Genomic DNA, 72089 nt, shown 5'->3' on the forward strand with positions numbered 1-72089 from the left:
CGGAAAACTAAATGAATTCTTCGGGCATGCTTTATTTAAGTCTGTGAAGTCTACACACATCCTCCATATCCCATTTTTCTTTTTGACCATCACTATGTTCGCGATCCACTTTTGGTATTTCGACTCTCGAATGGATCCATTTTCCAATAGCTTATCCACCTCCTCGTGGACGGTATCATTGATGGTGGGGTTGAATTTCTGTTTGACCTGCCTTACCGAGGGATAGAATGGATTGACGTTCAGTTTGTGTGTGGTGATCTGCTTGGGGATGCTCGACATATCTGCATGGTTGAAGGCAAATAAATCGGCGTTAGTTATTAAAAATTGGCTAAATGTACCTGGTTCTCAGAGTTTACAGCCGATGTAGGCCTTTTTGCTAGGGTTGTTGGAATCTAATTGAACGGGATCAAGGTCCTCTATAGTTGAGTCCGCGGCTTCGACCATTTCAGGGTCCATGATGACGTCTCTGTTCTCTTCTGGCATCGACCTCAACTATGTTGATTGTTATGCCTCTTTTTCCTTGTCTTTCTTTTGTTGGGTTGTCGTGCTATCCAAGGCAATACAATAACATTCTCGGGATGTGCGATTTTCTCCCTGTATGTTGAATATTCCCCAAGGTGTTGGGAACTTGAGTACTTGGTATAGGTTGGAGGGGACGACTCTTATGGAATGTATCCATGGTCGTCCTACTATGGCATTGTAGGTGGTGGCATGGTCCATGATGTGGAACATTGTCTCCAAAGTTATGCCGTCGGCCAAGACAGAGAGTGTGATTTCATCTGATGTCCGTTCAACTACATTATTAAAATCGATTAGTGTGATACAGCGTGGCACTATCTTGTCCTCGAGTCTCATCTGGTTGAGGACTCGGGTATGGATAATGCACACTCCTCTCCCATCATCTACCATGATACGTTTGACATTAGTATCTAAAATTCATAAAGTAATGATGAGAGCATCATTGTGAGGGAAAGTCAAACCGTCGACATCTGACTCGTCGAAAATGATACTTTCTTCGAGTCCATCATATTGTTCGTAGGTGATGGATCTTTTGAGATTGTGAGTAGAGCTTAACTTAATGCCGTTGATGGAGGCATCATCGTTGCCATCGATAATCATATTGATGGTACGAACTGGTGATGGCAGCTTCGGCGGACCTTGGCGCTCACGACCTCTGGCGAAGTTGTTCCTCCCCCTGTCACTCAACAACTCTTTGAGGTGTCCTTGATGCAGTATGTTCACAACGTTTTGCCTTAGGGTGATGCAATCTTCTATCTTGTGTCCGTGTTCCTGGTGGAATTTGCAAAGGGCATCTGACTTTTTGGTGCTTGGGTCGGACCTCATATTTGGCGGCTACTTCACCTTCGTTCCAAGTTTCTCCAAGGCATAGACTATTTCTGTATGTGACACACAAAAATTATGAGTAGACAACAAGGGGGCATACCTCTCTCGTTCCTATAAGTCCGTGTTTTTGCCTAGATGGGTCATCATCATACCGGAGGGAAGAAAGGGCGGGGGTCCTGACGTATGAATGATGTCATTCCCTATTTGGCTGTGAGACTGGGTGATCCCTCCTTATGTTATCTCTTCGTTCTCTCCTGGGCTCGCCTTGTACTGAGATGAGCCGTCGAGTTGGTCCGTTGAGGTCGTCATCGTCTACTCGGACTTCAGCGCAATGAGCATTATGTATTTCGTCCCAAGTGGTCGGTACTTCATGTGTCGGCTCAACAACTTTCTGGTCACTCTTGAACCCTCTCTACTCAACCCGTTCTGAAAGGCCGCGATTGCCATCCCTTCGGACATATTTTGTAAGGTTATCCTTATCCTATTTAATCGGGTGAGGAAGTCCCTCAGTCTCTCTCCTAGGGTTTTCCTAAATTCGGAGATATTGTTCACTCTTATTTCGGCCTTCTTGGCCTCGGCGTGTGACGTTACGAACTTGTCGGCTTTCATCGAATATTTCTGTGGAGCGGGTTGGTAGTTGTGAATACCATGGTAACGCCCCTCCAGTGAGGGTTTCGCCAAATTTCTTCAGCAAAATAGAGGACACATGTTCCTTGGTGAGATCGTTGCCCTTCACGGCAGTGACGTAATGAGTCACGTTATCCTCGAGGTCAGTTGTTCCGTCGTATATCCTGAGATACAGCGGTATTTTGAAGGTCTTTGGTATGGAGTGTGGGGTTGCTCTACGAACCTGTCGGCATCCTCTTTGGTAGTAGCTTGGGGGCACCCAGTATCTTGTTGACCCGTTCTTAGTGTTATTTCATTTGGTCTCTTAAAGCTTTGTTCTCATTTTCCATTTCTTCTATTCTCTTCAGAACAACAGTGAGGACGTCGTCACCTGCACTATTAATAACATTGTGAGGTATACCTGGCGTTGGAGGGTCTGGTTGGTCGCCTTGATCGTCTACTCGTTGGACGTGTGGGCTCATGCAGTCGCTATGGTGGTGCATTGAACTTGTTTGTTGAGCACACTTACTAATGTATCAGTCAACCACGCTTCAGGAAGCCTTTTCATAGTCGGTGGCGTTCCTTCTCCTGTGGACGTGGGGGCCCATTTTCCATTTGGTTTTGTCGTGCTACAATGGGGGGAGGCGATCTCTCGCGCTTGGGGGAGGCAATGGGTGTCACATCATTGCCTAGCATTTCATAGCTCTCATTAATAGCGTTCATGAGGGTGTCGTGATGTCACCTGTCACTTTAGTTCTATCTTCTTGGTTACCTGCCATGTATACTTCCGTACGTGCAGAGAAAATAGAAAACCCTTATGGTTTGTTAGGTTAACAACTCACGTGAGTTGTAGATCCAAAGGAAACTAAAAGATTAGCTAAGAAATATCTACAGACGACGCCAAACTGTTTGACCCAAAATTTAAATCCAGATTCAAGCAATTAGATTTAAATAAAGTAGAATCAATCTTAGCCAATATCAATATCCAAAAGATAAAATAACCGATTTTGTAGTAGATAATGTGTATACTTGACCTAATAGCAGTAAATGTGGACAACACTAACAATATTCAATGACCCTAGAGGTAGAAGATATCATTAAGTAATAATAAATAGCAATAAATGACATTTATATAAATAAGAATGTGCGAGTCACCCAAAAAGGGGTGAGATTTGTAGATATTCCTTCTAACAATGATGAATAATTGATGAGCCTTCGAATGTTCAAATAGTTCTTGGATCCAGTGGAAAAATTATGCAAGAATCTTAGTGAAAAGGTATTTCTCGTGTGCTTGCAATAAGGCCAGATTCTCTCTATAAAGCCAATGTGTTTTCTTACAAGTGAATATCTTATGTCCTTTATCATTGCGTCTCTTTCTATTTATAGGGAACACATACCTAAAAACTCTAATAGTACAGGTACAGAGAACATCTATTAGAATATCCTCCTTTGTGTCTTGTCCTAAAACTAGCCGTTATAAATCTGTCTAAGATGCTCGACCTTGACCTTGATCTATGATGACTTCTCGACCTTGGGCTTCACTGACTCTTCGACCGCATCCTTTATCTTTTAAGGGATCACTTCGACCTTGGGCATATCTTTATCGAAGTCGAACTGGCGATACGTGGCAGTCCGCGAGTGCCTCCTCAATATTAACATGCTTTGATTATATCAAAGGTGATTTTTGACCCATACATGCTTGTCTTTTTATGTATACTCTCTGCCCATGTTCTCTTGAGGTGACAAAGGGGGAGAAAGAAACAAGAGCCAACTGCTGAGGAGAGTAGCTAGCTAACTGGCTGAAAGTTAGGGGGAGCAATTCAAATTCACTAAAAGGAAAACCTAATTCGAATTTGTTTTCATACATTTATTTTTATGAAGACATTAACAACATATATGAGCTTTTATTTTGCTTGTTTAGCCACTGCGTCACATTCACAAATTATATTATTTGACTTAAGTTAATTATTTATAGACAAAGTTTATTATTTTTCTTGGGACGAACTTTTAAAGTATGGTATTTGTTTGAAACAAATTTTTATTCTAAAAATTATTATCGTTTTCGTAAAGATTTAATATTGCGTCTAATGTACATTGTGATCTTTTAAAAGATTTTTTGGATTATTCGGTCATATACTTGATAATAGTTCTACCTTTCACTAAGTAGAATTACTTAAATATAACTAACTAAAATAATAATAATTTGTTAGTGCAAGAAAAATAAAAATGTACAGGGTAAAGTCGGTTCACATTAAATACTCTAATAATAGAGCGACAAGTGGAACTGGAGACAGACGAAAAACGAAGCAAGTGGAAACCAAGACCGGAGACAGCAGCTTCGGTTGGCACCGGGCAGACTCCGAAAGGAATATTGCTAATTGTCATTTAAGAGGGACTTGATCCTAGGGACTTGTTCCCTAGGTGTAGCTATAAATAATGACTTCAACAACCATCGTAAGAGACGAAAACTCTAACAAAATTATGCTACACATTATTCTAAGCTCAATAATACTTTATTTCATATCTATCAATATTCTTATTGTTGTCTTCGGAAGCCTTGCTCCTGGAATCAAGCTGCTTGTTGTCTTATCTCGATTTCAATGCTAAGTCTTACATTTTTATTTAATTTATTTATCATTTTGGGATCAAATTGATTCGCTTGTCTATAAACCATATTATAAATTCAACTGTACCATTTTAAGGGTAAACAAAAAATAAATAGTATTTGTCTATTTCAAACAAGAATGTTAATCACAATAGATTGATAATTCACATAAACTTATAGCATGTTATTGGTTCAACTATAATTATTTATTTAAATTTTTGTTTTAATAGTAATAATATTATTTTATAGAATCGTATTACAACCGAATCGATTTTTAGGTTTCTTTAATAAAATCGTAGTTTTCTAATAAATCTATAACCGTACCGATAATTAGGGTAGGTTTTTTATTTTATGAAAATAAAAAGAAAAAATATCGAATCGTACCGAATAAATTTACATGAAAAAATATATTTATATATTAAGTTTAAAAATAATAAAACATTAATTTTTTTGGAGCCTAGATATTATGAAAACGGTTACAAGCTAACAAGTAATTAAACTCAAAATCCTAATTTCAAACCTATTATACTACTATTGAAACTAAATTATTTCAGGCATATTCACTAGTAAGACACAAGGTATTCTAATGATTACGAGTAGCAAACTAGTATAATGTATTGAATATTTTTTCTTTCATATGATTAAAATATATATTTTTGAATATTTAATCTTCTATAGACTTTATTCTTGAGTTCCAACTTACTTAATATCTTTCCACTCGTGTGATTTATATTTTCTTTGTCTTTGCTTAGTTTCTTTTACGTTTCTGTAGAATAGTTGATGGATCTATACTCTAGTTATCTTTCAGGTCTTCTTAATTCATTACTCTTTAAATAGTAAAAATGTCTTGAGAGTTTTGTTAACTCCTATAAAAATATGTATGTTGTTGCATTCTGGTTCTACTAGTGATTTTTATGTGATATTTAAAAAATAGCGAAAATTAACCGAACCGTACCGAAGAAAAATTGACATGATTAGTACGATTTCTAAAAATCTAATTTTGATTATACATAATAGAATAATCGAAAAATTAGTATGGTACAAATTTTATAAAATAACTGGCCGAACCGAACCGTTTACATCTCTAATTACATGCATGACTTGCCATATATGTGCCTTTAATAATGTTATAGTGTATATATATATATATATATATATATATATATATATATATATATATAAACATAAATGACGGTTGAGCCTTCAAATATTTGTTCAATTGTATTACAGGTCATCACATTGAGTTTGGACACGGCATCAAATCAAAGTCCCACTAGGAGCCAAATCGCTTCAGCCACCAAGTTTTTACCAACCAAGTTCCTTCTTTCTGAAAACTGATTGCTGCAAAAACAAACACCCCTTAGGTTTGAATTTGATCACAACAGCAAAAAAAATGTCTCACTCTGTGTTTCAAATCATGCCTATGGATATCCGTACCTTCTCCAAACCTTTATTGCCACTGCCGGCCGTACGGCGAGCTTTTCCGTTTAAAACTAAGGCGTCACAACTTTTATGGCGAGCTTTTCCGTTAAAAACTAGGGCGTCACAACATTTATTGCCGGCCGTTGGGCGAGTTTTTCCGTCAAAAACTAACGTTATCAAGGCGTCAATTGATTCTCGGTCTTCTGTGATGTACGCTCCGGTAATGAAAGGGGAAAAGTACGGCGCTCTTGGTGCAGATACGTTAGAAATATCGAAACTTGGTTTGACCCAGACACAGACGAATTCTAGCCCTGAGCCCCAGGTTTGTGCTTTATTACCGAAAATACTCCTTTAACGTGTGGTTTTAAACATGTGATGTAATTTCAATTAATGATCTTCACTAAAGATAACAAATATTTGTGTCTTAATTTGATTGATTGAACTACCATTTTTCTGCTATGTTGTAATTGTAAGTCTTCTGCATATTGTTGTGATAATTACATGCCCAATAAATGGATTCATATGCTGACTCCAACTAGCTAGCTTGACTTACTTCTGTTGTGTTGTTGTATGCTAATTATTTTTTATACCTTAATTTTTAAAATTGAATTAAATTTTCATGGTGGATGTAGTTAAGATAGAAATACGACACTAAGGGTTAAAAAGATACAAGTGACCATTGTAATGTATAGATGGCTTCTGCGAATGGAACTGAAACTGTTGTTGTATTCTCGACTTGCCATTTCTATATGGGCAAAAAATGAAGATTGATCGGATATAAGTGACCATTTGTGTCAAAATTGTTTAATCTGAATTCTGACGTTGATTACTGGATCCTAGATGTGTCTTATGTGCTTTCTTTGCTATTTTGGTTCTCTCTTTCTCAATGAAATGGGAAAGGCGAGTGGAGAAAAAAAAAGTTGATTTGCCTCGATTAGCCTAGATGGTGTGAAATTTCGGCATGTGCTTGCTTTTCATAATGACAGATAATTCCATCTATGTTTAAGAATCTCGCGCTCTGTGTTTTACCTGAACTTGAGCTTTCATGGTAGACCTACTGGTACAATCTGGCAACTCTTGGGTATTAAGAGAACTGGCTAATGTTGTGCAAAATCACAGCTTTCGACTGATGGAGGAGGTGGAAATATGGGAAATAATGTCAATCTTGGTGGTGGTGGTGGAGGCAGTGAGGGTGGTGCTGGAGACGATGATTACTTTGATGACTTTGATGACGGTGACGGGAGATATATGCATATATTTATTTCCGGGTCATTTCTTAAAGTATTATCAAGGGCATATATTCGCAGGTAAGTACAACACTACTGCAATACTCAAAACACTTGGCGAGGGAAAAAGTGCCGGGCAGAAGCCTTTCTACTAGACATGCTTTTTATCTCTGTAGCCTGCATTGTCGTACTTTTCTCTTAATTCTCTTTGTTGATGAAGAAATCATCGGCTAAAGGGAGCTATTGAACTTTCTCTTAGTTCTCTTATATAAGCTTGTGAACCTGAACCCTTTTTGTTCCTGATAAGTTAAATGGTTTTATTGACAAAACGGAAAATCCCTTATAAAAGGAGTATACACAAGGTAAAGAATTTCTGGAAATTTTTATGATTCTCCAGAAGAGCAACCAATCATTAATGGCAATCAGAATATGATCGGTGCTCTAATTTTATTTTTTGGTAACATAATTATGCAATCCTCTGATAATTGTGAAACCCGAAACCGGTGTACAATTGTGCAATATAATTTTCTTGTCCTTGATTATTGTTGTATCAATATATCTTGACCATTCAAAGTTTTTGTGCTGATTGTGAATGATGCTTCTAGTTGCCTGATTTTCTATGAATTTTTGACACAGGATGGTTGCAGATCCAACATTTTTGTACAAGCTGCTTCTAGAGCAGGCCGTTACAATTGGTTGCTCAGTTTCATGGGAGATCAAAAACCGTAAGGAAAGGTATATTTTATTCAGTTCAAGGAAATAAAGTTCATTAAATTGCTCATGCAGTATATTAAACAAACTTACATGTTTACTTTTTATTTTGATCTAGGATCAAGCAGGAGTGGGATCTTGCCCTTCTTAACGTGCTTACTGTAATGGCTTGCAATGCTATTGTCGTTTGGTCGCTTGCTCCTTGTTACTCATTTGGAAACAAATTCTACTTTGATTGGCGAAATAGGTTACAAATTCTTCCAAACAATATCTTCGAGAAGAGTTATCTACTAAGAAAATTTGACTTGCAGAAGAGAATTCATTCTTTTTTCTATAAGGCTGTGGAACTGTGTATGGTTGGACTCACTGTAGGAGCTGTCCAAGGGTCTCTATGGAAACTTCTTGCCGCTAAAAAGGAGGGAAGGTAGAAATTTAGAAAAATGATAGAAATGGTCCCTTATGGTTAAGTTTAAGGTCTAAAATAGTCCTTGAAATATACTCCTACTCCTGAGCAGTTTTGGTTCCTTAAGTTTGCCAAAAAATAGCATTTTTTATGGTTGTCAAATATTTAACTTACTCTGACGGTTAGGTTTAACAAGAACTTCAAAAGAAAAATTATTAGCCAGAAACACTAGGAAAGTCCGTCAAAGATAATCAATTGCAGCACTACAAATTGCAAACACCGGGAATAGACCAAAAATATTAAATATTGCACCTCAAAACTACACCCGACAACATAAATAGATCAAAATAGTAGAAACTAAAAAAAATATACCTTCTAATATGGGTTCCCGTTAAATTTGATTTTAACACTTCTATAAATGGACCTTGGGCCTAACTCAACTCGAAAAATTAGCTTATGTGGTGAGGATTGCCCAAGACCATATAAGGAGACCAAGGACCTCAAAGCCCTCCGATGTGGGACAACTCAACACCCTCCCTCACACCCAGGCCTACAAACTGGAGTATGGACAACATAAATGGGGGTCCAACATTGGTAACAAACTAACAATAATTGGGATGAGCCTGGCTCTGATACCATGATAAATGGATCTTGGGCCTAACTCAATCCTAAGAGCTAGCTTATGAGGTGAGCATTGTCCAAGACCATATAAGGAGACCAAGGACCTCAAAAATCCCTCCGATGCGGGACAACTCAACACTAACGATCAAAGTATGTGAAATAATTGATGGATACCAAAAATGCTCACTTTTGACAAACTTATGTTAAATATGGATACAAAAAATGCTTACTTTTGGCAAACTTGAAGGGACCAAAATTGTTTAGGGGTATATTTTTGGGACTATTTCAGATTTACCCCAAAATAACAAACCATTTTGTTATTTCCTCGTGTAATTTAATTTCCATTTAGTTATTTTTATAAAGCTAAAATACAATTGATGACACCTTATGTTCACGGTAGACTCATTTTTTACTACTACTATTTTGCTAGGTTGTCGGTGACTACCCCATGTGTGATCAATTATGCACTTGGTTATGGTGCCTTTCTTGGCCTTTACACAAACATACGTTATCAGCTTTTGTGTGGATTTGACAGAAACTACTTTGGTATTATTGGCTTGGCTCTTTTCTTCAGCAGCACTGCCTTGAGGTATACCGTCTATAAACATATGGTGGTAGTATATGCAAGACTTAATTTTTTCCCTTTTTTTGTACGAGTGCAAACATCATTTTACAGCGATAGTTCACGTTTTGGTTGTACGTGTAAGCGTACAGAGCTTAGAGATAGCAAGATTCTTCGTGCAATATTGACACAAAAATGATATAATCTTATGAGGAAGAAACCTAGGAGTATGAGTCATGTAGAAGCAATTTATCTTGATTGCTCAAATTTGCCCTTGCACTATTCGAAATTGCTTATTTTTTGTTCTCGTTAAGCTTTTGATCCGTTGATACCATTGCTGTTAGCACATCGTCTCATGCTTTCCCTTGTCACTAACGGAGCTCTGGTGTGAAATAGGTGGACTCCAGATGTCCAATTCTTCGGGATAAAATGTCCAAATGTATCCCTAAACTTTTGAAAAGTTAATTTTTATTTTTATTGTATGAAGTAAGACGATTTCATTAAATGGATTGAGAAGATGCAATAGTTATAAAAGTAGGAGAGAGTTAGCACCAATACATGAGAATATGCTAAGATCAAGGAGCTAACAAAACCCAAAACAAAGATTAGCATTATTTATAGGGGTGAGGTAAACTCAACTAAAAAGATATACTCCATCCATTCCAATTTAAGTGTCTCACTTTTATTTTTAGTCTGTTCCGAAGAGTGTCTCTTTCTAATTTATCCATCAACTTTTGAATGGTTAAATTTTTCGTTTGTTTATGAAGTAGGAAGAATTAATTAACAGGATTAAGAAGATGCAATAGTTACAAAAGAAAGAGAGAGAGTTAGCTCCAATACATGAGAATATGCTAGGATCAGGGAGCTAACAAAATCCAAAACAAAAATTAGCATTATTTATAGGGATGAGGTTAACCCAACTAGAACGATATATTCCATCCATTCCAATTTAAGTGTTGCTTTCTATTATGTTTAAAATTATTATTTTTTAATATCTGAATGTGTATAATTTATTAATATTTAAACATAATAATATACAATTCAGATAAAAAGTAAATTAAATATAAGAATAATTAGAATAATATAATAAAATATTAGAAAAATGTAAATAATAAATAAAATCATTATTTGATAAGAAAATAAAAACTTTTGAAGTTATAAATGAATGTTATGTTTGGCAATGATGCGGGGATTGTTGGTAGTTGTGTTTGGTGGTGGTGGTGATAGTTGGTGATGATAGGGGTGGTTGGTGTGGTAGTGATTGGCGCTATGGTGTTGGTGGTTGTGATGGTGGAGTTGGTTGATGTTAGTAGTGGCGGTGGTGGAATGTTTGGTGATTGGCATCGGTGGCGATTGTGATGATAGAGGTGGCTGGTAGTAGTGGTTGGGGGCGGTGGTAGTAGTGATGGTGGTGCTCGTGGCCAATAGTGGTGACGAAATGGCACCAACGACGGTAGTAATGGTGGTTGGCAGTGGTTATAGTTATAGTGGGGTAGAGGTGGTTGGCGTGGTAGTAACTGATGTAGTGGTTGGTGGTGCTAGTAGTTGGCTGTAGTGGTGGTGATTATTGTGGACAGAGTGGTGGCGAAAAGTCATATTCACAAAACATTTTGAATAACCTCTTAATGATATTAAGACTTTGTTCAAAGTTTTAATGAAATATCTCTTAATGATATTAAGACTTTGTTCAAAGTTTTAATGAAATATCTGTTCAAACCCATTAAGTGACTAAATTTTAATAAAAATAAATGCACTTAATGGTGTAAGGTATGAACCATTGAGGTCCAGACCTCCCTCAAGTGCAAACAAGTAAAGCCTAAGAGTATGAGGCATGACAAAGGCTCCACAAGTCAGATAGTTTATAACATCTGTTTACTAGTATAATGTTTCTCCTGCATAGATTGTCTTGGGTGAGACATGCCCCTTTAAGTGTTGTCCAGGTGAAGCTGGCCACCTTAAATGGTAATTTTGTCCTACAAATGTGCTTCCATGGCCAATCTACTAGCATACCATTCAGAGCAGATTTGGTCGTAGCCATCCTTAACTGTATACTTGCTTTATTATTGTCCCATATTTTTCTATCTGCCTGTTGATCATCAATGTTCTATTCTTCAAGAGCACTCAAGAGAGTTAGCAGATCATTCAATTCCCAGTTCTGGAGGTTTCTTCTGAATTTTGGGTTCCAGGAGTTATCTTCTCTATTTTTGGAGATGGCTGAGTCTATGTTCTATCAGGAGAGCCCAGAGGCCAGTGAATGTTTCCACCCGGGGGAGTTCCATGCCATTTATCTTTCCAAAACTTGATATGTGCGCCATTGCCAGCTTTAAAAGATATGTTCTGAAAAAAATGAAAAAGATCATTCCAAACTTTGCTGATGCATTTAGTTAGGAATAGCTTTAGTCATGTTAGGACCTTGATTTGTTTTTTAGGCGAATATACCACTACGCAGAGTGCTTAGTGGCTAATCTTATTAATACGAAAAACTGCAAAAGGAAAAGTACAAGCTAGGGGAGCAAAAGCTCCAGTAGTGTAGTATCCAAAGGCCTTGGCTTTCACCAGGTGCGATGACCTCAAAGCCAACTCAGGTGAATTCCCTGAGGCAAAAGTGGATAAATGACAACTACTGAGCTAGACCTTACAATTCTATGAGGTATGAACTGTCTCTGTTACTAGCAAGCATGTAAAAAACGTAGGAACTAGAAAGAACCAAGTAGTCTATGATCATCACAAAGTTTATTACACACTCTGGGATGATATTACATGTGATGATACTAATAAATTGATAAAATAAAACAAGAAAGAGAATTGAGCGAAGCCCCTTCTTCTTTGAACTTGTGACATCTTCAAAAACTTGTAGCCTAGTAGCAATTTGATTATGTACCTTGTCTTTTTCCTTCAAAAAGGGCAGCCCGGTGCACTAAGCTCCCACTATGCGCGGGTCCGGGAAAGGGCCGGATCACAAGGGTATATTGTACGCAGCTTTACCCTGCATTTCTGGAAGAGGTTGTTTTCACGGCTCGAACCCGTGACCTCCTGGTCACATGGCAACAACTTAACCAGTTACGCCAAGGGTCCCCTTCTTGTCTTTTTCCTCCAACCTTTCCAAAATATCTTGAAATTTCATTAATTTTTCTTTGATCTAGTGGACCTTGTTGAAGTGGTAGAAGCTGCCACCTTTTGCTTTGCAATTCTCATTGGAAGATACTGAATAGTAACCTCCTCAATCACCTTTCCATCCCAACTATGCTGACGTCTATGAGAGTTCTTCTTTGTGCCTTTGTTTGCTCAAGTCATTTGTAGTCGAGGTGAAAGATCTCCATCCCTAGCTACATTTGCAAAGCAAGTATCCAGCATGTCATCTTCTTCTCCTTCCTCATAGATATCTGTATCAACACCAATTGTTTTGGTTGGACTATGTCCTGACACTAACGCACCCGGTTCCTATCTCTTTTCCACTACAACAATAGACTTGGATGTAATGGCTAAGGTATTTGTAGTAACCGGCTCATCAAGAGCCTTCAATTTTTCCACATCATGAGAGACTAAAACATTAAGAAGATCTCTATTAGCCAACTTAAATTTTGAAGCACTTGAGTTTGATCCTGTTACCATCAAACCTTGCCCATGAGCTATTGTTCCACTGCCTGTTAACACCAAACACTGTCCAGATTTTGAGCTACTACCATGAGGTTCCTTGGCATGTTGTAATGCCAATTGATCACCAAAATTAAAGCCCCATTTGGAGAACAGGAGCATTGTGATTCAGTTTACTGCCGAAGCACTTTGACTCTGCTGTGCCAAAGTAATTTCCTTTTCTTTTGTAGTAGCTTGAGTCGTATGTACTTCCATATTGTCTGCTGGTGCATTCGGATTAAACTTTCTCTTCATGCCAGAATTTGGAGAAGCCAAAGTACCTCCCTGATTATCTTTGGGGTGTGCATCACTTTGGTTAGCAATATTGTCAATATTGTCAGCTTCCTGTTCGTCTTCTTCTTAATGCCCAGATAGGTGAAGTTTGCTCAACTCCTTGCTCCTTGTTTAAATGTTTATCCTGTTCCTTTGTACCAACCTCGTGACCTTGCGCAATCTGTAACCCGACGCATGGGGCTTATTAGCAGCTGAGGAGAGCATAGATTGAGCATCATTATTGTCCGAGGAGATGTCTCGTGTCTGAGAAGGGACCTCCTGTACCGATGTATTCAAGCCAACATAATCTTGAACATTTGCACCTGTACCTGGCCTCATTTTCTCGGGCATAATATCAGTGGACACCAATGCACCATTCTAAGCTTGAAGTGGACTCAAACTCTCCAATATTTGGCATCCATTAATAACTGTATATGACTGAGATGTAGAAATATCACCAGCCATAGCCAAAGCCAACTTGTTATTGACCTCAACCACACCTTCAACATCCTGGTGTGCCTCTCCTAAAGTTTGAAACTGCACAGAATCTCCAATAACAGCTTCTTGTTACAACCCGCACTTTGGGGTTGTAATTTCGGCCAAGAACTGGTGAGAAAAGGCTGAGAAAAGGCCTTCTGATGGTCTGACGTAGAGCAGTCTACTCGGGCAACTTGGGCTTTTTAATTTTAAGCATATATAAGAGGGGTATAGGTGATGAAAGCTCCGACCTGCCTCCCCCATGCGTGCTGCCACCGAGCCGTATAGAAGGAGCTGCCTTGGGGGCGAACCCCAAGGGCCTGCCTAGATGACTCAAGGGAGTGTCAAAGGTATCCACACGAGTTTGGGAACTCGTATGGGCTGCGCAACGCCTTAGGGCCTGCGTTGGGCATCAACAGGGCAGTGGAGGCTGCTATTGTGGAACGGCCAGCCCCGCGGGCTGCCGAATGTTGGAAAGAGACCTCCACGCCGATTGGATACTTGACGCACCTGTCATAGGGGCATCATGTATCGACTTGTGAGCATGGCTTTGGTTCAGCCATGCAAGCAAGGGTCCGTTGGCCTAAAGGTGCAGGCGTGGGCGACACTGCACTACTTCGGAATGGAAGCGTGCTGCAAGAGGGCTATGTATGGGCATGGCACGAAAGAGGCGCATGACAACGGCCAAGGGCTAAAGGTTGCCTAACTCGGGCGAGGCACGAGCTAGTCGCGGATGCACTAGGCGAGTGTCAAGTTTGAGGATTGGGCTGTGCACGCGGGAGCGATGCTCAGTCTTGGGCTAAGGACAAGGCATGTCCAAAGCCAAGTCCCCAGGGCGCGCATGGATTGTGATCCTAAGATGGAGCGCCACGACATGTCTAGGGCCAAGGGCCTAGGCATCTTACGGGCGGCACACGTTGGGGCGAGCCCCAACCGACAGGCACAGGATCGTGCTTGGGAAATCCTGGGACAGGAAGACAGGCTGGCCCGCGCCGAAGGGGAGTCCGCGGGCGCCGCACGGGCGAGCAGGTGCCGCTACCCAATGTGAGGATTCGGGCCCGTGACACTTGGTATCAGAGCTGATTAAGGCCATACTATGCCATGGCACAACGTCAAGGCAAAGGGTGGATATGGCGAGTGCATTTTGGATGTCAGTGCCGAGATCACGTCAAAGCAGAGATTGATGTTCATATGCCACCAAAGATCGAGAACCCGATACTAATGGTCGACGAAGGAAATGGGTGATTCCATTGTTATTCGTGAGTCTAAGGTGCTACTGAATGAGGTGATATGCCGACGAGTCGGATGGCCAAGAGAATGCCATGTTTGCCAGGTCGTGCAACCATATTACGAAGAGTGGGAGCCATGGACTATGAACTTGGGCATGATCATAGCGGAGATCTTGCCAAGGATGCGTGCGACGCATCATGTTGAGTGTCTTTCCTTCGGGAGAAGACTTTGGGTTGCCTGAGGGCATTGCCAAGGTGAGGAAATAGATTCGAGGGTATAGCGAAGCTTCGAAATGGGGCGAGTTTCCAAGTTAGAAGGTGTCATCATTCTGGAAAGGGGTATGTCGAATGATCGGGGACCGAGAGTGTCCAGGTGCGAGGCACACCGAACCGGGAAGTCGTGCTAGCAAGACCAAGAGAGTACCTGTCTATAGGGTGAGTATTGAAGTACTACCGGGAGCATTGGCTACTTGCTGAGGAAGTGACAACTGGAAAACAAAGAACTTTGTTCGGAAAGGCGGCGATGCTACGACTTTAGGAATGTAGTACTCACCAAAGGTCGTCTCAAGAGCTGGCCGAATGCCAAGTGAGACGACGAGCTAAGATGTATCCTCCACATTTAGTGTGGGAGGATCCCGCCTATGCGAGAGGCATAAGGACAAAGTCGTGGGTCTGGAAGCGAACACATCTTCAAGGTAGTGAAGGCAAAGAGAGCTACGGGAACGGAATGCTACGTGAGCTATGCCAGAGGCGTTTGAAGGCCATGTGAGCGAGTGAGCTACTTAGGGCCGTGCCAAAGAGGGCGTCTTAATGCTACGGGAGCGAAAGGCTACGGGAGCCATGCCAAAGGCATCTTAGGGCTACGTGAGCGAAAGGCTGCGGGAGCTATGCCAAAGAGGGCATCTTAGGGCTACGTGAGCGAAAGGCTACGGGAGCGACGTCAAAAGAGCACATGATGTGCTTACCTGTGAAGGAAAGCTTCAGACGGACATGAAGACCGTGGGGGTCATGGTGTGATTTGACTAGTGTGGGTCAATCACAAAGTTAGACACCAGAGGGTGCAAGTGCGGAGGCACTTTCCAAGTGAACACCGAATGGAGGTGAAGTGCAGAGGCACGCTTGGAAGATACTTGGGGGAGAAGTGCATGGGGCACGACTCCTTTTGAGAAAGGACTTCGAGGAAGTCCAACCCACAGGACCAAGGGAGCTTGAATGGGCATACCTGAGGGGGCAGACTCCGGGATGTCTTAAGCCATGATGTGTCATCGGGGTGATGACATTATGAGTGTGGGAGGATGTTACAACCCGCACTTTGGGGTTGTAATTTCGGCCAAGAACTGGTGAGAAAGGAGTCTTCTGATGGTCTGACGTAGAGCAGTCTACTCGGGCAACTTGGGCTTTTTAATTTTAAGCATATATAGGGGGTATAGGTGATGAAAGTTCCGACCTGCCTCCCCCATGCGTGCTGCCACCGAGCCGTATAGAACGAGCTGCCTTGGGGGCGAACCCCAAGGGCCTGCCTAGATGACTCAAGGGAGTGTCAAAGGTATCCACACGAGTTTGGGAACTCGTATGGGCTGCGCAACGCCTTAGGGCCTGCGTTGGGCATCAAAAGGGCAGTGGAGGCTGCTATTGTGGAACGGCCAGCCCCGCGGGCTGCCGAGTGTTGGAAAGAGACCTCCACGCCGATTGGATACTTGATGCACCTGTCATAGGGGCATCATGTGTCGACTTGTGAGCATGGCTTTGGTTCAGCCATGCAAGCAAGGGTCCGTTGGCCTAAAGGTGCAAGTGTGGGCGACACTGCACTACTTCGGAATGGAAGCGTGCTGCAAGAGGGCTATGTATGGGCATGGCACGAAAGAGGCGCATGACAACGGCCAAGGGCTAAAGGTTGCCTAACTCGGGCGAGGCACGAGCTAGTCGCGGATGCACTAGGCGAGTGTCAAGCTTGAGGATTGGGCTGTGCACGCGGGAGCGATGCTCAGTCTTGGGCTAAGGACAAGGCATGTCCAAAGCCAAGTCCCCAGGGCGCGCATGGATTGTGATCCTAAGATGGAGCGCCACGACATGTCTAGGGCCAAGGGCCTAGGCATCTTACGGGCGGCACACGTTGGGGCGAGCCCCAACCGACAGGCACAGGATCGTGCTTGGGAAATCCTGGGACAGGAAGACAGGCTGGCCCGCGCCGAAGGGGAGTCCGCGGGCGCCGCACGGGCGAGCAGGTGCCGCTACCCAATGTGAGGATTCGGGCCCGTGACATTCTCCCTTATTATTTTCATCATTTGTTCGCTGCCCAGCTACACCATGCACCACCTGAAGCTCTGTATTCCCACCAGAAACAGTCTCATCACCAGGAGGTGCTATCAAAACATCATAAGAATTTGGACCAACAAAGTCCGTAGCTCGATCACTTGGCATATCCACTGTTTGCTGCACATTAATGCGAGTTGGAGAGCCAATATGAATTCCTGCAGTTTTTTTCCCTGATACAGCAGTCCAACCTTCCTCATTATTTGTCTCTACACCCTTGCCCAAGTCTTTAAATTCACGTCTCATTGAAGTGTCAACACTACTTGAGTTTTCAACTTGCTGCACAAAATTATTTTCTTGTTGATCATGACGATGCCTTTTTGATCCATCCTTACTAGTTTCACGACAAGGACTAGATAAAACCTGACCGTTCCCAGATTTTGAGGCATCGACTGCAGCCTACTTGAAGCTCTTTGTGCAAATTCTGAACTTTCGAAGAGCTGGGAACCAATGCTAAATCCATATTATTTGTATGTCCAGCCTCCAGAGAACTTTGTTTCTGCCCAGTAGGATTATCATCAATAGGTTTCTCTTTATTAAACCCGCCAGTTACCTCCTCTTTTCCTTCAACATATTCCGTGAATCACCTTGAAACTTTTCCACCTGTGATTCATCAATGTTGTCGATCATCACAGAATCTATTGATCATTGTCGTTAGATATCTTTAAGATCAAAGGGCAATTATTTTCATCATGTCCCTGTCGTTTACAATAGTTGCAATACTTAGGAAGGTTATCGTAAACAATCTCCTGGTAATGTTCAATAGTTTTCCCAGATTTCTCATCCACATGAAGTAATCTAATCTGCTTTGGTTGCTTGTCAAGAAGATCGAGAACTACCTTAACCGTTGCTGTGCTTGGCCTCGACCTTTCTGGAGTAGCTTTATCTACAGCTAATGGTTTACCTGCAGCAGAGGCGATAGGTAACAGTGCTTTCTTGGCAGACAAATTTGGCGGCAGATCGGGAAACGAAATCCACACAGATGCTCTTGAAGTCTCCTCCTTCGGATTAAAGAGTAGAGGCCATGAAAGTAATCTAAATCGATGTGCTCCCCATTCACATGAATATATATCTAAAGGATCTTGACAGAACTTGAACATAATCATCATAGAGATCAAACCTTAGCAAGAGGTGCTGGAATTCAAATTGTCGGATATTGCACTGTCCCTTAATGCTCAATTGCACTGGAATCAACTTGCGAAGCACATGTAAATCCGGTTTTCCAGGAGAAAACTTCATAACAATTGCTTGGTGTAATCCCTCTTCCACCCGAAAAAGCATTCCATGGAAAAAGCATCAAGTTTTCTGCAGTAAATTTAATTGTTGGTTCATCATGGAGACTTTCAATCCGTTTCAAATTCGTTTTGGCTAGTGGGTGGGGTATATGGTTTAGCATGCAATCGGGTTGCATAAGTAGGGTTTTTGGATAACTCTCCCGCAGCTTGAAGCTGGGGAGAGCTTGTTTCAGCCATGGAGGCCTTATGGCTTTCTCAAAATTTCAGAACATGGATGAAACAAGCCTTTAGTATAACTCTTAGACACATTAAGCCAATCACCTTGATTTGGTTCAGTTGCTTTTCTTTGATTATTATTCTACTATTTTTATATGTATTAAACTTGTGCATCACTCTCTTTTATTTGGTATGATGATGATATGAGTTGGGCTTAGATGGAGAAACATGGCAGTGAAGATTCATATAGCTGACCCCAACTTGTTTGGGATTGAGGCGTGTAGTAGTAGTTGTTATTTAAACTCTGCTGATACTTTTCCAAGGCCCTACACCATAAGGGGATGCTATTTTTTTAAGCATATGGGTGATTTTGTACGCCATATTTAGCATCAATAACTTCCTTCCATAGCCCAGTTTCCTCCTGACCATATATTCAAAGCCGTTTTTGAAGCATATTTTTGCTATGGGCTTTTAAGTATGGTTTAAAACTACCCCCAGGCTGTGCTGAGTTGGAAGCCAAGGGCACACAATGATACTTTTACTTTCGACGTTGGATTATATTGGACCAAAAGTTTAACGGAGTACAAAGTTGCTCATTTTTTTATAGTACAGGCTCAAATTTGACCCTTTCCCCTTTTAAAGTAATAATAGTAATGCAATTGCCAAAATGACATTGCTGTTTATGATTTGCACTTGTAGTATTTGTTGATGCTTCTCATAGTGCTTAACGTTTGTACGGTCTGCACAATTTAAGTGTCCAGTAGAACTAGATTAGCTTTAATTATTGAAATGTATTTTCTGTTATCCTAAGAACTGGTGGATAAAGGATACGATGTCTGTAGATTTGGAGATGATTCGATTTTTTCCTGCTTAATAATCAGTTAAATGTATGCAGGGTCTTGAATGTTCAAGTAGGAGAGGCATCAAGGCTAGCTTGGCTTGGTATAGAGGTGGATCCACTGGCCCATTCAGATGATCTCTTGAAGGCTTGTAGTCGACCCACCGAGGGTCTTGATCAGCCTTCTTCAGAAAGGTTCACATCCTAGAATTGCCATTGTTTTCGAGCTTGGGCTTCTTGGGATCAAACTGACTAGTCTCCTGAGGCCGAAACAACAGATCCTACGGCTCGAAGAAAAAGAATAGTCAGGAAAAAAGTAACGAGTAGCCGTCATCGTTCAATTTTGCAGCCTGAGAATTAGTTTTTGGTTGGAGCACCAAATGAAGACAGCTGAAAAATGCAAGTTTTATCATGAGCATTGCCATGTGCACTATAGCAGAAGATGATTAACTTTATTAGGATCCTGGGGGAGCTCTCTTAAACATTTCCTCATTCATTTCTAGATCATAGTAAGTTAGTGAAATATGTGAGATTATTTTGGTTGAAAGATATTGTGCTATCAGGAAGAGAATTGAGACTGAAGTTTGTAAATCACTTTCAGCAGTCAGGAGTAGGTGTTTTGCTTTAGTATATCTTGCCATTGTCTACTCCCTTATGCCTCTTTTGATGGTCTTGCTTGATGCCTATCAATGTCTTTTCTCTCTTTTAAAGTTTTAACCAGAAAATTCGTATTTGATTGAAGCAATGCACACCCCCCCCCCCCCCCCCCCTTTTTTTTTTTGAATTCAATTCAAAGCAAATTAGCTCAAGGAAATGTCTGAAGAAAGAAGTACTTGAACATCAGTGGAGAATGTCAAATGCTACCAATATTAGCCCAATTAGCTATTTGTATACTTTTTCCTCACTTTAGTCTACCTCTCTCTAAGGCTGTCCCGTCTCATTTATCCCATATTAAACGGTACACAGGATGGGACAGGATGATCATTTCGTCCCGTTTATCCCGTCTGTCCCGCGTGTTATTTTTTTTTTAAATAGAGCCGTTGGCTAACCGCTATAAACGGCCATATTTGCCCCGCACCCCCCAAAAAAAACACCCCTACCCCCTAAAATTTAATTTAACCCTTATGTTTTTTAAATTACACTTTGGCTCTATTTTTAACTATAAATACCCCATCCTTCTTCATTTTTTCCCACAAAAATCAATCATTCTTTCTCAAATCTCTTACATTCTCTCTATATTATTCTCTCTATTTTCTCACAATCAAAATAAGTTTCAAGTATTTAGGCAAATTTTTGGAGCAACTTTCAAGCTTCAAATTAATTCGTCAAGTATTTGGAACAATTTCTTCAAGTTTCAATATTTAATCATGGTGCACTCGTTCCATCTCCTAATTTTAATATATAATTTTTGCGTATCATTTTAGTACTTAATTTTTGTGTTTACTTTACGGGTTCTATTTTCGTATTTCATTTATGTGTTTAATTTTTATGTTAACTTTTTAAATTTAATTTCGTATTTAAATTATGGCTCCTAAAAATGTATTTAGCATGTTTTAAAAAAGTAGTAAATGTGATAGTAGTAGTAATCCTTATCCTAGTCCTAATCCTAATCCCTCTCCTAGAATTAGAAAACATATAGATGAAATGACTCATGTTGATGAAATTTTATTTTTCCAACCCCGCATGTTATAATATTAATTTCGGAGAACAACTAGATCATGAAACTTTACAAAGACAATTTGGCAATGATATTTTTATTGAGGACGAAGAAAATGAGGATGAAGAAACTGAGGAAGAAGAATTCGATGAAACACCCACTAGTCCCGCAACACAAGCTCCAACTCAGAGTCAATCTCGGTCTGGAGCTTTACCCCCTGTATCTCCTGTAAGAGATAGGCGTAAGGTTGAACGTACCAAAATATCATTTGTGTAGAAATTTTTTAAACATGATAAAGTCAATGAACGTGCTATATGTGAAAAATGTAAGTAACAATTTGTACATACCAAAAGTGGTGGGACGGGAGGTTTAAAGGGACTTGTTCGTAAAATTTATGAGAATTTAGCAATTCAAGAAAATGAACAACCATCTCTCGAAGCCTGTCAAGTTAACATATATTCTTATGCTAGATCAATATTTGATAAATATAAATCTATGGAAACAACAAGTAGTGAAACTGCTCCTTCTACTTCTATGGCTAGAGTAGAAGTTCTATAGGAAGGTATGTATGATATAATATGTTTTGATTCCTCTATTGGTGATGAACTTGATTCTTATCTTAATCAAGGTTTGGAAAGTATTAAAGATGAAGAAGGCAACAAACAACTTTTGGCATGCTGGAGGGAGTGTGACAAGGCTTTTCCAACACTTTCAATAATGGCCCGAGATATTCTGACCATTCAAGCATCATCAGTAGTATCAGAGAGTGCTTTTAGCGTGGTAAGATTTCAAATCGGAGATCATAGACATTCATTAGCGGATGACAGCCTAGAGATTTTCGTATTATTCAGCGATTGGATTAATTCAGAAAGAAGAAATCTTGTTTTTGAAAAATTAACCACTAAGGAAGAAGAAGAATACAATGAGATACTTAGCACTGGGAGCGATGACGGCATGGAACTCATGGAACATCAATCAACATTGCCAATTCCAGAACAATGTCTGAGAGAAATTATAGATAAGTTACAACGAAACTATATAGAAGCTTACAAATATTAGTATGATGATTTGTAATTGGCTACTAGTTCAAACAGAACCCTTCCTAGAAAGTGGCTGCGTAGATTAGGTGCTCTTCAAAAGAATTATATTTGTATGTGAAATTTTAAAGTTCTATTAATAAAATAAAAGATTCTAAGCCTTGAATTCTTTTTATGAATTGTCTTACACTCTTACTTAGTTACTTAATGGCTTGAAATTATATTAAATAAAATACAACTCTATTACAATTACTAAAATATTTCATTACAAATCTTTTTTTTAATATTTTATAATTCTTTACTTAGTTTTTTTAATCATTTATTAAGTTTTAAGTTTATTAAATAAGTCAAAAAACTAGCCGTTGCAAACTTTAAAATCGTAGTCATTATAAAAAAACTAGCTATTGCCAAACTTAATGCTTAAATAATTAATTTTGGCCCGTGAACCGTCCCGTTCCGTCCCGTTGTACAGTCTCTCCCTCTTTCCTCTTTCCCGCTCACGTATTGGCAGAAAAAGAACAAAACCACTTTCAACCAGCTCTTCATTGTTCCGTTAGCTGCCCTCCCATACCTAAAATATTAGCACTGAAAAATATAAGGATGTAGATTGTAAAATAAATTGGTTTGTACTGTTCAATGCATCTAATTTTTAAATAAATTGAAAATCAAATTCTTAATCATCGGAGCAGGGGATGTAGATTGTGCGTTTTGAGCTTGCAGGAGAAAACTAGCTTAAAACTCTAATTGGTACAGATTTTCTTTTGAGTCATAAGTTTTCATTCAAATAATAATTCCTGGTTCGCGCACAGCAAATGCCAAAAACAGGTTATTTGGGATTACACTTTCCTCTCACAGTAACTAAAGCACATACGAAGTTAAGCAATCAATGAATGTGCATATAAATACAAGTCAATTAGGATCAACTTGTGATTAAAGTTTGCAATGAAAGAAGATTCATCGCCTCAAGATTAAGAGCATGAAAGATTGTAATACATTTTTTTTTATAAAACTCCACGTGATCATGGTAACAACTTATTTTATAACCCTCCATTGGTTGCGCCATTGAGGCTCATTTAAGGTTGAATTTAAAATTTTGAGTTCTCCAAAATAACATTCATTTCGAGCAGAGTGTTGTAAAAATAGATTGGATACATCTCAGATACTTCTCTTACAGTCAATCATTCCTAAAGTCAAGACATTGAAGACAGTAAAGGGGAATCTGCTATCTGATTGCCCTGTAGGCCCCATCTCCATTAAAGTATTAGCCAGTGCTTCTTTCCGCTGATTAGATCTGTGGAATCCAACCTTAAAGGGAAACTCCACTCTATGAATCCTATAAGATACATGTGTCGTAGAGAAATTTTTAAACTCGATTTCAACTACGAACTTTGACTCTAAACTAGCCCAAATCACCTCCAATCTTCCTCAATTTTTGTATATTGTTTCATTTATATGTTTTCAACTGGGAAAATGACCCTCTTTAGCCCTTCAAAATTTTAATAGCCCATATTTTTCTCTATTGACATGAGACATCTAATAGCCCGAAATGTCTATTTTGTATATTTTCTGTATAGTAACAGTCTATTTTGTATATATTTTGTATAGTGACAATCTATTTAGTATATTTTTTGTATAATGACAATCTATTTTGTATAGTCACAGTCTATTGTATATAAATTGTATACTGACAGTTTATTTAGTATATATTTTGTATAGTGACAGTCTATTTAGTATATTTTTTGCATATATTTTGTATAGTGACAATCTATTGTATATAAATTGTACAATAATAGTCTATTTTGTATATTTTTTTGTAAGTGACAGTCTATTTTGTATATACCTTCCACCATATTCCTGCCTTGTACACTACCACTTACCAAGACATAATTGAAAAATCAAATGACCAATTGATATATGAATTTAAAAGTTATAACCAGAATTATATCTTCTTTTCATAAATTTCCTTTTTTTTCTAATTTGATGAAACCATGAAAGCCAAAAAAGATTATAGTTTGTCAAGAAAATAATGAAAATAATTGTATGGTCCCTCACAAAATTTGCCAATTGGCAACATTGGTGATTGATGTAATTCTCCTTAACTCATACTTCCAATGTTTTCGGTGGGAGTATTATTTATTGACACTAAAACCCAAAATTCTTGCAAATGAAAAATAATGTAAATGGTTATACGTGTCCTCTGGCAAATTGCCGTGCTTCATGGTTAAACAAACAAATAAAAAGAGCAAAATTCTTAAAAATAGAACTCCACAACTACTTGTTTCACTGAAAAGCAGAACAAGCCTTAAGATTTCACCAGAAAATTCATAAAACCTCAAGATATTTTTCTGCAAGATTTTACCTATAACCAATAAAGAAAATATCTTTATAATCCTCAAATAAAACTACGTCTTCCACCCCCTTCTGCTCCGATCATCTTGTTGATCATTCTTATTTTGTGGGATATTTGAAATTTTTGGGAAAAAATAGAAAATTTGTTGAAGAAAAACATGTTTTTTCTTATAAATTTTTCTTACTCCAATTGATGAGAAAACAGGGGAAAGAGAAAGGACATAGTTAAATCCTTTGTTTGTCAATATCGGTAGGCAGCTGCTGTCCATTCCGACAAACTCCAGTTTGTTAATTTCGGTGGCTAGCCGCTAGAATTATTTTTGGGCTATAAAATGTATATTATAATTTTTTGCTATCGGATATTATAAGTTTGGCCAGAGGGGCTATAAATGAATTTTGCTCAAATTTCAACCATTATCCATAAAAAACTCTTTTTGTTGAATTCAAACTGTCCAAATCACCACCTCCAATCTCTTTCAAATCTTGTATATTGCTTATTTTCAACGAATTTCAACCGTACTTATTTTAAAATATTATTTTTTGCCTAGGTATTGTGAATGTTGTGTATCATTAGTAATTTTTTATAGCTATTTTCGGTAGCATAACTTGATGGATAGTAATTCGGTAGGATTTTTGTTTAGAGCTCTATGTCAATAGTCCATGGTATAACCGTTATGGATATATCTCGAATTAAAGAGTTGAACATTAGCTTCGAATGGTATTATTTCTACCACTTGAATCTGCATTATATATGACGATGCTCTTTCTTTTCTATTTTTCAAACTGTCAGTTTACTCAATATTGATTTTTCTAACGTATTTCTTCTCATGGAATCTACTCTGTGTACAATAATCTTTCAATGATATAAGATAGTGCATATGCATGATATTGATATGTTCAAGAATGAACAATTTTTTTTTTTTTTTAAAAACAAAATGAACACTTACGAATTATACGTGTGTTAGATTTTTACTATTTTGTTAGTGGTGATGGAGTTCTATTTACCTTTTTGTCAGTCAAATAATAATTTTATTAGACTATAGATTTTGCAAAAACAATTGAAGTACTAGAGTTATAATACATTTTTTACGTAGTTTGAAGTATGTAAATGCTATTTTAAATTCAGAAAAATTAATATTTGTCATATTATGTATTTAAAACCATGTGTTACGAATGCTATACTTATTTTTCTACATGGAGAGGTTAATAATATCTGGACATTATGCAAAAAAAAATTATGAAATTTGACTTGACCTTGAGTGAAATAACTTCATATAAAAGCAAAAGATTCCACATGTAAGTTCAGTTGGAACTTTAACTAGCATCCCTTTCTTCTTCTTTTTATTGATATTTGACTCTTTCTTCTTCAGCTATCTTTCTAACATATCCCAAGCTTCCTCATGTGAAACATGATTACATGACAATTCCACTGAAGTATTGAAAAACTTTGTCGTAAAAATTTTCGTAACATAAATAACTCTAGAATATGGATGTACCGATAAAAGATATTTTCATATGCCGTAAAACTCCCTCTTGCTCTTGCAGAATATATATATATATATATATATATATATATATATATATATATATATATAAAAGCTGAAATTAATTATTTACCCACAGTTCTGTGAGTCCTCTTCTACGCTTTTAGTTTGTTGTATTCCTAAAGTTACATTAATATAGGTAGTATACTTCTTACAAGTTGGAGTGATACATTTTAACTACATCTGGATCATTTCAGGAAAGTAAAGGAAAAAAGCAATACTAAAGTCCACCATTTTGATAAATATATTAATTCCTTCTTACACTTTCCTCTAAGTCCCACTTTAATTTGATTTCACTTCTTTTATGTTTCTTTGTTGGTATTTTTTCTCTGTCTAATCCCCATTTAGTAATTGGGGAAGAGAAATGACAGCTCCTTGGTGTGATAAGGCTGATTTGAAAAGAAAGAATCATGGTCATCGAAGATTTCAAGTTCTATTTTGTTTTTGAAAAATAAAAAGTATACCAATTTTGAATATTTGATTACTTAATTTTCATTAACTAGATTAAAAATGATGCATTATGAAGCTAAAACTTTTTGTGCGTGACATGAACATTAGAATAGAAAAAGTGAGGCTTGAATTTTATGTAAAAGAGTAATCAACATTAAGAAGACAATTATACCAACCAAAGAACAATTGATATTGTCATAGTTGAAGAATATGGAGTCTATATTGGAGCAATATACCAACATTTAATTGATAGTGTTATTGCTAGAAGAAGAATGGAGATACTTTGTTGGAGAGTATGCCTTTTGACTTTACTCATAAAAGCTCCCATGCTACGTGAGAATGCTAGATATTAGTATACTTAAATTAGTAATTTATAACTAAATCAAATATTTTTGGGATATGTATGCATTAACTAAATATGTATATATATGTTATGTGCAGAGAAGCTTGTGTGTATATATATATATATATATATATATATATATATATATATATATATTAAGAAAGATAACATATACACGCAATGTATATTATAAATGGAATAACCACTGCTTTTCCTCCAATCTATCTATTAAAATTGCAGTCATTTTCCTTGCCAAACTTCATATAATGGGTGGGTGGCATTTTGAATTTTGCTATTGGTTTCATAGAAGTTGAATGAAGCTCCTGTTGTGATGTTATTATGTTAAACCCCCAATATCAAAACGAAGCTTTCTTTTTGTGAAATCTACACAAAATTCCCATTTGGACCAAACTAATTACCCGCCCCCAAACTTATTACTACAATATATACCCATGCGGTCCAACACAATTACCTCCAATCTTGCCACGGACTTCAAGCCAACGTAAATCCAGAAAGTAAGCCACATCTGAGAATCTACAAAAATTTACTTTGCTAGGTATCTTTATCTATATTTATATCTATATGTGGTTCATTTAAAAGTCTAGGAATGCATGGATTTTTATGATGAGCGGGGTGCATCTTAAATATCTTATGTCGAAGCTTATGTTTGATTTCCTTGAATTTTTGGATGGCCAAATACACAGGCGGCCGCCCCTCAAATCTTTGTAATTTTGTATCTTTCCTTTTCAAATATGGACACGTGGATGTGAAGGTGATAGCTAGTTGCGTTTTGCTCGACACCTATCTATGGAGGTGAAGACGAAGCTATGGAGTTTGCTCAACAGCTGCGTTTTACTGCTGCTACTGTAATTGTAATATTGTATACATTTATATCGAAACTATACTGTCAGAGTATACGGTTGAAGGTTTTGTTATTTAAGATGAAATAGTCTTAAAATGAGGGTGAATGGGAAATGGAGGGAAAATAAAATTTTTGAGTAAAATTTTAAGTTTCTCCCTCTTGACAATGAGACATTGTCCCATATTGGAAGAGGAAAAGATTTTTGGTGGGTATATATATAATTGCTCTTCTTGTAGCTCTTAAAGAGTTAAGAAGAAAGCAAGCCTCGCGCCGTCGTCGTCGCTCGGCTTCGGATTTGATTAACAGATTTTCTGAGTTTCTACTCCTTCGTTCTGCATTGTTTACACCAGTGTGTGATTCATTCTATCCTGGGAGGAAATAATCCATTACCTTGGGTACTAGGAGGGGATTAAATTCTTTAAGAAAACACTCGAATTAATTACTGTTTCATTACGATAACTTATATTTTGCAGAATTATTATTTACAAATACAGCAATATTGGCGGGACTAACAATCTTAAGGAATTTAATATTTATTTCTGTATTTGTGTTATTCTTATTATTCTGCAAACTAAAACCTTTGTGGTTTTGTGTACTCCCGTTTTGGAGAGTAAAGCCTTCGTGGCGTTTTGTTGGAGATTAAAATCTACGTGATTTTTACTCCAGTTTGAAAACGTATATTAAACGTTTGTTTGTGTCATTTCTTTTTTACAGTAAAAAAAAAAATGACGACTGAAAGCGAAAACCAAGCTGTTCCGACGGTGACTGCCAACGCATCGACAAGCCGAACACCGGTAGAAAAACCCGAAAATTTTTTTGGGATTGATTTCAAGCGGTGGCAGCAGAAGATGTTCTTCTACTTAACTACGTTATGTCTACAGAAGTTCATCAAGGAAGATGTTCCTGATCTGCCAGATAAAGCCAGAGAATGAACGCTTTATCGTGATTGAAGCGTGAAAGCATTCTGATTTTTTATGCAAGAATTATATTCTTAGCGGACTGGATGATAATCTGTATAATGTATACAGTAGCGTGGAGACGTCAAAAGAATTGTGGAATGCGCTTGAAAAGAAATATAAAACTGAAGATGCCGGGATGAAGAAATTCGTTGCCGCAAAATTTTTGGACTACAAAATGGTAGATAGCAAGTCTGTTATTACCCAAGTCCAGGAATTGCAAGTGATTATTCATGATCTACTTGCTGAAGGTCTTGTCATCAATGAAGCATTCCAAGTAGCAGCAATGATTGAGAAGTTGCCTCCGTTGTGGAAGGACTTCAAAAATTATTTGAAACACAAACGAAAGGAAATGTCCCTTGAAGATCTCATTGTTCGGTTGAGAATCGAAGAGGACAATAAAGCTGCTGAAAGGAGAGGCCGTGGAAATTCAACAATAATGGGAGCAAATATTGTTGAAGATAACAAAAAGAGGAAGAAGGCTTCTGGTCCGAAATACAACCCAAGCAAGAAGCGGTTCAGTGGAAACTGCTACAACTGTAAAAAAATCGGACACAAATCTACGGAGTGTCGTGCTCCGAAGAAAGACAAGAAAAGGGGTCAAGCAAACATGGTAGTAAAGCATGATGATGTTGATAACTTGTGTGCCATGCTTTCTGAATGTAACTTGGTAGGAAATCCTAAACTGTGGTGATTTGATTCAGGAGCCACTCGCCATATTTGTGCAGTTAGAGAAGCTTTTGCTACTTATGCTCTTGCTGGACCCGGAGAGACAGTTTATATGGGAAATACTTCAACAGCAAAAGTTGAAGGATATGGGAAGATATTTCTGAAAATGACTTCTGGCAAGGTCATGACTTTGAACAATGTCCTTCATGTTCCCGAAATGAGAAAGAATTTAGTCTCTACTGGACTTCTTGTTAAGCACGGTTTTAAGTGCATTTTTGTGTCCAACAAGGTTGTCATAAGTAAGAATGAAATATTTGTAGGAAAAGGTTACCTCACCGAGGGTCTTTTCAATCTAAATGTAATGGTTGTGGAAAACAATAATAATATTTCAGCTTCTTCTTACTTACTTGAGTCAAATAATTTATGGCATGTACGTTTGGGTCATGTCAATTATAAAACCTTGCGGAAAATGATTAACTTGGAAGTACTGCCTAAGTTTGAATGCGAAAAATCAAAATGTCAAACATATGTGGAATCTAAGTATGTTAAACATCCTTATAAGTCAGTTGAAAGGAATTCAAATCCTTTAGACTTAATTCACACAGATATTTGTGACATGAATTCAATACCATCTCGCGGTGGAAAGAAGTATTTCATAACTTTTATTGACGATGGTACTCGATATTGCTATGTTTACTTACTGAATAGTAAAGATGAAGCAATAGATGCATTCAGGCAATACAAAAATGAAGTTGAAACGCAACTTAACAAGAAAGTAAAAATGATAAGAAGTGATAGGGGTGGTGAATATGAATCTCCTTTTGAAGAAATATGTTTAGAATATGGAATTATTCATCAAACAACAGCCCCTTACACGCCCCAATCTAATGGGATTGCGGAAAGAAAGAATCGCACATTAAAGGAGATGATGAACGCATTGTTGATAAGTTCTGGTTTGCCATAGAACTTGTGGGGGGAAGCCATTCTTACGACTAATCGAATATTAAATCGAGTGCCCCATAGCAAAACACAATCCATTCCATATAAAAAATGGAAAGGAAGGAAGCCCAACTTGAATTATTTTAAAGTGTGGGGGTGTTTGGCAAAAGTGCAAGTTCCTAAACCCAAAAGGGTAAAGATAGGACCGAAAACCGTTGATTGTGTTTTCATAGGATATGCGACAAATAGTAAAGCATATCGATTTCTGGTTCATAAATCAGAAAATCCCGACATTCATAATAATACGGTTATAGAATCAGATAATGCTGAGTTCTTTGAAAATATATATCCGTATAAAAAGGAATGTGAGTCGTTTGGTGAAGGATCTAAACGACCTCGGGAAGAAACAAAAGAAAGTATATGTAATCAGGAGGATCCAAGACGTAGTAAACGTCAAAGAACGTCTACTTCATTTGGACCAGATTTTGTGACTTTCTTATTGGAGAATGAGCCTCAAACATTTAAAGAAGCTATGACTTCTTCCGAATCATTGTTTTGGAAAGAGGCAGTCAATAATGAAATAGAATCCATATTGAACAACCATACATGGGAATTGGTTGATCTTCCTCCTGGAAATAAACCTTTGGGTTCTAAATGGATTTTTAAAAGAAAAATTAAAGATGATGGCACTATTGATAAATTCAAGGCAAGACTCGTAGTCAAAGGGTATAGACAACAAGAAGGTCTAGACTACTTTGATACATACTCTCCAGTTATAAGAATTATGTCCATACGGATGTTAGTAGCATTAGCTGCAGTGTATGGTCTTGAAATTCATCAAATGGATGTTAAGACGGCCTTCTTAAATGGAGAGTTGGAGGAAGAAATTTACATGGAACAACCTGAAGGGTTTGTGGTTTCAGGTAAAGAAAAGAAGGTATGTAGACTTGTTAAGTTTCTTTACGGACTAAAACAAGCACCCAAATAATGGCATGCGAAATTTGACCAAACAATGTTGTCAAATGGTTTTAAGATAAATGAATGTGATAAATATGTGTACATTAAAATTGTTCCAAATCACATAGTCATTGTTTGCCTATATGTGGATGATATGTTGATAATGAGTAATGACATTGCCAACATAAATGCTACTAAGCGTATGCTCAATAGCAAGTTTGATATGAAAGACTTGGGAGTTGCTGATTTAATTCTGGAAATTAAGATCCATAAGACTCCTCAAGGTCTGGCATTGTCACAATCTCATTATATTAAGACAGTACTTGAAAAATTCAAGCACTTGGGCTTTAAAGTTGCAAAGACTCCAATTGACGTGAATCTTGCATTAGCAAAGAATAAAGGCCAAAGCATATCACAATTGGATTATGCTCGTGTGTTGGGATGCTTAATGTATATCATGAATTGTACACGACCAGATATAGCTTGTGCTATAAGTAAACTGAGTCGATATACGAGCAATCCAGGCCAATCTCATTGGATGGCAATGAAACGAGTTTTGGGATATTTAGAACATACCCAGAACTTTGAATTGCACTACAGTAATTTTCCTGCGGTGATTGAGGGATACTGTGATGCAAATTGGATCACCGGTTCAACTGATTCTAAGTCCACGAGTGGATATGTATTCACTATTGGTGGAGGAGCGGTATCTTGGAAGTCGTCCAAACAAACATGTATTGCCCGCTCTACAATGGAGGCTGAATTCATAGCCTTAGATAAAGCCGGTGAAGAAGCTGAATGGCTCCGGAATTTCTTGGAAGACATTCCATTTTGGCCCAAACCGTTGGCACCAATATGCATACATTGTGATAGTCAAGCGGCAATTGGAAGGGCTGGGAGCATTATGTATAACGGTAAATCTCGTCATATACGACGAAGACATAAAACCGTTAGGCAATTACTCTCTAGAGGAATTATCACGATTGACTATGTAAAGTCAAGTGATAATGTGTCGGATCCACTTACAAAAGGCCTAACTAGAGAGGTAGTTGAGAAATCATCAAGGGGAATGGGGCTATGGCCGAGAACAAGTCATTGTGGCGGTAACTCTACCTAGAAGACTAGAGATCCCAAGATCTAGGTTCAAGGAGATCAAACAAAGTCATTAATGATGGTTCAACATTGTCAAATAAAATTTTAGTCCGTTCTCGTGATGAGACAATGTTCAGTACCAAGGATAAAGCATTAAGGCTTTTTAATGATTTCTAAATTTGATACGGGGTATATCAAATAGTGTATCTACAGGATGACACGTTTAGGAATCACCTATGTAAGTGTGAAGTGTTAGCCGCTTCAAGGAGAACTTTGTAAGGTCAGTTCTCTACGCACTTATGAAACCAGGCGGTGTTCATGGCTGAAACGAACACAACAATGAGAACCAAAGACGGTTAAGGGTTGATTGTGTGACTTATGGTTGTCTAGGTATACACCAAAGAACGACGGTTTAAAGATATCAAATCTACCGATTGACCGAGTATATCCGACATAAGTTTACTACGGAAAGTTCAAAGGGAAACCTACTTATCTAGATGCGATTAATCCTTGCTTGTAAATCACACAGTTTTTCCATGCATACTTCCGTGATATAGCCATTCCCCATTCATGTGGGGGATTGTTGAAGGTTTTGTTATTTAAGATAAAATAGTCTTAAAATGAGGGTGAATCGGAAATAGAGGAAAAATAAAATTTTTGAGTAAAATTTTAAGTTTTCCCCTCTTGACAATGAGACATTGTCCCATATTGGAAGATGAAAAGATTTTTGGTGGGTATATATATAATTGCTCTTCTTGTAGCTCTTAAAGAGTTAAGAAGAAAGCAAGCCTCGCGCCGTCGTCGTCGTCGCTCGCTCGGCTTCGGCTACGGCTTCGGATTCGGATTCGGATTCGGATTCGGTCAAATGATCGATTGATTGATTAATTTTTTGGACCAAATTTATTTGTTAATAGTAAATATTAACGTAAGATTATCCGCATTTGTAACGGATATTTTTCAATCCGTGTATTGACCACCAGCTGCAATAGCAGCCGCCTAATGCTCTTCCCACCATGAATGTGCTTGCTCCACAAACAAGTGCTTGCTCCACAAACAAGCTAATGCATGCTCCACCATGGAGGGTGGACGATTGTTCTTCTTTAACACTGACTACTATATATATGTGCAACAGCTGTTGAAGAAAGACACACACAATACACAAGACACAAAACTGAAAACGCTCAACAGATTTGGCTATACATTGCACTCCTTCCTCTCAGCATTTCCATACGATTTTTTGAGTTTCTACTCCTTCGATCTGCATTGTTTTAACTTCAAACAAAGTAACTGTAAGTGTGATTTGCTACCGAACTTTGTGTTCGCTGAAACACTGAGGTTTGAAGTACCGCTACACCAGTGTGTGATTCGTTCTATCCTGGGAGGAAATAATCCATTACCTTGGGTACTAGGAGGGGATTAAATTTCTTAAGGAAACACTGTGAATTCAGTGGGCTCGAATTAATTACTGTTTCATTACGATAACTTATATTTTGCAAAATTATTATTTACAAATACAGCAATATTGGCGGGACTAACATATACAACTATACTGCAACACTATATTATAATAATATACATATGCCGAAACAGTATCACCATACACTGCAAGAGCGTATTGCAACAGTATAATATAATAGTATACATATATATCAAAACGGTAGATGGGTAGGGTCAGGGAAATTATTTTGTATGGGTAGAATTAGGTTAATTAATTCTAGTATATACACTGTTGCAGTATAATATATACTTTTAGAGGGTCGTTTGGTTGGGAAACAGTTATCACATGATTAGTAATCCCGGTATTTACCCTCCCATAGGGATAAAAATAATACTACAACCCGGAATAACTAATCCCGAAATTAGTTATACTATAATTTTATCTCAACCACACGCGGGATAACTTCATCTCAAATTTAATTCGAAATTAGTTATTCCATATCCCTTGTACCAAATGAGCCCTTACAATATATTATATACTGTAGACCTACCCATATTACAATATACCCATTTCGGTATATTTGTATACTATTACAGTATAGGTAAAGTATAATTATATACTTTTAATAGTATCACATATATTATAGCGATATAAATATTTTGGGCCGCATAGGTATAAATGAAAAGTGGGTAGAAACCGGATAATTATTTTGCTTTGTATAGGTAGATCGCATGATTTCCCCCTCATATTACTAATCTCATATGCCTAAGTATCTTTAGGTGAAATAAGCCTTATAACTAAAAGAACATTTGTAACGAGCTATACAACCACGAAACCCGCGGAGAACTTGTTACAACTTTAATCTCTTTCATTTGGGAAAATAACTATGTGATTAGATCGCATTCCACAACATTCTAATCCTGTCCCCACTCCAAAGAAAAAGAAACAACAAAGAATGAAAAGTATGACATTCTACCACTAAAACAAATTAAGGCTATCATAGCAACTTATCCAACCATCCATGATATAAGAAGAGTTGAGAAGAAACCTTCACTTCTAAGTGCATAGTATTTTCTGCGGAACTACAAGTAATGTTATACTCAAAATATACATAAGCTAAGGGATATTATCATCCCATTACAGATTGCTTGAAGCCATGGCTGGAGAATAGTGAGGGCGGACAAGTTGCAAATCCCCGATTATCAATACGCTGGTCTTCTTCTTCTTTGGTCCCCGTAGGGTCCTTCCTCCTCCTTATCCTTCAAGAAGCCTAGGATGACAAGAAAGACGAAAAGGAAGAACCCACCTGCCCAATGGACTCCGCCACCCCCACCTGCCCAATGGCCTCCGCCACCCCCACCCCCACCCCAACCCCCACCTCCACACCCACCCATGCCGCCGCCATCATCACGAGGGGTAAATCCAGCCCCACCACCGTCTAGATCAGGAGATTTTACCTTCCCTGCATTCAACCCAGACATATCAACTTCAAATGATACTTTGCACAGGATCGTTATACAGAATATAAGCATGGCTGCTCATTTTTGGGGGATAAAATTAAAGGGCAGCCCGGTACACTAAGCTCCCGCTATGCGTGGGGTCCGGGGAAGGGACGGACCACAAGGGTCTATCTAGAAAAAAAAATTTGAAACTGAAAATTGCTGAAAAAGATTGGTTAAGGGATAAACTGATGTTATGATCTTTCTACCAGTTTTTCAAAAAGCGAAAAGCTCAAAAAAGTGATAAGGTCCAACGGGCCAGCAGCACAAAGCGAGAAGTTCCTTTCTGATAAGAACGAGAAGCGAGATGAAGCCCATGCTTCTTTGAAATAAAGTGCACAATGAAAATTTAAAAAAGGTAACAGTGAAGACAGCTAAAAGGTAATATATAGATTGTTTTATTTCCGTTCATTTTGTTCCACCAGTTTATGTAAAGAACTTGAAAAAATTACCTGGTGCAACTGTAATGGTTGAATTTTCCCTTGTAAGAGTCTGCGTCTGGCCTTCAGTTGCACATCTGGCATTCTGCATTAAATGCAAAATTGAAAGGTTGAACAGGTAAATGGAAAACCAAAAACTGAATGCAAGCAGTAGTAATCGCAGCAGCAGCATCAAGAACATCAATATAGATAAGTGATGAGGTCCTAATTCCCATTGTTATTTTTAGATTAAATTTTTTTTTTTTTTTTTTTTGATAATCGTGGTGTCCGGGCCAGCTTGCGCGCACCTCGACTAACTCCACGGGATACCTGCCACCTCCCACCCGCAACAGGTACCAGGTAACTCTATCCACCAAGGCTTGGATAGATGAGAAGAAATCACCTAGTATTTGCATCCGCTGGGATTTGAACCTGAGACCTCATGGTTCTCACCCACTTCATTGACCACTAGGCCACACCCTTGGGTGCTTAGATTAAATGTTTGGTAGATCCTATTTCCAATTGTCTGTAACAAGAAATGCATTAAACTACCACTTTCAAGTAACAAACAAGGATATATTTCCGCATTTTACCAATCCATATCTATAAACGAGTGGCAAGTAGAGAGGCTAATCAACTTGAGTTTAGGGTCCTTGTTTTAATGAGTGCAGTTGTTTCCAATATACTGACTGCAGAATCCTGCTTGGCATGCTGAAGGAGACATAGTCCAATGTGATAACTTATGCCATGAGCAGCGACTTGCTAGCATTCTGAAGCTTCTCACAGAAAAAATCGCACAAAATAAATATATAAGACATAACAAGACTGACCCACTAAAATCATTAGGGGCATTAAATTATCTAAACCGGGCAATGCTAGCAGTTACACAAACAGTAGTACCCAAAGAAATGTTACCAGAGCAGCAGCACATACTATTAAAGCACGCTTTTCTTGAACAGTTCATATCAAGTGTCTTCCATTGTTAATAAATTGAGACTGCATGCCAAGCGGCTGGAGGCCAACAGATACTATTGGCTTGAATTGCTTCAGGTATTCAGCCTCTGCTCTCACTGTGAAAACGACATTCAACGATTAACAACATAGACAGCACAAGCTGCAGGATGAGCAGCAATTCTTCAAATGGTTTTGCCAACAATGGATTTTAAAGTATCAAATCTTTTGACGACATTGTTGTCAAACCTTAAGCATAAATGTCCGATTCAGTTACTTCAAAACCTAACACCATCACATCAAGTCAACCAGAAAATCAAACATGAGTTTTTTAAAATTTTAAGTGTTTCTTTTAACAAGTAAACTCAAAGACAAAAGCTTTTGACTTATAGGCAAAGGATGCATCTTAGACTTCCAAGGAGTTGAACAACACCAAATACAAGAAATCTAGATGATAAATCATAAGCCAAAATTTCCACTTTTGCTGATTTGCAGTAAGAAAGTATTTCATCATGTTGGTGACTGCAAATTTATGTTTCCATGGAGAGAGAAAGAGAGTGCTAAAACAGTCAAAAATTATATGCAGAACAGCAACTCCAATATTACTAAAGGATCATTGCTTCATGTTACGTTCTGACTGACGTAATTCCTACAGCACATACGTAGCAATGGCTATTCAGATACTCTTACATCTAATGCGGCAAAGGCTTCTCAGCGAGATAACAACAAGAGAAGCTGATATATAGTGTTTGACATGATCAAAAGATATGAAAGTTTTCACCGTGTGCTCCTAATTACATGGAAAATACATTCCTTTAAAATACACGCGGAGGTACTTTTAACCAATTCTTCAATTTAATAGTACTCTCTCTCTCTCTTCCCCCTTCTGTACCTTCTTCTTTCTACTTCTAATGGTCACAAGACAGACCGCCGGCGACGACTCTCCGGCCAGGTGAGGTCCCCCTTTCCCTTCCTTCTGACTTTCCTTCTCTCTCTCTCTCTCCCCTTCTTCTTCTTCTCTCTCTACCCCTTTTCTGGTCAGAGACTCGGTGCCAGCGACAATCCCCGTCGCTGGCGTCTGACTTCTCCTTCCTTCTCTTCTTCTTCTTCTCTCTCTTCTTTCTTCTCCACCTTCTCTGGTCAGCGTCCGGCCCCGGTGTAGTACCGCGTCGCCGCTGCTGTCCCCTCTTTCTTTCTCCTAATTTCTCTTTTTCTTCTCTCTCCCTCTTCCTCGCTTCCCCCTTTTCCTTTCTGTCCAACGACAGGCGCCGGCAGCAATTCCCGTCCGCCTGTTCTTCTGTTTTGTTCTTTTGTGTGGTGTATGTGTTTTAGGTACACATTTACAGGGGTCTACGAAGTTGCGCTAGAGGGGAGCTCTGGTTGCGTCAGTGACGCCGCGTGGCGGAGCGTGGGTAGCTGGGAATCTTTCAAGGCTGGAGCTACAACATCGCCTTGTCACCTCCGATTACATTCCAGGTTCTACCTTTCGGGAGTTGGTACCTGAGTACCTCCTATTCACTTGTCGATCTTGTCTCTTTCCTTGTAGCCAATTAAAATTGCGCTAGTTAAAGTGCAGTGTCTGCGTACTTATCTGTATTACCGACTACTACTAGTGCCACTTAACTTTAGTCTTTATTCTTTTTTGACTCTTTGCCTGCCATAGTGATAGTGTTAGCTTAGTATATCCTAGATTATAGCGACTGTAGTGCATGATGGTAGAGTAAGGTCATGTCCTCGGGTCAGGCAAGGGGGCGAGTGGTAGGGGGGTAAGGGAGGCAAGGTAGCCTCTAACCTGAGAGATGGGTCCTGGAATATAGGGACTTTAACGGATAAGTCTATAGAGTTGGTAAAGATTCTCCGGAAGCGGAAGACCAATATAACCTGCGTCCAGGAAACTAGGCGGGTGAGAACCAAGGCACGGGATGTTGACGGGTTTAAACTGCGATACTCAGGAGGCGTGAGGGACAAGAATGGAGTAGGTAGTTTGGTGTATAAGGAACTCAGCGAGCTAGTGGTGGAGGTTAGGAGGGTGAACGACATGCTGATGGTTATTAAGCTAGTTGTCGGTGGGCTTACTTTAAATGTCATTAGTGCATACGCTCCTCAAGCGGGCTTGTACGTGGAGGTCAAGACCTAAGTTGCACGGACTCGGGTGCGGCCATCCGATATAAGCACGGATTCGGCAAAATCTAAATTTTAAGATTCGGGAGTGCGAATCCAAGTATGGATACGGGTGCGGGGATTCGGCTAAAAAAATACAAAATTATAAGAATAGAGCTATAAGTCCGAACTCAGAACATGACCCCTTGAATTCTTGTTTTTTCTAGAAAACAAAGCAGCAAATATGAGACAAAAGTACTACAATATTGAAGGTATGCCATTTCGCATGTCTTAAATATGTTTATTTTTAATTTTGAGAAATCAAAATCTCAATTTCCCCCCAAATTTGTCGATGAACTCAGGTCAAAGTATCCGAAGTTAATTGACCGAATCTGAGACGTAGCCCGCTCCCGCTCTCGTCCCGTGTCGAGACGGGTGCGGCACCAAAAATGAGAGTCCGCGCAACTTAGGTCAAGACGCAATTTTGGGAGGATTTGGATGAGGTGTTGCACGGTATCCCGCACACCGAGAAGTTATTCCTCGGGGGAATTTCAATAGCCACATCAGGACGTCCTCGAGGGGATATGACGTTGCGGATGGGAGCTTCGATTTTGGAGATAGAAACGACGGAGGTACTTCGCTGTTGGATTTCGCTAAAGCATTTGATTTAGTGATAGGATTTTCAGAAGAGGGATGAGCACCTAGTCACCTTCCAGAGCTCGTCAACCAAGACCCAAATTGATTACTACTCCTCAGGAAGTGCAATAGAGGTTTATGCACGGATTGCAAGGTTATTCCGAGCGAGAATCTCTCGACTCAACATAGGCTCTTGGTAATGGACTTAGAGATTAGGAGGAAGAGGAAACAAAGGGTCATGTATGGTATAAGGTTGAGAAAGAGGCAAAGTTAGAGGTAACAATAGCTAAAACTGCAGCGTTTGGCCGTTTGTATGAAGAACTTTGGGCCAAAGGCGAGGACAAGAAATTGTACAAGCTAAGCAAGGTGAGAGAGAGGAAGGACCGTGACCTGGACCAAATGAAGTGCATCAAAGATGAGGAGGGCAAAAAATTGGCGAAAGAAGCACATATTCTCAACAAAGATCGCAGACTTACTTCCATGGTCTCTTGAACGATGAGGTGGAAAGGAAAATTGTGTTGGGTGATTTAGAGCACTTCGAGAGTCGTCATGATTTTGGGTTTTGTAGGCATATAAAGGTTAAATAGGTGGAGGGGGTTATGTGTAAGTTGACAAAGATGCCCGAAGAACAAAGGTGGAGTATGATGATTCCGTTGTACAAAAACAAAGATGATATCCAAAATTGTATCAACTATATGGGTATCAAGTTGCTAAACCACACTATGAAAGCTTGGGAGCAGATGGTGGAAGTACGGGTGCAAGAATTTATGCCGGGGTGATCGACTATGGAAGCCATTCACCTTGTGAGGAGGTTGGTGGAGCAATATCGAGAGAGGAAGAGAGACTTGCATATGGTATTCATTGACCTAAAAAGCTTACGACAAAGTCCCTATAGAGGTTATTTTGAGGTTATTTGGAGATGTTTGGAGGCTAGAGGTGTGCCTGTAGTATACACTAGGGTGATTCATGATATGTATGATGGCGCTAAGACTCAAGTTAGGATAGTGGGATGAGACCGGAACATTTTCGAGTCATGATGGGGTTGCAGCAAAGATCAGTTCTTAGCCCGTTTTTATTTGTCTTGGTGATGGATGTGCTGACGTGTCCCATTCAGGGGAGGTGCCATGATGCATGTTATTTGAGGGTAATATAATTCTAATTGATGAGACACGAGGGGGGTCAACGCTAGAGTCGAAGGGTTTCAAGTTGAGCATGACTAAGACAGAACACTTGGAGTGCAAGTTTAACAACATGACTCATGAAGCGAACGTGGAGGTGAGGCTCGATACACAAGTCATTCCCAAGAGTCAAGTACCTCGAATCAATAATCCAGATAACGGGGATATTGACGAGAATGTCGAACATCGTATTGGGCGGGATGGATGAAATGGTGGTTCGCATCCGAGATTTTATGTGATAAGAATGTGCCACAGAGACTTGAAGTTAAGTTCTACAAAGTGGTGGGTTTGCCCGACTATGTTGTATGGGGCGGAATGTTGGCCTGTCAAGAAATCCTATGTCCAGAAGATGAAAGTAGAGGAAATGAGAATGCGGAGATGAATGTGTGGGCGTATTAGGAGAGATAAGATTAGGAAAGAAATATTCGGGAGGGGATAGAGTGGCCTCCGTGGAGGACAAAATGCGGGAAGCGATACTGAGATGGTACGGGCACGGGAAGAGTGCATAGATACTCCGGAAAGGAGGTGTGAGAGGTTGGCCACGGTGGAGTTGAGGAGAGGTAGATGTAGGAAGTATTGGAGAAAGGTGATTAGGCAAGACATGGCGCAACTTCAGCTTACGGAGAACATGACCCATGATAGAAGGGTGCGGAGGTCGAGGATTAAGGTAGAGGATTAGTATGTAGTCGTGTGGGTCTTTGTTTCTTGCCCGCGGTAGTAGGATTAGTCTTGTATTTTCATATTTTCTTATCGGTAGATTGTTTTTATACATGTTATTTCTTTCGCTTTGGTAGTTTTATCATTTTATCTTGTTGTTTCTGCTGCTTTGCCATCTAACCCTGAGTCGAGGATCTATCGGAAACATACCTCTCTACCTCCAAAGGGTAAGGGCAAGGTCTGCACGCACACTACCTTCCCCATATCCCACTTTGTGGAATACACCGAATTGTTGTTGTTGTAGGTACTTATTAAAAGGAATCAGTCAAGGAATATACATAAACATACCTATTGGCAATGTAGGTGCACTCATAGTGGTACTGGAATTTAACGACATCTCTTTGAAAAAGTTCCGAGTCTCCCTGACATTGTTTCCCATATTTCCACCTCCTCCATCAGTCGAAAGCTGTGATTTTGCACAACATTAGCCAGTTCTCTTAATACCAAGAGTTGCCAGATTGTACCAGTAGGTCTACCATGAAAGCTCAAGTTCAGGTAAAACACAGAGCGCGAGATTCTTAAACATAGATGGAATTATCTGTCATTATGAAAAGCAAGCACATGCCGAAATTTCACACCATCTAGGCTAATCGAAGCAAATCAACTTTTTTTTTCTCCACTCGCCTTTTCCATTTCATTGAGAAAGAGAGAACCAAAATAGCAAAGAAAGCACATAAGACACATCTAGGATCCAGTAATCAACTTCAGAATTCAGATTAAACAATTTTGACACAAATGGTCACTTATATCCGATCAATCTTCATTTTTTGCCCATAAAGAAATGGCAAGTCGAGAATACAACAACAGTTTCAGTTCCATTCGCAGAAGCCATCTATACATTACAATGGTCACTTGTATCTTTTTAACCCTTAGTGTCGTATTTCTATCTTAACTACATCCACCATGAAAATTTAATTCAATTTTAAAAATTAAGGTACAAAAAATAATTAGCATACAACGACACAACAGAAGTAAGTCAAGCTAGCTAGTTGGAGTCAGCATATGAATCCATTTATTGGGCGTGTAATTATCACAACAATATGCAGAAGACTTACAATTACAACATAGCAGAAAAATGGTAGTTCAATCAATCAAATTAAGACACAAATATTTGTTATCTTTAGTGAAGATCATTAATTGAAATTACATCACATGTTTAAAACCACACGTTAAAGGAGTATTTTCGGTAATAAAGCACAAACCTGGGGCTCAGGGCTAGAATTCGTCTGTGTCTGGGTCAAACCAAGTTTCGATATTTCTAACGTATCTGCACCAAGAGCGCCGTACTTTTCCCCTTTCATTACCGGAGCGTACATCACAGAAGACCGAGAATCAATTGACGCCTTGATAACGTTAGTTTTTGACGGAAAAACTCGCCCAACGGCCGGCAATAAATGTTGTGACGCCCTAGTTTTTAACGGAAAAGCTCGCCATAAAAGTTGTGACGCCTTAGTTTTAAACGGAAAAGCTCGCCGTACGGCCGGCAGTGGCAATAAAGGTTTGGAGAAGGTACGGATATCCATAGGCATGATTTGAAACACAGAGTGAGACATTTTTTTTGCTGTTGTGATCAAATTCAAACCTAAGGGGTGTTTGTTTTTGCAGCAATCAGTTTTCAGAAAGAAGGAACTTGGTTGGTAAAAACTTGGTGGCTGAAGCGATTTGGCTCCTAGTGGGACTTTGATTTGATGCCGTGTCCAAACTCAATGTGATGACCTGTAATACAATTGAACAAATATTTGAAGGCTCAACCGTCATTTATGTTATATATATATATATATATATATATATATATATATATATATATATATATATATATATACACACACTATAACATTATTAAAGGCACATATATGGCAAGTCATGCATATATATATACACTATAACATTATTAAAGGCACATATATGGCAAGTCATGCATGTAATTAGAGATGTCAACAGTCAACGGTTCGGTTCGGCCAGTCATTTTATAAAATTTGTACCATACTAATTTTTCGATTATGTTAAAGAGGAGGAAAATGTCTACTCGAGGAAGACCGAGAATCAGGTGGGGAGCCTTAACTAAAGATAAAGCCCAAGAGTTGGAAGGGCGATTGTTTGCTATGGGAGCTTGGAGGATCAGTGGTGACACGAGTACTATGTGGTGAGCGACAACAGACTATATTAGGGAGGCTGCGAGAGAGGTGTTAGGGGTCTCAACGGGCGTCTCTGGTAGGCACAAATGAGACTGGCGGTGGAATGAAGTGGTCCAAGGTAAAGTGGAAGTGAAGAAGGCGGCGTACCTGAAGTTAGTGGGGAGCATAGGTGAGGAGGAGAGGCGAGCGTGCATGGAGAGGTATATTCAGTTAGGAAGGAGGCTAAGCTGGCGGTCACAGAGGCTAAGACTGCGGCTTATGGTCGTATGTGCGAGGAATTGGGGAAAAAGGGTGGGGAGAAGAAGTTATTCCGGCTGGCCAAGTTGAGAGAGAGGAAGGCTCGGGATTTGGACCAAGTGAGATGCATCAAGGACGAAGATGGTAGAGTATTGTTGGAAGATGCCCAGATTAAAAGGAGATGACACACTTACTTTCATAAACTTCTAAATGAAGAAGGGAATCGGGATATTGTGCTAGGTGAATTGGAGCATTCCGAGAGTCACCGCAACTTTGGGTACTGCGGGCGTATTGAGGTTGAGGAGGTCGCGGGAGCTATGCATAAGATGAGTAGGGGCAGAGCGACGGGGCCAGACGAGATTCCAGTAGAACTTTAGAAGTGTGTGGGGAGAGCAGGTTTGAAGTGGTTGACTAGGTTGTTTAATGTTATTTTTAAGGCGAAGAGGATGCCGGATGAGTGGAGGTGTACGGGGGTTCCATTGTATAATAACAAAGGTGATATCCAGAGTTGTAAAAATTATAGGGGTATCAAATTACTGAGTCATACCATGAAAGTGTGGGAGAGGGTGGTTGAAGCGAGGGTGAGGATGACAGTGTCTGTATCCGACAACTAGTTCGGGTTTATGCCGGGTCATTCGACTACAGAAGCTATATACCTTGTTAGAAGGTTGGTGGAACTGTACATAGAGAGGAAGATGGATCTGCACATGGTGTTTATTGACCAAGAGAAAGCATATGATAAGGTTCCTAGAGAAGTTCTCTGGAGATGCCTGGAGGCAAAAGGTGTGTCGGTTCCCTACATTATGGCGATTAAGGACATGTATGATGGGGCTAAGACTAGGGTTAGGATAGTAGGAGGCGACTCTGAGCATTTTTTCGGTTGTAATGAGGTTACACCAAGGTTCTGCGCTCAGTCCGTTCTTATTCGCCCCGGTGATGGACGCGTTAACACACCATATTCAAGGGGATGTGCCATGGTGCATGCTATTCGCCGATGACATAGTTCTAATTGATGAGTCGCGAGCCGGTGTTAACGAGAGCTGGAGGTTTGGAGACAGACTCTTGAGTCTAAGGGTTTCAAGCTGAGCAGGACGAAGACGGAATACCTGGAGTGTAAGTTCAGCGCTGAGCCAGGGAAAATGGGCATGGATGTGAGGCTTGATTCGCAGGTCATCCCGAATAGAGGCAGCTTCAAGTACCATGGTTCGGTTATCCAGGGGGAGGGGATATCGACGAGGATGTGACACATCGTATTGGGGTAGGATGAATGAAATGGAGGTTAGTCTGGAGTCCTGTGTGACAAGAGAGTGCCACCAATATTCAAAGGTAAGTTCTATAGAGCGGTGGTTAGACCGGCCATGATGTATGGGGTTGAGTGTTGGCCCGTTAAGAACTCACATATCCAGAAGATAAAAGTAGCATAAATGAGGATGTTGCGGTGGATGTGCGGGCACACTAGGATAGATAAGATTAGGAATGATGATATTCGGGAGAAGGTACACGTGGCTCCCATTGATGACAAAATACGGGAAGCGAGGTTTAGATGGTTCAGACATGTTCAGAGGAGAAGCCCAGATGCTCCTGTACGGAGGTGTGAGCGGCTGGTTGTGGAGGGCACGAGAAGAGGTAGAGGGCGGCCTAAAAAGTATTGGGGAGAGGTGATCAGGCATGATATGGCGAGGCTCAAGATTTTCGAGGACATGACATTTGATAGGAAGATGTGGAGGTCGAGTATTAGGGTTGTAGGTTAAGAGGTAGTTGAGTCGTGCCTTATTTCGTACCATTGTGGGACTAGCCATGTAGGGGTTTTGTCTAAGATATCTAGTGGCAATGTTGTGTTTTACTATTTCGCGTTTCAGTGCCGGTCCTATTTACTAGCTATCGCTTTTGCTTTGCATCTTTCTTCTAGATTGCTTCGGTGATACTAATATTGTCTCCTTTTGCTCTGTATCTTTTTTCTGGATTTCATGATGTTCTTATTTTTCCTATGATTGCTGTGATGATATTAATATTGTCTCCTTTTTGTCCTTTTGCCTTTTTATTTTCTTGAGCCGAGGGTCTTTCAGAAACAACCTCTCTACTCCTTCGGGGTAGGGATAAGGTCTGCGTACACACTACCCTCCCCAGGCCCCATTAGTGGGATTTCATTGGGTTGTTGTTGTTGTAATTTTTCGATTATTCTATTATGTATAATCAAAATTAGATTTTTAGAAATCGTACTAATCATGTCAATTTCTCTTCGGTACGGTTTGGTTAATTTTCGGTATTTTTTAAATATCACATAAAAATCACTAGTAGAACCAGAATGCAACATCATACATATTTTTATAGGAGTTAACAAAACTCTCTAGCCATTTTTACTATTTAAAAGGTAATGAATTAAGAAAATCTGAAAGATGACTAGAGTATAGATCCATCAATTATTCTACAGAAACATAAAAGAAACTAAGCAAAGACAAAAAAAAAAAAAATATAAATCACACGAGTGGAAAGATATTAAGTAAGTTGGAACTCAAGAATAAAGTCTATAGAAGATTAAATATTTGAAAGTATACGTTTTAATCATATGAAAGAAAAAATATTCAATACATTGTACTAGTTTGCTACTCGTAATCACTAGAATACCTTGTGTCTTGCTAATGAATATGCCGGAAATAATTTAGTTTCAATAGTAGTATAATAGGTTTTGGAATTAGGATTTTGAGTTTAATTGCTTGTTGGCTTGTAACCGTTTTCATAATATCAAGGTTCCAAAAAAATTTAATATTTTATTATTTTTAAACTTAATATATAAATATATTTTTTCATATAAATTTATTCGGTACGATTCGATTTTTTTTTTCTGTTTATTTTTATAAAATAAAAAACCTACCATAATTATCGATACAGTTATAGATTTATTAGAAAACTACGATTTTATTAAAAAAACCTAAAAATCGATTCGGTTGTAATACGATTCTGTAAAATAATATTATTACTATTAAAACAAAAACTTAAATAAATAATTATAGTTGAACCAATAACATACTACAAGTTTATGTGAATTATCAATCTATTGTGATTAACATTCTTGTTTGAAATAGACAAATACTATTTATTTTTTGTTTACCCGTAAAATGGTACAGTTGAATTTATAATATGATTTATAGACAAGTGAATCAATTTGATCCCAAAATGATAAATAAATTAAATAAAAATATAAGACTTAGCATTGAAATCGAGATAAGACGACAAGCAGCTTGATTCCAGGAGCAAGGCTTCCGAAGACAATAATAAGAATATTGATAGATATGAAATAAAGTACTATTGAGCTTAGAATAATGTGTAGCATAATTTTGTCAGAGTTTTCGTCTCTTACAATGGCTGTTGAAGTCACTATTTATAGCTACACCTAGGGAATAAGTCCCTAGGATCAAACCCCTCTTAAATGACAATTACGCGAGCCATTGATAAATGTATAATGACATGCTATGAATGCCAAAATTTTCTATAGCGGATTGCGCATTTAATATTGAGGAATATCATTCATTGAATGTTATAGGGTTGCAAATATTCGTTTGTCCTCGTTAGCAATATTCCTTTCGGGGTCTGCCCGGTGCCAACCGAAGCTGCTGTCTCCGGTCTTTGTTTCCACTTGCTTCGTTTTTCGTCTGTCTCCAGTTCCACTTGTCGCTCTATTATTAGAGTATTTAATGTGAACTGACTTTACTCTATACATTTTTATATTTCTTGCACTAACAAATTATTATTATTTTAGTTAGTTATATTTAAGTAATTCTACTTGGTGAAAAGTAGAACTATTATCAAGTGTATGACCGAATAATCCAAAAAATCTTTTAAAAGATCACAATGTACATTAGACGCAATATTAAATCTTTACGAAAACGATAATAATTTAAAAAAAAAATTGTTTCAAACAAATACCATACTTTAAAAGTTCGTCCCAAGAAAAATAATAAACTTTGTCTATAAATAATTAACTTAAGACAAATAATATAATTTGTGAATGTGACGCAGTTGCTAAACAAGCAAAATAAAAGCTCGTATATGTTGTTAATGTCTTCATAAAAATAAATGTATGAAACAAATTCGAATTAGGCTTTCGTTTTAGTGAATTTGAATTGCTCCCCTTACTTTCAGCAAGTTAGCTAGCTACTCTCCTCGGCAGTTGGCTCTTGTTTCTTTCTCCCCCTTTGTCACCTCAAGAGAACAGGGGCAAACAGTATACATAAAAAGACAAGCTTGTATGGGTCAAAAATCACCTTTGATACAATCAAAGCATGTTAATATTGAGGAGGCACTCACGGACTGCCACGTGTCGCCAGTTCGACTTCGATAAAGATATGCCCAAGGTCGAAGTGATCCCTTAAAAGATGAAAGATGCGGTCGAAGAGTCAGTGAATCCCAAGGTCGAGACGTCATCGTAGATCAAGGTCAAGGTCGAGCATCTTAGACAGATTTATAACGGCTAGTTTTAGGACAAGACACAAAGGAGAATATTCTAATGGATATTCTCTGTACCTGTACTATTAGGGTTTTTAGGTATGTGTTCCCTATAAATAGAAAGAGACGCAATGATAAAGGACATAAGATATTCACCTGTAAGAAAATACATTGGCTTTATAGAGAGAATCTGGCTTTATTACAAGCACACGAGAGATACATTTTCACTAAGATTCTTGCATAATATTTCCACTGGATCCAAGAACTATTTGAACATTTGAAGGCTCATCAATCATTTATCATTGTTAGAAGGAATATCTACAAATCTCACCCCTTTTTGGGTGACTCGCACATTCTTATTTACATAAATATCATTTATTGCTATTTATTATTATTTAATGCTATCTTCTACCTCTAGGGTCATTGAATATTGTTAGTGTTGCCCACATTTACTGCTATTCGGTCAAATATACATATTATCTACTACAAAATCGGTTATTTTATCTTTTGGATATTGATATTAGCTAAGATTGATTCTACTTTATTTAAATCTAATTGCTTGAATCTGGATTTAAATTTTAGGTCAAATAGCTTGGCGCCGTCTGTGGATATTTCTTAGCTAATCTTTTAGTTTCCTTTAGATTTACAACTCACGTGAGTTGTTAACCTAACAAACCACAAGGGTTTTCTATTTTCTCTGCACGTACGGAAGTATACATGGCAGGTAATCAAGAAGATAGAACCAAAGTAACAGGTGATATCCCCAACACCCTCATGAACACTATTAACAAGAGCTATGAAATGCTAGGCAATGATGTGACACCCACTTCCTCCCCCAAGCACGAGAGATCGCCTCCCCCCTATTGTAGCACGACAAAACCAAATGGAAAATGGGTCTCTACGTCCACAGGAGAAGGAACGCCACCGACCATGAAAAGGCTTCATGAAGCGTGGTTGACTAATACATTAGTAAGCGTGCTCAACAAACAAGTTCAATGCACGACCATAGAGACCGCATGAGCCCATACGTCCAACGAGTAGACGATCAAGGCAGCCAACCAGACCCTCCAACTCCAGGTATACCTCATAATGTTATTAATAGTGCAAGTGACGACGTCCTCACTGTTGTTCTGAAGAGAATGGAAGAAATGTAAAATAAAAACAAATCTCTAAGAGATCAAATGAAAGAATACTAAGAACGGGTCGATAAGATACTAGGTGCCCCCAAGCTACTACCAAAGAGGATGCCGACAGGCTCGTAGAGCAACCGTACAATAAGGGAGCAGCCTCACACTCCATACCAAAGACCTTCAAAATACCATTGTATCTTAGGATATACGACGGAACAACCGACCTCGAGGATAACGTGACTCATTACGTCACCGCCGTGAAGGACAATGATCTCACCAAGGAACACGTGTCCTCTATTTTGCTGAAGAAATTTGGCGAAACCCTCACTGGAGAGGCGTTATCATGGTATTCACAACTACCAACCCACTACATAGAAACCTTCAAAGAAAGTCGACAAGTTCATAATGGCACACGCCAAAGCCAAGAAGGCCGAAACAAGAGTGAACGACATCTTCGATTTCAGGAAAACCCTAGGAGAGGGACTGAGGTACTTCCTCACCCGATTCAATAGGATAAGGATAACCTTACCAAATGTGTCCGAAGGGATGGCAATCACGGCCTTTCAGAACGAGTTGAGTTGAGAGGGTTCAAGAGTGACCAGAAAGTTGCTGAGCCGACATATGAAGTACCCCCGACCACTTGGGACGAAATCTAAAATGCTCATTGCGCTGAAGTCCGAGTAGACGATAATGACCTCAATGGGCCAACTCGACGGCTCATCTCAGTAAAAACCGAGCCCAAGAGAGAACTAAGAGATAACATAAGGAGGGATCACCCAGTCTCACGGCCAAATAGGGAATGACATCATTCATACGTCAGGACCCCCGCCCTTTCTTCCCTCTGCTATGATGATGACCCATCTAGGAAAAAAACACGGACTTATAGAAACGAGAGAGGTATGCCCCCTTGTTGTCTACTCACAAATTTTGTGTGTCACATATAGAAATAGTCTATGCCTTGGAGAAACTTGGAACAAAGGTGAAGAGGCCGCCAAAGATGAGGTCTGACCCAAGCACCAGAAAGTCAGATGCCCTTTGCGAATTACCAGGAACATAGAGACAAGATAGAAGATTGCATCGCCCTAAGGCAAGACGTTGTGAACATACTGCATCAAGGACACCTCAAAGAGTTGTTGAGCGATAGGGGGAGGAACAACTTCGCCAGAGGTCGTGAACGCCAAGGTCCGCTGAAGCTTCCATCACCAATTCGTACTATCAATATGATTATCACTGGCAGCGATGATGCCTCCACCAACAACGTTAAGTTCAGCTCCACTCACAAGCTCAAAAGATCCATCACCCATGAACAATATGATGGACTCGAAGAAAGGATCATCTTCGACGAGTTAGATGTCGACGGTTTGACTTTCCCTCACAACGATGCTCTCGTCATTACTTTATGAATTTTAGATACTAATGTCAAACGTATCATGGTAGATGATGGGAGAGGAGTGTGCATTATCCATTCCCAAGTCCTCGACCAGATGAGACTCGAGGAAAAAATAGTTCCACGCTGCATCACACTAATCGATTTTAATAATGTAGTTGAATAGACATCAGATGAAATCACACTCCCCGTCTTGGCCGACGGCATAACTTTGGAGACAATGTTCCACATCATGGATCATTCCACCACCTACAATACCATAGTAGGATGACCATGGATATATCCCATGAGAGTCATTCCCTCCAGCCTGTACCAAGTACTCAAGTTCCTAACACCTTGGGGAATATTCAAAATACAGGGAGAACATCGCACATCCCGAGAATGCTACTGTATTGCCTTGGATAGCATGACAACCCAACAGAAGAAAGACAAGAAAAAAGAGGCATAAAAATCAACATGGTTGAGGTAGACGCCAGAAGAGACCAGAGACGTCATCATGGACCCTGAAATGGTGGAAGCCGCGGACTCAACTATAGAGGATCTTGACCCTGTTCAATTAGATTCCAACAACCCTAGCAAAAAGGCCTACATCGGCTGCAAACTCTGAGAACCAGGTACATTTAGCCAATTTTTAATACCAAACGCCGATTTATTTTCCTTCAGCCATGCAGATATGTCGGGCATCCCCAAGCAGATCACCGCACACAAACTGAACGTAAATCCATTCTATCTCTCGATAAGGTAGGCCAGACAAAAATTCAACCCCGCCATCAATGATGCCGTTCACGAGGAGGTGGATAAGCTATTGGAAAATGGCTCCATCCGGGAGTCGAAATACCCAAAGTGGATCGCCAACGTAGTGATGGTAAAAAAGAAAAATGGGAAATGGAGGATGTGTGTAGACTTCACAGACTTAAATAAAGCATGCCCGAAGAATTCATTTACATTGCCACATATCGACCAACTTAATGACGCTACAGCCGGGCACGATCTGCTGAGTTTCCTGGACGCATACTGGGGCTACAACTAGATACTTATGGAAGAAGAGGGCTAGGAAAAAAACACATTCATTACCTACCGAGGAACATACTGTTACAAGGTCATGTCGTTCGGGTTGAAAAACGAAGAAGCCACTTATCAAAGATTGGTCACAAATATGTTCAAGGATACCATTGAGGTATATATCGATGACATGCTGTTCAAATTTGTAAGGGAGGAGAACCATATTAACCATTTGAGGGAAGCTTTCGACATACTAAGACGATATGGGATGAAACTAAACCTAGAGAAATGAGCATTTGGCGTAGCCTCAGGGAGGTTTTTGGGTTTCTTAGTGTCACAACAGGGGATAGAAGTCAATCTGGACCAAATCAAAGCTATCGAAGGGATATCGAAGCTCCTAACTACTAAGAAGCAAGTCCAAAGGTTGACTGGTCGAATCGCTGCCCTATCGAGATTCATTTCGCAATCATCCGATAGATGTCACAGATGTTTCAACGTACTCAAAGAGGATAACGACCTCGAGTGGATGCCCGATTGTGTGAAAGATCTGCGAGAACTGAAGGCGTATCTGTCATCACCATCTCTGCTCTCGAAGCCCGAACCCGGGGAACACCTCCTCATCTTTCGCGCTGTATCGCTGAAGTGGCAGTAAGTGCAGTCCCGATCTGGGAAAGTAAAGGTACGTAAGCTCCCATTTATTACATTAACAAAAAATTTGTTGATGTGCAGATGAGGTACCCACATCTCGAAAAACTGGGCATAGCACTGGTCGTAGCTTCACGAAAGCTTAGACCCTATTTTCTGTGCCACCCTATCTCGGTTGTTACCACCTTCCCTCTAAGAAGCATTTTACATAGACCCGAATCATTGCGGAGGCTGGCCAAGTAGACCATCGAGATGAGCGAGCACGATATCATATATCAGCCGTGAATAATGATAAAGTCGCAAGTGTTCGCCGACTTTGTCGTAGACTTCAGCGCAAAGATAATGCCCGAGGTCGAGAAGGAAGCCCTCTAATGCTTCCAGATACAAATTGGGACTCGTACTCGAGGTCCCTACCGATGAAGTTATTCGCCAGTCCATAAGATGCCCAGATATGACTAACAATGAGGCAGAGTATGAGGCCGTAATTGCACAATAGAGACTAGCACTCAAATATGTGGTGAAACAGTTGAAGCTCCATTATGATTCATAGCTCGTAGTCAACCAAGTCAGAGGGACTTTCCAAATCAAGGAACAAAGGTTGCAAAAATATCAGACCAAGATCTGTAAACTGCTGCCCAAGTTCGATGAATGCCAGCTCGACCAGATCCCACGTACCTAGAATGTCGAAGCGGACGACCTTACTAAATTGGCCGCAACCACCAAAAGTATCACGATCGTGGACAAAAGTGTAGTCTGCCTCCTCAACTCGTCATTGGACCAAATCGAGGTAAGGTCTGTAAGTTTAACTTGGGATTAGAGTAATAATATTGTCACCTACTTGTAGGACGACGCGCTCCCAAACGACAAAAAGGAAGCCATGGAGAGGTGACTGTGGCCAGAAATACTCCCAGAAGTATTTTGGGCATATAGAACCACCCTGAAGACAAGCACAAGAGAGACGCCTTATTCTCTGGGCTATAGAACCGAAGCAGTCATACCAGTCAAAGTCGGAGAACCCACCCTAAGGTACTCCCATGAAAGCGGCATTAGAAATAACGAGAGTAGAAGGCAAGAGCTCAATGAGATCGACGAACAAAGAGATATGGCGTACATAAGGATGGTCGCCCAAAAGAAGCAAGTAGAACTTTACTACAACAAGAAGGCAAAGGTCCGGTCTCTCAAAGTCGGAGACTATATATTCAAAGCCAAAACCCAAGCGAGCAGAGATCCAAGGGAAGGAAAACTAGGGACAAAGTGGGACGGTTCGTACAAAATTATAGTCAAAGCAAACCAGGGTTCATTCCAATTAGAGACAATGGAAGGAAAACAACTACCAAACAATTGGAACATCAGCCACCTCAAACACTTCAACTTCTAAAAAGGAAGAAGCCCCCTCAGGAAGAAGCGCCCCCCCCGAGTCGTACTCTTTTTCCCTCACTTGAGTTTTGTCCCATTAGGGTTTTCTCAAGGAGGTTTTTAATGAGGCGACAAAAGGGACAGTTTGAGTCAAAGTATGCAAAGAACGGACTTGTTTCTTTTCATTGCCCGACTCCTCAATACTCTCCAAGTCAAATAATAAAGGGACTAGATATACCGGAACTGGGACTGGAATGCCAACCAATGCCCAAAGTTGTAACTTTCTCCAATTATGTAATCATAGCAACAACGTCAAAGTAATAGAAATTTATGATTATCAAAACTGCCTTAGCAAAAGATTAATTTTGACCAAGCTCAAATAACACCTACCGACCCTCGGTCGCAATTTAATTAAGGGTTAAGTTTGACCAAGTTTGAGCAATACCTACCGGCCCTCGATCGCGATTTAATTAAAGGTTAAGTTCGACCGAGTTCGAAAAATACCTACCGGCCCTCATCCGCAATTTAATTAATGATTAAGTTCATCCAAGATCGAACAATACCTGCCGGCCCTCGACCGCGATTTAATTAAAGGTTAAATTCGATCAAGTTCGAACAACACCCACCAACCCTCGACCGCGATTTAATTAAAGGTTAAGTTCGACCAACATCTACTGGCCCACATCTGCGATCTAGTTAAATGTTAAAGTTCGACCAACTACGAACAACACCTACTGGCCCTCGGCCACGTCTCGATAGAAGGTCAAATTCACCCAAACAAAAGGCTAAAGTCCGACCAAGTTCAGACTTAACCCATTGATCCTTAACTAAGGAGATACTCGATCTATATAGACAAAGGGATGATTCAGCCTATGGCTATTCAACCCAAGGATTACGATCAACTAAATGACGATAACAAAAATATGAAGAAGCAAAACATACAAGTACAAAAACAAATCACGGAAAATAAGAAAAGCACAGATGATAGCAAAAATCAACTTTGATAGTCATATACAAGTCTATACAAAGCTCTTTAAGACGTCGAGAAAAATACACAAAAAATGCTAAGGAACTACTAGCCACCGCCATCAGGATCCACAACGTCCTCACCAACCCGATCCTCAATAACGTTGCCTCCCTGACCATTGACACCGCCACCGTCCCGACCTTTAGTGTCCTCACCTTCATCACCTTGAGGGTAAATATCATCGTGCCAGGCATCCTCCTCAAGATGATCCATGGCATCATCCCCGTTCTCCTCTTATTATCTAGGATAAGGCATAGCAGTGTCGTAGCTACAAGCAATCCGAGCCTCGCGATCCTTGACCTGAGCATCCTCAAAGGCAACCCTAGAAATGAAGCTCGCCGCATACAACTCACGAAGCACATTTAGTCGGGCTTCGGGATGAATCCATTCTTCATACAACTCATAGGGGACGTTGGGAAGCTAGAAGCAGTAGAAGAAGAAGGCCATGCAAGAATTTGGGCCTTCTCGGCCTCCAAAGCAACAACTGGATCATATTGATCGGAGGTTTTTTTTTCCAACTCCCCAATCCTTTCATCAAGCCGTTTCTATTTGGCCCTCACCGCCGACATGTCATTTTCTTGCTCAGAACGAAGGGTCTGGTTCGCCAACTCAAGGAACTCCACCATCCTCCAAGCCTCCGACCGAGCAGATTCTACCTTATCAAGCTCCTCTGGCTTCTCGGTGACCTCGCCACTGAGATCTTCTACCTTGAACTCACACTTTTCAAGTTGGCCACTTGGGTTTGGAGATCGCTGCTTTGGGCCTCTACGCCCCTACTAATCTTGAGCTCTTCTTCTTCTCTCCTTACGTCCTTTCAAGGATGCTACATTTCTCCACGGCCTGTATTAACTATTCGTCCCTCTTCTTCAAGTCCTCCCTTAGGACTCGCACATCGTCGCCTTTGTGAAACTAACACCAAAGTTCACGGTACTTTCTAAGGAACGTTGTATACTCTTTTTTTTAGCTTCACGTAAATTTCTTTATGTCTTCTCTCCCGTCGAGCACTCTCAATCTCTAGAATAACCACTTACAAAATGAAGAAAATGTGTTAGAACTTGCAAAGAAACTAAGGCATAAGGATAAGAACAAGCGATAACCTTACACACCCTGAGAGTGAGACCAACAATATTATTCGACATAGTACCATTGTTTATTGTCTTGAGGGTCGTACCCTCAATCTCATAACAAAGAGAACTGAGGGTAGGGACTACCCCCTCAGTATATACAAGCAGATTACGATCCATTAGGATCGTACTAGTCTTGGAGCCCCCTTCCAATCTCACCTCAAGTTGAGTAAGCCCTTCATCGATCATCCTCAACTTATCCAGGTCCATATCAAAGTCAGACCTGACATCCTTCGTAGCAAAAGTCTTTCATATATCACCAGCAGACGAGGGGACATCCATTGCGGCACTAGAGGACGAAGTATCCTCTTATCTCAAAAGTGCGAGGCCGTCGTTAGGCATCCCCCCTTCGACCGTCTCACCCGCGGGACACGACGATGCATCCACGCTTATCTCCTCCAAGTGTGGGGCCTTGAAGTCCACCCCAGTTCTCTCTCCAACATGCACTACAACCGTCTCTTGAAGAGTGAAGTCGCCCTCTTCTATGTCAATGACTATTGGCCTTTCTTCCCCCGTGTCTACGACTCTCCTCTTAAGGGGCATTAGACCACCGTCATTAGGGGAGACATCATCAACCTCATCAACCAACAAAAAGAGTTAAGGGGCCGAAGTAGTAGACAGAACGGATACAGGCCCTCAGGCTGCGACAACCAAGGCATGGGCTGGTACGGAAGGTGCAACAGTCGTAATAGGGGCAGAAGTCGAAGGCGGAACAACCTTTCTACGAAAAGGGGGCACCACGCCCGGCTCCTACGAGAAGACCCCTTGCCAGGTGTCGTGCCACATTTTATAACAAAAGCGGATTTAGACATGTGACAACTCTTTTAAATGGGTATCAAAAGAGAAGAGTTGCCACCTAACATTTTTTAAGGCATGTTAGGGCACCTTAATATAAACACGTGTAGAGAAAATCACATAAGAATTACACTATATAAATAATCAGTACAAGTCTTTAGAGGTTAAATGATACAACTTAATTATTCTAAGTTCAAGAGACACAGTTCGGACAATAAACATATAAAGGAGGGGGTCCTAAGTATTTTAGCCTAAAGGATCACCTTGTGCAACATAAATAATACTTGGCAACTCCCTTAGGGTAGGGGTTGCTCATATTATTCAACGGGCACAAACTACATCTCATGTTACCCAATTACTATGTTAAAGTTGTTTACCTAAAGCACTCTAATTCAGTTCTAGATCATGTCCTATGCATGCATTACCCGTCCCATGCATATGGTCCAGGAGGCTTTGGACCCACTATTTGGGTGGTTCAAGACTTTACTTAGGGTGCTCAAAAGATAAAACTAGGTGCACATTTCAAAACATATAAGACTACACATAAAGATAATAGAGGGTTCAAGTCAGCCTCCACACATAAGCAACAAATATATGTATGCAGATTTTTATATTAGGCAGTAGGCAATTTCAGAATTAAGACAGATCAGACTTATTAAATCCTATTGACATGGCTTCTACGTGATTCTGATTTCAAGTGACGTGCATGCAATGTTGCTATTTGCAGATTACATGTATTACAAAATTCTATAGGCATGATCTCTAAATTATTTGCACAATGAGGCAGTAACTTTCCAAGTCAAAAAATAAAGGGACTAGATATACCAGAACTGGGACTGGAACGCCAGCCAATGCCCAAAGTTGTAACATTCTCCAATTATGTAATCATAGCAACAACGTCAAGGTAATAGAAATTTACGATTATCAAAACTGCCTTAGCAAAAGGTTAGGTTCGACCAAGATCAAATAACACCTACCGACCCTCGTTCGTGATTTAATTAAGGGTTAAGTTTGACCAAGTTCGAGCAACACCTACCGACCCTTGACCGCGATTTAATTAAAGGTTAAGTTCGACCGAGTTCGAACAACACCTACCGGCCCTCGCCCGTAATTTAATTAACGGTTAAGTTTGACCAAGTTCAAACAATACCTACCGGCCCTCGACCGCGATTTAATTAAAGGTTAAGTTCGATCAAGTTCGAACAACACCCACCAGCCCTTAGCCACGATTTAATTAAAGGTTAATTTCGATTAACAACTACTGGCCCACAGTTGAGATCTAATTAAATGTTAAAGTTCGACCAAGTTCGAACAACACCTACTGGCCCTCGGCCACATCTCGATAGAAGGTCAAATTCAGCTAAACAAAAGGCTAAGTCCAACCTAGTTCAAACTTAACCCATTGATCCTCAACTAATGAGATCCTCGATCTATATAGACATAAATGATTCGGTCTATGGCTATTCAACCCAAGGATTATGATCAACTAAAGGACAATAATAAAAATATGAAGAAGCAAAACATACAAGTACAGAAACAAATCACAGCAAATAAGAAAAGCACAGATGATAGCAAAAATCAACTTTGATAGTCATATACAAGTTTTTACAAAGGCTCTTTAAGACGCCGAGAAAAATACACAAAACATTCTAAGGAACTACAGGCCACCGCCATCATGACCCACAATATCCTTACTAGCCTGATCCTCAATAACGTCACCTACCTGACCATCGACACCGCCACTATCCCGACCTTTAGTGTCCTCTCCATCCTCGCCATGAGGGTAAATATCATCGTGCCAGGCATCCTCCTCAAGATGATCTATGAAATCATCCCTGTTCTCCTCTTCTTATCCAGGACAAGGCGTAGCAGGGTTGTAGCCACAAACAATCCGAGCCTCGCGACCCTTGACCCGAGCATCCTCAAAGACAACCCTAGAAATGGAGCCCGCCGCATGCAACTCACGAAGCACATTTAATTGGGCCTCGGTATGAATCGATTCTTCATACAACTCATAGGGGTCGTTGGGGAAGCTAGAAGCAGTAGACGAAGAAGGCTGTGCAAGAGGTTGGGCCTTCTCGACCTCCAAAGCAGCAACTTGATCATAAAGATCAGAGGTTTCTTTTTCCAACTCCCCATTCCTTTCATCAAGCCATTCCTCTTTTGCCCTCACCTTCAACATGTCATTTTCTTGATTAGAACGAAGGGTCTGGTTCGCCAACTCAAGAAACTCCACCCTCATCCGAGCCTCCGATCGAGCAGATTCTGCCTTATCGTGCTCATCTGGCTTCTCGGCTACCTCCCCAATGAGATCCTCTACCTTGAACTGACACTCTTCAAGTTTGCCACTTGGTCTTGGAGATCACTGCATTGGGCCTCTACGTCCCTATTAAGCTCGAGCTCCTTCTCTTTGCTCTTCGTCCCTCTTCTTTAAGTACTCCCTTAGGACCCGCACATCATCGCCTTCGCGAAACTAACACCAAAGCTCCTGGTACTTTCTAAGGAACGTTGTATACTTATTTTTAAGCTTCACATAAATTTATTTATGTCTTCTCTCCCGTCGAGCACTCTCAATCTCCAGAATAACCATCTACAAAATGAAGAAAATGTGTTAGAACTTGCAAAGAAACTAAGGCATAAGGATAGGAACAAACGATAGCTGTACTTATCCTGAGAGTGAGACCAACAATATTATTCGATAGAGTGCCATTGTTTATCGTCTCGAGGGTCGTACGCTTAATCTCAGAACAAAGAGAACCGAGGGTAGGGACTACCTCCTCGATATATACAAGTAGATTACGATCCATTAGGATCGTACTAGTCTTGGAGCCCTCTTCCAATCTCACCTCAAGTTGAGTAAGCCCTTCATCGATCATCCTCAACTCATCCAGGTCCATAGAAAAGTCAGACCCGGCATCCTTCGCAGCAACAATCTTTTATATGTCACCAGCAGACGAGGGGACATCCATTGCAGCACTAGAGGACAAAGCATCCTCTTGTCTCAAAAGTGCGAGGCTGTCATTAGGCATCCCTCCTTCGACCGTCTCACCCGCGGGACGCGACAATGCATCCACGTTCATCTCCTCCAAGTGAAGGGCCTTGAAGTCCACCCCAGTTCTCTCTCCAACATGTACTACAACAGTCTCTTGAAGAGTGAAGTCGCCCTCTTTTATGTCAATGACTATTGGCCTTTCTTCCCCCGTGTATATGACTCTCCTCTTAAGGGGCATTAGACCACCGTCATTAGGGGAGACATCATCATCCTCATCAACCAACAAAAAGAGTTAAGGGGCCGAAGCAGTAGACGGAATGGATACAGGCCCTAAGGCTGCGGCAGCCAAGGCATGGGCCGGTACGGAAGGTGCAACAGTCGTAACAGGGGCAAAAGCTGAAGGCATAACAACCTTTCTCTAAAAAGGGGGCACCGCACCCAGCTCCTCCTAGAAGACCCCCTGCCAGGTGTCGAGCCACGTTTTCTAACGAAAGCGGATTTTGACATGTGACAACTCTTTTAAATGTGTATCAAAAGAGAAGAGTCACCACCTAATAATTTTTAAGGCGTGTTAGGGCACCTGTTTGCAAATAACTCTGTTTGACTAGTTTTTATCCTCAAAGATAGGGTAAGGGCTGAAATTACCTCAAATAGAAGGTGTTAGGCACTCTTCGAGGTCCGCAACTATGGGTCCTTGCCAAAATTTACAGTAAGAGGGATTACTGAATTATAATTGTCCTATGTGATCGTAAGTGAGGGAAGGCATAGAATTTAAAAGTTCTTCTATAATATAAACAAGTGTAAAGAAAATCGCACAAGAATTACACTATATAAATAATCAGTACAAGTCTTTAGAGGTTACATGATACAACTTAATAATTCTAAGTTCAAGAGACACAGTTCAGACAATAAACATATAAATGAGGGGGCCCTAAGTTTTTTAGCCTAATGGAACACCTCGTGCAACATAAATAATACTTCGCAACTCCCTTAGGGTAGGGGCTGCTCATATTATTCAGCGGCCACAAACTATCATCTCATGTTACCCAATTACTATGTTAAAGTTGTTTACCTAAAGCACTCTAATTTAATTCTAGACCATGTCCTATGCGTGCACTACCCGTCTCATGCCTATGGTCCAGGAGGCTTTGGACCCACTATTTGTGTGGTTCAAGACTTTACTTAGGGTGCTTAAAAGAAAAAACTAGATGAACATTTCAAAACATATAGGACTACACATAAAGACAATAGAGGGCTCAAGTCAGCCTCCACACATAAGCAACAAAGGTATGCATGCAGATTCTTATATTAGGCAGTAGGCAATTTTAGAATTAAGACAGATCAAAGTTATTAAGTCTTATAGACATGGCTTCTACGTGATTCTGATTTCAAGTGTCGTACATGCAATGTTGCTGTTTGCAGATTACAAGTATTACAAAACCCTGTAGGAATGATCTCTAAATTGTTTGCATAATGAGGCAGTAAAACAGTTCGAAAACTTAGAATTACCATCGTTTGATTTTATAGACATGCTTCCTATGTGAGTAGCAATATCCTATATGCAGGATTTCTAATAGTTGGTGTTTGAACTCAATTTTATCATGCTTGTTCCTATAGGCATGTCATCTAGGCGGGCAGAATAATAATAAAATAGAAGTGGTCAATTAGTAAATTAGTTAATGCCCTATAGTCATGGTATCTAGGTGAACATTAGCGAATGCATGTATTATTACATCCTATAGGCATGCTGTATAATAACTAAACAAGTAGTTATTGGCGTTTGGTTCCTATAGACATGTTGTATAATAGTGCACAACATTAGACATGGAAACAAGTACAACATTTACTCAAACCAACATACTTTAAATAGTGTATAGGTATTAGACAAGTTAAGTGAGGTATGCGATTTCTTATAGACATGATTTCTATGTGTAGCATGTCAAGCAAACAACAAGCAAGGTAATTAGATCCTATGCATAGGTGTTTTATCCGTTTATGCAAGAATTAGGATACTTCAGTCCCTTTTCACTAATCTCCCCTATCGTTTGTTTACAAATTATTATATGCCCAAAGATAAAAGAGGAAAAACTCAAATATTACAGAATTGAGATGACTACAGGCCCAATAAATAGAGCAAACCCAAGAAGAGATAACGCAATGCTGGCTAGGCCTTCAATAGGCTAGTTCCTCACACAAGTAGCAGACTCGGACCCAAACATAGCTCAAGCATTGGAGAGTATGTCCCTTTGCACAACCCAAAGCCACACATGGACTCATATCAAGCCCAACAATTATAATATTGACTGCTTAACCAACTAAGTTAATGGACCACACATAGAAATCAACTAACAAAGCCCTAAAGCAATACCTTATAGAGACAGGATTGTGTGACATTTAGAAGGATTCATAACCACAGTGGCATTTTAAAAAGCAAGAGTGACATGATTGACTAAGCAAAGAACAAGAAACTAGGAAAATTAATAGATTTAATTTCCAACATAGTAAATTTGTCATGGCAAACTAACATCATATGTTGAATCATTAAGCAGGTGATAGCATGCATAAATGTTAGATACAACATTAGGAGAGTTGAGGAGATATGCCACTTAGAGTTAGCAGGGTATCATACCAAACATACATAAGATGCATATGTTAAGCTTTCTAGAGTGATTCTAAGGTGGATCATGGATTTGAATTGGTCCAAAAGGGATTTTAAAGCTAGGAGTCTAAGTCATGCAAGTCAGGCAGAGTCATAGATAGGGAGTGGCAATTACACATAACAAACAGGCGAACAATCAATCAATAAGAAGCCAAATCATGCTGAGTATAACACAAAGATTCTCAAGTCTAAAGGAATCATGGTAGAAAGGCACATTAACTCCAAACTAACATGTCAAACAGTCATTGGGGCTATCCCTGTTGACAATATAGGAAGAATTGCTTGAATATATTGAGATTACTCCTAGTAGTCTTAAGCAATCAATAAGCACATGCTGATAGCATAACATTAGAGTTTACAAAAAACAAAGAGACATAGTTGGGATAGTATTAGCATATAGATTCCTCATGAATTGACTCTACAAAAATAACAGACTGTACATGAAGGACTCGACAGAAAGTAGTTCATTTGGACAAATTCTGGACACAAATTAGTTCCTCACAAAAATCTAAGGCATAGACTTATAACAAGCAACATGTATAAGTAACTAGCTATACATAAACATAATGATTAGAAATCATTCATGTTGGACACATATAATGGGCATGCATTAAGGCTAGTAGTGGCAGAAGAGCACATTAGGTTAAGCATTTAGATAGTATTATCATATGATTTGAAGAGAAACAACCAGTTATGCATAAAGGATTCAACATGAATAGAAAAATTCTGAGCAGGAATATAGTTTCCTAAGGGTTTTAGTACAAGAAATCAAAACAAGGTGCAACAAACATCAATCAAGTTTAATTACGAACCAAGCAAACGTCATGAGTCAACTTAGCTAACTATGCATGAATTAAAATCAGGACTTGAACAGAGTTGAAGCTATTGACATTGCAGAATGGTATTAAGATAAATAGGGTTGTATACGAAGTGGCATAATATTGAAATTACAATAACTCAAAGAAATCCAAGTAGTACTAGTGCACATATTGCAAACATAGACAAAAGGAAGTAGAATTACGAGGGTATAAAGTACTAACCTGTTACAAACAAACCGAACAAAGAACGAGAAACTCAAAATCTCGAAAATAGCGGCGATTGCAAGAGAACAATGAAACCCCAAATCTCTAGTGCTTCAGAGTTCACAAGAGCCTCGAAGTAGACTCCGAGCATTACTTGCACCGGAGGAGGCTAATAAACAGATTTCGCTGGCCTTGGCTTTCAGCCGGCCAAACTCAAAAGTCTCAAAATAGTATAGAATGAGTGAGAGTGAGAGTATAGCAATGGTGATAACATTAGTTGTAGCCGTAGTTGTTAGGTACTAGAAGGGGAACATGGAAAGGGTTCATATAGTGTTCAAATTAAGAAGACAAACACGGATAATTATCAATCAAACACAAAGAATGAAAGAATATATCTCATGCAATCAAAATTGGCAAAGGAGAAGGAGATTCTTAAACCCTAGTTGGTCTAGGCATCTGAGAATCGAACCAAGAATCAAGGATCCTTCCTTGTATGATGTATATAGACAAGGCATTGTCCAGATCTCCATAGAATCAGAGTCAACCAAGCCAGATCTGGGAAGATAGTTCTTGCCAAAAATAAGAAAAGAACGTAAGTAACACCACATGCACGAATACAACATCGTAGTACCTCAAAATAGGTAAGTAAATAATGGATTGACTCCATGTTTAGGTAGGAATCGAAGAGAGTCGGAGGTAGCTCCTAGGGTTTCTCAGTAGAGAGATGGGGAGAATTGAGAGTGTTTGGGGGGGGGGGGGAGGGGTTGGAGGAAATATGTATTAGGGTTTGGGGTTGGTTAATTAATGATGGGAGATGATTTGTGGGCCATTGATCTATGAGATCAACGGCTGAGATAGAAGGAAAGAGTGTGGCGGGTCGTTTAAAATTGGTATCGACCAAGTTCATTAAAAGGGCTCATCTGGTTTGGGCTGGGGAATTAGGATTAGGGTTTTGGGCCATAATTTGGTCCGAAATCAACTCAAATTTGGGATATAGTTTAAATACACGAAATTTGTTAAAAAATAATTTTTAAAAAGCAATTAATAAATAATAAAAATATTATTTATGCAGTAAAATATTTGAAAATAATAGCTTAACATTAAAAAATAATGCTATTTTAGCATAAATAATGTGATAAATATAATTATGTATAGAATGTAGGGTATGTTTGCAAAAACTGTGTAAATAGCCCAAAAAATACAAATGTAATTATATGAAATGAAGTAAAATATTCTAAAACGTGTGTAAATAATAAATTTGGATGAATAAATCATCCCAAAATAGTTTGAAGGGATAATTAATAAATATTTGAATAATTTAAATGTATGAAAATTAATTTTAAAACTTAAAAATTATAGAAAAAACTTATATGACTCTTGTAAATTGGGTAATAATGCAAACAATGATATTTTAAAAGTATATAGAATACTTTATATGATATGAGGGCAAAATTGGGTATCAATAGCTGCTTCATTTTATCCGATAATGATGAAAGAGTTATCGGGTAAAGAAAATAATGACCAATTTTGTCCGAAATGAACGAAGATGATGTATACTTGAAAACATCGGGGCTGAAACCTAGTTCTTGAGTTGCCTACATATTCTTGGTGTAACGGATATCAGGTCGTGTGTAGTTCTGGATCCAACGACGAACGAAACTGATATAGTTGTTATAAGAATGGTCGTGCGTTTTGAAAAAGGATCTCTTAGATATGATAGTGTCATGAGTAATAAATAATTTCAGATGGAGCTATGAATGTTACAGATATTCGAGATAAATGTTTGGGCGGTTGCGAAACAAAGAGTGATCAATTGCCTGTCATTGGTTATGTTTGAGATAAACAAAGGATGTGATAATTGTGAATGGAAATCAGAGCGAGAATTGCTCCTGTTTGTAGAATGGTTACCTCCCGAGCTACCTGCAAAACTTAAAATACATTGCACGCGAATGTATAGGGTTATTGCGGAAATTTAAACATGATGCAAATTCCCTTCGGACCTTGAGAGTTGTCTTTGGACGATGAGGATGATGTCCTTCGAGAATGATGTCCTGGGCCATGAAGCGTATAATAAGGGATTCGTAGGCCATGAAATGGTGTCCTCGGGCCATGAGGATGGTGCTTTTGGGATATGACACCTTTGAGTAATGGTATGCAGTTTCGAGAGATCCTCAGGCCATGGCATGATGTCTTCGGGCTATGAGGATGATGTCTTCAGACTATGACACCTTCGGACAATGTGGCGATGTTCCGCCCATGAAATGCAAAGATGCAGCGATATCGATCATTTGATGTGGTGAGTAGGTGGTGCGTAGTCATATGCGAGAACGCGACAAGGCAACACTTAGCCTTGTATGTGATGAGAGCAGTACTTAGCCCTATGTAGAGGAAGGCAAAATTTAGCCTTATGCAATAATGGAGGCAGTGCGTAGCCTCATACAAATGTAATGGAGACAGTGCATATTCTTATACGGGGAAAGGCAATGTTTAGCCTTATGAAATAGTGGAGGCAATGCTTAGCCTCATGCAATGTAATGGATACAGTGCTTGGTGTCATGTGAGGAAAGACAACTTTTAGACTTGTGCAATGGTGGAGTCAATGCTTAGCCTCATGCAATATGATGGAAATAGTGTTTAGTCTCATGCGGAGGAAGGCAGTGCTTAGCCTTATGCAAAGAATGAGGGCGGTGCTTAGCTTTATGCAGAGAAAGGCAATGCTTAGCCTTATATAAAAAATGAGGGCAATGCTTAGCCCTATGCAAACAATGAGGGCAGTGCTTAGCCCTATGCAATAATAGAGGTAATGCTTAGCCTTATGCAAAGAATGAGGGCAATGCTTAGCCCTATGCAGAGAAAATCAGGGTTTAGACTTATGTATAGGAAGGCAGTGTTTAGCCTTATGCAATAATGAGGGCAGTACTTAGTCCTATGCATATAAAGCAACGATTAAATGTGGGAGGGAAAGTGATCCTTACCTTGACGCGTTTGTGCTTGGTGACTTCTGTCAGTGTGCTTGCTATGTCATGTTATGCTTACAACCAAAGAAAGATTGTGAGGTTTTGTTTTTTGGGGGGGGGGGGGGGTTTGGTTGGTTCGTGTATTTGATTCCTCATTTTGCTTTTGCTCCTCATCTTGATGCCTTGTTTGAGTCACCCCGGGTAACATCTGGCTACTACAGAAATGTAAGTTTTCGAAAATATGTATTTGTGATAAATCAATTGTGAGAGAAGCAATTGTTCAAAATATGTGATGATGCATAAAATATATAATTTTGTTAAATCGGAGACTGTTACATGCTTTAAGACATTGCATCATTCTCAACTCAGAACTTTGAGGACCCTCCTCAAAATTATTCCCCAATTTAAATGCATACTTACGGCGATACACTTCTTGGCGATCCTTGACGTAATGAGATTGAAAAAAACTCAAAATCTTGCCCCAGTTACTGACCCTAGAGGGGAATGAAGATTTTATTACGATGTGACCGAACCTACAAGGCTGCCTACGTGTCCCATCTTAAACAGGAATCAGGTCAAGCGTAGTTAAGGTTACATTAAAGAAAGTGCAAATACAATCTTAAACATAATATCTCTTGAAGGCATCCGAATTGATAGGTTTTGGCTATATTTACCCATCCATTTCTGCAAGTATAAGCACTCCTCCTGTCAATGCTCGATGAACCATGTAAGTGCTTTGCCAATTAGGTGATAATTTTCCTTTTGCTTCGTCCTAATGAGGGAAGATTCGTTTCAACACTAATTGCCCAGTGTGAATTGCCTCGATCTAAATTTTTGTTGAAATCCCTTACCATTCTATTTTGGTAGAGTTGATCGTGACACACTGCATTCATTCTCTTACCGTCAATGAGAGCCAGTTGCTCATACCGGCTCTATATCCATTCCGCATCGCTGATTTCGGCCTCCCGCATGATTCTATGGGAAAGAATATCCACCCCAGCGGGTAGTACAACCTCAGTACTGTAGACCAGTAAATATGGGGTTTCCCTAGTTGACATACGAACTATGGTGCGGTACCCGAGCAAAGAAAATGGTAGTTTCTCATGCCATTACTTGTAGTTGTCCACCATCTTCCTTAATATCTTCTTGATGTTCTTGTTGGCAGCTTCCACGACTCCATTCATCTGCGGCCTATACGCTGTGGAATGTTTTTGCTTGATCTTGAATGTTTCATACATAGCTTTCATCAGATCACTATTGAGATTGACTGCATTGTCGATAATATTGACTCAGGTACTCCAAATCGACCAACAATACGATCCCGAACGAAGTATGCTACAACTTTCTTAGTCACAACTTTATAAGAAGCAGCTTCGACCCATTTTGTGAAGTAATCTACAGCCACTAAAATGAACCTGTGTCCGTTTGAAGCACCGGGCTCAATTGGTTTGATGGCGTCCATGCCCCAAGCAGGGAAAGGCCAAGGTGAATTCGTTGCATTGAGTTTGTTGGGTGGCACCCGTATCATATCAGCATGTACCTGGAATTGGTGGCACTTCTGTACATATTTGATGCAGTATGTCTTCATAGTGATCCATAAATACCCTGCACTTAATATCTTCTTGGCTAGAATGAACCCATTCATGTGAGGTTCGCAAGTTCCGGCGTTTATTTCTTCGAGCAATATAGATGCTTCCTTGGCATCGACACATCGCAGCAATCCCAAGTCAGGAGTCCTTCTATACAAAATTCCTTCTCTTTGGAAGAAATGGTTAGCCAATCTTCAAAGAGTGCGCTTCTGAGTGTATGTAGCATTTCCTAGGTATTCTCCTTTCTCCAGATACTCTTTAATATCGTGAAACCATGGATTCCAATCAAACTCTTCTTCAACATTAACAAAATAAGTTGGCTGCTTACGAATCTCTATCGAGATCGGATCAATGAAATTCTTATCTGGATGTTGTATCATGGAATACAAGGTGGCCACCGCATTTGCGAACTCGTTCTGAATCCTCAAAATGTGTTTGAATTCTATATTTGTGAACCTCTTGATCAAATCTTGTACACAATGCAAGTATGGAAATATTTTAGTGTTCTTGGTAGGCCATTCTCCAAGTATTTGATATACTAGGAGATCTGAATCTCCGATTATCATCAACTCTTGAATATTCATGTCGATGGCCAATCTGAGTCCCAAGATGCAAGCCTCGTATTCTGCCATATTGTTGGTGCATGGAAACCTGATCTTGGCAGACACCGGGTAATGTTGACCAGTTTCTGATACTAAAACAACTGTGATACCCATTCCTTTAAAGTTTGCGGTTCCGTCGAAAAACATCCTCCAACCATCATATGTTTTGGCAATATCTCCCCCCCACAAATGCTACTTCCTCTTTGGGAAAATAAGTTTTCAGTGGTTGGTACTCTTTGTCTATGGGGATCTCTGCCAGGGGATCAACTAATGCTTGCCCCTTGACTATCTTTTGAGTCACATAGACGATGTCGAACTCATTTAGCAATATTTTCCACTTTGCTAGCTTACCCATAGGCATGGGTTTCTAAAAGATGTATTTCAGTGGATCAATTATTGATATGAGATTTGTAGTGTATGCGCAGAAGTAGTGTCTCAATTTGTGGGCTATCCATGTCAAAGCATAACATGTGCGCTCCAACAAAGAGTACGGAGCCTCATAAGATGTAAACTTCTTGCACATATCGTATATTGCCTGCTCTTTTCTCCCGGTTTTATTATATTGCTCCAGGATGCAACCAAAGGCTCCATCCAACATGGATAGGTACAATAGTAAATGTCTTCTGGGCTCTGGTGGGACCAACACGAGCAGCTTAGACAAGTACTTTTTGATTTTATCGAAAGCCCTATGATATTCTTCGGTCCATCTTGTCGCAACATCTTTCCTCAGCATTTTGAAAATCGACTCACATATCATCGTTGACTGTGCTATAAACTGGCTGATGTAATTGAGGCGTCCCAGAAAATTCATCTCGTCCTTCTTGTTCTCTAGCTATGGAAACTCCTGAATAGATTTGATTTTTAAGGGGTCTAGCTCAATGCCGCGACGAATAGCGATGAAACCCAATAAGTTTCTAGCGGGGACTCCAAAAGCACATTTTGTAGGATTCAACTTTAGATTGTACTTTCATCTTCGGTCAAAAAACTTCCTCAGGTATGCTACGTGATCTGAACTTCTTTTAGACTTAATGATGATGTCATCCACGTACAGTTATATTTCCTTGTTCTCCGTGGGGTTCAATGTCTAACAAAAATGGCCAAAATAAAAAAAAAGGATGTATGGTTGAGGGGAGGATATCATATCATGGAAAAGAGTTGTCATGTCCCTCATGTAGGTAGCCCCAGCGTTCTTCAAACCAATTGGCATCATTTTGGAACAATATATCCCCATGGCATGATGAAGGCTGTCTTTTCGGTGTCCTCTTCATCCATCCAAATCTGGTGGTATCCTGCAAAACAATCCAAAAAGGATTGGAGTTCATGCTTAGCGCAGTTGTCAATCAGTATGTGTATGTTGGGCAGTGGAAAATCATCCTTAGGACTTGCTCTGTTCAGATCTTGATAGTCAATGCAGACCTTGAGTTTCAAATCTTTCTTTGGAACCGGCACAATGTTGGCTAGCCAGGTTGGGTATTCGACCACTTGAAGGACGTTGGCTTGTATTTGCTTGGTAACCTCTTCCTTTATCTTTAGACTCATATCTGGCTTGAATTTCCTGAGCTTCTATTTTACCGGCGGACACATGGGGTTGGTAGGTAGATTCTGAGCCACTATGGACATGCTTAATCCAGTCATGTCGTTGTAGGACCATGCAATAATATCCTCATATTCTCTTAGAAATCTGATGTACTCTTCCTTCTCTGATGGCAATAGATGAATGGTAATGCGAGTTTCTTTGACTGTTTCAGAATCCCCTAAGTTAACTGCGGCAGTTTCTTCCAGATTGGAGTTTGGTTTATTCTCATAATTCTTACCTCTATGACAATTTCCTCTAGTATCATAGCATCCTCCAAATCTTCCGAATCACTTTTCTTATGTTGCGTTGTCTCATTCCGTGCCACAGTCGTAGGTTCATCAGGATATGTAATAATTATGTTGAAAAAAGAATGTAGAAAGATAATAATAAATAAACGAAAAGCAATAATGCATTAATAAAACTTAAAATTGTCGACAAGTACGACTCGATATCTCGAGTAATTATTTCAATACAAAATACTGAAAATGTCTTAAATTCCCAAAATGAATTTTAAAATTAAATCATTCTAATTCTGCCAAGGCTACCCAAGTACTCGGTGAGCCCGGGATGGTACAACAGTCCAGTTCCTGAGAACAAATCCTTCTCCCATTGTCTGAATAGTAAGGTCTTCCTCCTCCTCCTCTTCCTCCCCCTCTATTGCACTACAGTCCATATCTTCCTCGTCTAGAAACAACTTCATCATACCGGCTAAAACCTTGTCTTCCTCGGATCCCCAAATCACATTAGTCTGGCAGAATGTCTGGTGCAACAGTGGTATGGGTTATTCCAATGGATATCAGGAGGCTTGCCACATTTGTATCCAATCCTGATATTCTTGCATGGTATATTCATACAAATGTTGTTCCATAATATTGTGGTCATATTGGTTCCGTGATCCCTTGACGCTTTGGACCAAGACTCTTGCCTGGTTCATATGCTAACCACATTAGTATGCTTTTTATCTTATTGCTCCACCGTCGACCTTTCTAAACGGTGTTTACTCGCTCAACGTTGTGGTATGTTTCCCCTCCCCATTTCCTCCTATTCTTAATAGTTGGCACAGTCTGGTCGGTGTAGATAGGTTTACTTCCATCTCCGTGAATAATCACCTCTTCATGATTCCACTTAAACTTCATATCCTGGTGCATTGTAAATGTGACTGCCCCAGTTGCGTGTATCCATGGGCATCCCAATAATAAATTTTAAGTGGCGGATATGTCTAGCACTTAGAATTCAACATCGAACTAGGTCAGGCCCATGGTGGAGCAATAAGAAATTTCTCCAATAGTGGCTCTCTAAGACCCATCGAATGCCTTCACATTCATGCTTCCCATCTGTATCTTATGCAGGCCTTTACCCAGTCTTTTCAAAGTAGTCAGCGGGGATATGTTCAGACTTGAACTCCCATCTACTCAGAACCCTAGCAATGAACTTGTCTTCGTATTACACAGTGATGTGAAACGCTTTGTTGTGACTCAACCCTTCTGGTAGTAGCTCGTCTTCGTGGAAACTAATCTTGTGACTCTCCAGTACTTGCCCTACCATATTAGCCATCTATCCACTAGTGATACCGGTAGACACATAAGCTTCACTTAATACTTTTATCAAGTCATTCTTGTGCGCATCTAAATTTTGCAACAACGATAAGATGGATATCTGGGAGGGAGTTTTGTTCAGGTGATCAACAATAGAGTATTCTCTCGCCTGTACCTTCCTTCAAATATCATCAGTGCCTGTCCCCATGATATGTGGCTTAGATATGGTTTCTTTGCTGGTTCCTCCAAGATTCTCTGGTATATAAACTCTGCCAGTTCTGGTCATTCCTTGCGCATCACCTGTCTCTTCCATCTTGGCTTTTCCTTTTATTCTTGCCTCCGCCACATAATCTCATGGGACATCATCAG

The 72089-nt window shown here is 39.7% G+C and overlaps 4 protein-coding genes across 5 annotated transcripts; 1 reads left to right on the forward strand and 3 right to left on the reverse strand.

Moving 5' to 3' along the window:
- Window positions 1-5789: 5789 nt before the first annotated feature.
- Window positions 5790-20341, forward strand: LOC104092429 (protein RETICULATA-RELATED 1, chloroplastic-like). The gene is made up of 6 exons (XM_009598034.4): window positions 5790-6299; window positions 7097-7284; window positions 7840-7938; window positions 8033-8338; window positions 9369-9527; window positions 19772-20341. Exons 1-6 carry the CDS (start codon window positions 5949-5951, stop codon window positions 19920-19922), a joined length of 1254 nt encoding a protein of 417 aa, XP_009596329.1. The 5' UTR covers window positions 5790-5948; the 3' UTR covers window positions 19923-20341.
- Window positions 20342-34986: 14645 nt separating this feature from the next.
- LOC138900727 (uncharacterized) lies at window positions 34987-43238 on the reverse strand. Of its 2 annotated transcripts, none has more exons than XM_070188191.1 (5): window positions 42710-43238; window positions 41796-41913; window positions 36841-36995; window positions 35959-36031; window positions 34987-35469 (listed from the first exon to the last, which is right to left on the reverse strand). In XM_070188191.1, exons 1-3 carry the CDS (start codon window positions 43058-43060, stop codon window positions 36886-36888), a joined length of 579 nt encoding a protein of 192 aa, XP_070044292.1. In that variant the 5' UTR covers window positions 43061-43238; the 3' UTR covers window positions 34987-35469; window positions 35959-36031; window positions 36841-36885. The 2 variants fall into 2 exon arrangements, with proteins under 2 accessions (XP_070044292.1, XP_070044291.1); XM_070188190.1 differs by having other exon boundaries at window positions 36859-36995; window positions 42710-43237.
- LOC117275831 (protein YELLOW LEAF 1, choloroplastic-like) lies at window positions 35210-36161 on the reverse strand. Its single transcript, XM_070189803.1, has 3 exons — window positions 36078-36161; window positions 35959-36031; window positions 35210-35469 (listed from the first exon to the last, which is right to left on the reverse strand). The coding sequence occupies exons 1-3, from the start codon at window positions 36159-36161 to the stop codon at window positions 35210-35212; spliced, it is 417 nt and encodes a 138-aa protein (XP_070045904.1).
- Window positions 43239-68201: 24963 nt separating the features above from the next.
- On the reverse strand, window positions 68202-68723 carry LOC138901999 (uncharacterized). The gene has a single exon (XM_070189804.1). The coding sequence runs from the start codon at window positions 68721-68723 to the stop codon at window positions 68202-68204; it is 522 nt and encodes a 173-aa protein (XP_070045905.1).
- Between the last annotated feature and the right edge of the window lie 3366 nt (window positions 68724-72089).

The sequence above is a fragment of the Nicotiana tomentosiformis genome, chromosome 11 (assembly GCF_000390325.3).
Source record: "Nicotiana tomentosiformis chromosome 11, ASM39032v3, whole genome shotgun sequence".
Taxonomy (NCBI): Eukaryota; Viridiplantae; Streptophyta; class Magnoliopsida; order Solanales; family Solanaceae; genus Nicotiana; species Nicotiana tomentosiformis.

Bases quoted from the DNA above. Each gene is read 5' to 3' on its own strand.
- LOC117275831 (XM_070189803.1), bottom strand. From the start codon at position 36,161: ATGGGAATTAGGACCTCATCACTTATCTATATTGATGTTCTTGATGCT. The intron at 36,032-36,077 runs GTTTTCCATTTA...CATTTAATGCAG, and splicing joins CTGCTTGCATTCAGTTTTTG to AATGCCAGATGTGCAACTGA. The intron at 35,470-35,958 runs GTAATTTTTTCA...GGTTGAATGCAG, and splicing joins AACCATTACAGTTGCACCAG to GGAAGGTAAAATCTCCTGAT.
- LOC104092429 (XM_009598034.4), top strand. From the start codon at position 5,949: ATGTCTCACTCTGTGTTTCAAATCATGCCTATGGATATCCGTACCTTC. The intron at 7,939-8,032 runs GTATATTTTATT...ATTTTGATCTAG, and splicing joins ATCAAAAACCGTAAGGAAAG to GATCAAGCAGGAGTGGGATC. The intron at 8,339-9,368 runs GTAGAAATTTAG...CTATTTTGCTAG, and splicing joins GCCGCTAAAAAGGAGGGAAG to GTTGTCGGTGACTACCCCAT.
- LOC138900727 (XM_070188191.1), bottom strand. From the start codon at position 43,060: ATGTCTCACTCTGTGTTTCAAATCATGCCTATGGATATCCGTACCTTC. The intron at 41,914-42,709 runs GTTTGTGCTTTA...GCAAAATCACAG, and splicing joins ATTCTAGCCCTGAGCCCCAG to CTTTCGACTGATGGAGGAGG. The intron at 36,996-41,795 runs GTATGTTTATGT...TCGTTTTCACAG, and splicing joins TGCACCTACATTGCCAATAG to TGAGAGCAGAGGCTGAATAC.
- LOC138901999 (XM_070189804.1), bottom strand. From the start codon at position 68,723: ATGGGTATCACAGTTGTTTTAGTATCAGAAACTGGTCAACATTACCCG.